Genomic DNA, 72,089 nt, shown 5'->3' with positions numbered 1-72,089 from the left:
TGTTTTAGTACTTTGTTAGATCTCCTCGCTCAGCAATGCATGCCTGAATACCCCTAGGCACACTACCCATCAAAGTTTGTAGGTAATCGTGTCACAGGGTATCCCAATATTGGACCACCTCGGCCTTCATATCTTCAATATTTCTCAGTCCCTTTTGGTTTATTCTGTCCTTCATGACTCCCCACACATTCTCAATTGGCTTTAGGTCTGGGCTGTAACTGGGCCAGTCTAAAACTTGAACATTTTCGCCCGACAACCACTGTTTTGTGTAGCGCGCAGTGTGTTTTGGGTCATTATCATGCTGGAAAATCCAATCATCTTCATACAATGTTTGTGCTGTCGGAAGAAGGTGACCATTTTGAATGTCAACGTATCTTTCTTTTGTCAAGTTTCCCGTGAAAACACAATGGCGTCACTCCGCGAGCCGATATGCCACCCACATGTGAAACTTCGGGCTATGTTTTGGTCGCTGGTAGATAGGTTTGACAGTATCTTTGGTCCAAATTTTCACACAATTAGGGAAAAGCCAAACAGAACTTTCATTCGAAAAGAAAACATTATCCCAATCTTGATTTTCATGAGCCCGACACCAGTTTAAACGTTTTTCCTTTTGTGCATCTTTCATCAACGGCGAGGGAATTCCACGTTTTTTCACCCAATTAAGTCTCTGTAATTCCTGCCTAACTGTAACTCATACCTGAGGACTTCCTCTGCTAATCATTTCATTTCTGATGTTCTCAACACTTTTCAATTTGCCCCTACTCACAATCTGCCCAAGTCTTCGGCGATACACAACACTGAATTTCCTAGGCCGACCTGCCCCTGCTTTGTGCTCTATCCCGGTTCCTGTTTGAATATTCTTCAAAGTTCTGTATACTGTAGACAGAGGAATACCATGTCTACAAGCTAACACTTTTGCATCAGCCTCACCCCTTTCAAAATCATCTAGAATGAGCTTTCTTTTCTCTCTTGCTGTAAATTCTGCCATGTCAACACAGGAAGCCGTCTGCTCAGACAAGGGAGATAACTCTTGACGTAATGAGCTGCCTTCTAAGCCTTCAAGAGTTGTCTCCCTTATTTAGTATGCTTAGTGCATAGTGAAAGCCCTTTTTCCAATCTTGGCATTATTAGAAAAAAAATAAAGATTTTCTCAATAATTTCTGGGAACACTGTATTGGATGTAGATCTTAATGTTTGGTTGCAATGTGTCAGCCTTGTAGGCATACAGTTTATTCTGAAGAAAATAATCTTTTGCAGTTTAACTATAGTGACTGTTCCCTTTCTATGTTATTCAGGCATAAATCAAAGATATTATGTGATATGGCTGGTACAATCAATTTATCTCCTGTATGGTAATAGTATATTTATAAAATATTTACAGAGCTGGAAAACACTGACTGGACAATCTGGGCTTGCTTAATAAAGTGCATACTGTCAGCTCACCATCATGTAGCTGTTCCGTGTTATTTATACAACTGGAACCTCCTCCGCTACTACACGTGCACCAATGAAAACATTCTGCTACGATGTTTTTAATTTGTCATCTTTACAAAATTTTCTGAAAATGAAAGATATACTGGCCGTCAAAGGTTTAGACTCACTTAAAGCACTCACAATGTGCTATGTATATATCTGTGGTTACATCGAAGATAAATTTAAACAAGTAAAGTATGTTTTTTGCGGGAAATTTGCGCTGTATTGAGCAAAACGATAAAAATGTGATTGTTAGTGTTTGAGAAACTGGTAATGATATAACCCTGTCTACTAATTCGATATCATTATCGATTATCAATCACCTGGAACGTTTCAACAATCGCACTTGTGCTGCCATAGACCAAAGACATACATTCACATTGACACAAAGCTGGATTTTACGGTCTCATCCGGCACTTATACCGCCTCCCTCGGCAAGGGCAGGTCACTCTGAAAACACTTGTTGCTGAAAACATGGCGACAGGCAGCAGTGGTGTTCGCGAATCTCCGGAAAGTGATGTGTTCTATTCTTCTGACAGTGACTCTGGTGACATAGCGCACAGACCGGGTCATGCTTTAGAGCAAACAGTTGAAAAAGCTTCAGATCTTCTCTTGTACAGAGACTTTGATCGATGCTTGGTGCATTGTTCTGAAGTAATTGACAGAATTAGGCATACACCAAGGTACGATTGGCCGCGAATTTGGCGTTCCGCTAAAGTTTAAGTCAAAGAAGTGAAGGCGCCGCTTTTTTCTGACTTCTACTGGTCGCTAATTGAACGACACAGACGGACTATCGACGTCTGAAAGTGCACCAGCTTTCATACAGCTTACGTTTCGATAATTGCTCACTTCACATTATAAAGTTCAAAAGTTGTTGGAACATTGGGGTTTGATAAAACCTCATTTTGATCTCGGATTTTGAATGTCTGCCACATGCCTTTCATACTTTTTAGGGATTTCAGTTTGTACAGCGTGGAGGATGAAACTGACATCACTGATTCGAGTCTGTAAGCTCTAAGTTGGTTAATAATAATTAGCTTCAAGAACACCTCTGACAATGCCATGGCCACTATGCAAAAATCTCGTTGTTAAAGCATGAGCAGATGATGCTCTAAAATGGATATGTGAAACACTCACTGTTTATTGATGCTGTACAGTCCAGAGAACAGGCAGTTAGTGGTTCGGATTTCTGACCTCTTCCAACCAAATTTCTTTAAAATCTGGTGCTTGTTACCCTGCATTGCTTTCAACTTGTCATGCTTTGTCCTTGTGATAAAATGATAAGATGAAGGTCCAACACATGTTTTTTATTAATCTTCATAATCAGGCTACCCTGTCATGTTTTTCTTTAGCGCCAGGCTCATTCCAGGGGAGACAACTCCTTCATATTCAAAAGTGTTCACTTTTACGAAACGAAATAAATCATGTAACATGACACAACTGATCAGTACACTCTGGATGTTCGGCGTGAATAGCTGCAACAATGCAAATGCAGCGTTAAGCAATGTTCACTCAGTCATAGTTTAGTTTTATGCTGCTTGGAGAAATGTTCCACCTGGCGGGAAACAAGAGAAATGGGTTTTACACATTGTACCTGTGTGGGGAATCAAACCCAGGTCTTCCCTTTGACCCCACCAACCTGGTATCTCGATGGACTTTCACTATAAAACTGTCTTGTACATATCACACACATATATCAGTATTTATGTACAGTACTCTCAGTCAGTTTGCCAAATAACCACTGTCATGCAAGCCCTTGATAGTAAAAATCCACAAAATGTCCACAGTCACTGGCCCGACAAGCAATTGGATTTTCATAGGGTCATTTTTTAAATATGTCGCTCTCCCTGACGTGCTAACTTATAATGTACTTTTGAATTATGCAAGATTATCGCCTAATAAAAAATGGTATTCTACCTTTTTGTAATACTTGCTTAGTTTCTAGATTAAAATTTCAGGTTAGTGAATATTTTTGTGGGCTTGTAGCTTACAGGCTGGCTAGCAAAATTTGGAAACTATTTGTCTCACTGCTCAGGTAATTCTCTCATATTTGATTGTGACTGTCCGTTATGGTGTAAAAGGACAATATAGTAATTTCATTCTTTTGCAGCTTTCAGAGCTATGTGGACTCGCTGTGTATCGTTATGATCCAAGCCTTTGCCGAGCTGGACCAGTGGGATGCTGTGCTTCCTTTCGTTCAGAAGATTTATAAAAACATTGACAGCTGTCCTGTCAGAATCATTCAATTGTGGTGAGTTTTTGTTTGTTTATTTTGGGAAAATAACTACTTTCAAACTGAACTATCACATTTGGGGAAGCATAGTGGTTACAGTGTTCACCAAGCAGGACGAAGACCCAGGTTTGACTCCCCACATGATACAATGTGTGCAGCCCATTGCTAATGGCCCCCACTTGTGATACAGATGGAATGTTGAAAAACAGCGTAAGACTATATTCACTCACTTATTGTTTGAAGACACATACATCCTTGACGCCAGAGTTTTTCTGGCTTGACGTCCTCAAACTGTGCCCTCTTGAAGATTATGTGCACATATTTTGATTATGTGTGACAGCATTTATTTATTGCACAATATAATTTGTTCACTGGTCACGAGGGGTCCATGGGCTCATGTACCCTCGAGGTTTGTACATAACATGGACCCCGAGGGACCAGTGAACAACGTATTTATCTTACCGAACACCTGAATTTTAATTTTAAACTGTTTGAAGCACTTCTGTTGAATGCCAGGCGAATCGCCATTTTGCAGACAACACAAGGTAGACAGATTTAGAGTTATCTCCCTTCCATAGATTTTCAATCGCAAAACATCAGTTGTTTCTGTGCTTGATGCTTGATGCGTGATTCAATGTTATTCGAGATAAAAAAGTACTACCATGAAGCACCAGAAGAGTTCGGAATTCCCATCTGTAACATTGAAAATAATACATCGCCTGTAAGCGGGATACATTGAAAATAATAAAATGGCGCTTAGCCAATCTGAAAGCGACATTCATGTGTGAGTTAAGATAAATTGATAAATTCATGTGTCCATCATGGAAGCTGTTTTCGTTTTGTGCAGATTTAGTTCTATGTCAAAATACACAAAGTTCAGTCTAATTAAACTTTGTCTCAGTATTATTCGTTACACTCCTCTACTGAGTCTAAGAAACCCTAGAAGGAGATTGTGTAAACTTTGGGATTGACCAGTCAGAGCACAGCTTACCAAATCATGAAAGTGAACGTAGTACTTTTTGAACTTTTACCTCAAAAAGGGTTTTGCCTGAACAATTCTGAATGTTGTTTTTCGTGCAATCACTTCCGGGTGATGCACATGGAGCACGCAACAACACTGTCAACAGTGAGTAAATAGTTGCTGAAAATAGCCTTTTTGTAAATTTTTAAGGATGTCAGCTTGCAGAAATATTAGCTAGTGGTAACTATATCATCAGAAAGCCCTGAGCATATATACTGCAGGTGTTTTATGCGGATTTACGTTTGTTGAGGGATCAGTGCCAGTGACTGGGAATTTGTTAAGCCCTGCCAAACCCTAGCCGTCTAGTGTTTGATAGGATGGTCTCTCAAAGGTTACCTGACACAACCTCCTAATAGGATTTGTTAGACTCAGTACAGGAGTGTAATGAATGACATTGATGACACTGAGACTAAGTTTACATAGACTGACACAAAGTGCAAGTTAAATCAAATTCTGTAAATCCAACCATGGTATAACTCTGACAAAGTTGAAAACTATTTCAGTTGGTAGTGCACCTAATGTGTTTGCAGAATGATGCATTGGCTGTTTGACAGGAGTTTACTTTGAAAGTGGATGGTGTTGTACACTTCATGCAGAGATTGCCTGTTGTCTTTGTTTAATGCCACACTCAGCAATATTCCAGCTATATGGCATCCTTCTGTAAATAATCTGGACCGGACAATCCAGTGACCAACATCATGAGCATTGATCAACAGAATTGGATATGTTAACCTAGTCAACGAATCTGACCATCCCATCCAATTAACTGCCTCTTTCAACAAGCATGGATTAAATGCTTCATTCGCATTTTAGAAGATGCTCTTTGATGAATATTCTGGGTTTCATCCCCTTTTTATTCTTTGAATACAATGTTTCAAACTTGTTCTGGCCCCATCATCAGGTAAAGAAATGAGCTGTAACTGTTGTATTCAAAGAATGAAAAGAAGATGAAACCCAGAAGGCATTGGTTGATAACCTGGTTGTTCACAGGTTGATACTTTTTGATTACTAAAGTAATGTCGGAAACAGAAAAAATGAAAAATAGGCTTTTATTCTGTATGCCTAAAATTTACACAAATGCAAATGGCAGATTTTGAAGTAACCCACATTAGCTTAACTGGGCATTCAGTGGGATGTAAAATTTGTCTATCCAGAAAAGTATGTTTACTTGTAAAATCAGGCAAAACTGAGAAAAAATAAGAAATATTGCTGTGAACAATAGATCTATTGACTACAGATGACAATAAGGTCTCTGAGCTAGGTGTGAACACTCCCCACAGACTCACCTGACATGAAATGTATGTGCTGCCTACAGGCACAGGGGGTCATCTCAAAGATGTTTATGCTTTTCCTTGCGTGTTGAATATGTCTCGTCTATTCATTTTCATAACATTTATGTTGAGATATGTAAAAGAGAGTGATACCCATAGAGAAGCTTAAGTCAGCCATCGTATTACACTTCTCAAAATATATAGGTGGCATGACCACGTGAAGATTGTCACAATGTCTGGACTAGAAACTGTTTGTAAATTGTTATGGACATGTCTTTCTGCTTTTGAGATGACCCTTCCTACCTGTTTATAGTGATAGTAAGACCCCATGGTAGCTACATCCTTAATAGTTACAGTATTAAATTTATTATTTTTTAAATTTATTGCTTTTCATGTTAGCTATTGTTTATAATGAAGCTATGTCTAATTTCAAAATTTGCATTTCAAAAGTGTCCTTTGTCATGCAATATGATTGCACACTAATTTGCATAAAGCTATGGTCTGTTCCACGTAAGTCGCATTGGACTTTGGAAAAAAACATAGTGGTCATTTCTTCACTAAGCTCTACTCAGTACTAATCATTTTTCCACGTCACCAAGCTCCATACTACTGAGACTGTAGTTAGGATGAACATAGTTTAACAATTGTTTCACACTTTCATATATTAACTACAGTATTGTTCTATTTCCAGCAGTACTTTAGAGGGATTAACTAAGTGCAGATTAGAATGGTATCCTTAGATGGCTGGTGGGGTAGCCTGGTGATTGAAGCGTTCGTTCATCAATCTCTGAACAGTTCAGACCAGAACACCATATCAAGAATAATATTAACTATATAATAAATATCTGCTCTTCAGCCTTCTCCTTCATGTGAAAGTGAAAGAATATCTCAAATGTCACGCTATTGCCGAAACGTGGCTGCACAATGACCGCAATCGACAATGCCCTCAATACTCCGATGTGGTTAAGCTTTACGTCCAGCGTGTGCTTGTCCCACTCGGTGCCTACAACCTCATCCCGCAGCTGGTGGACAGCTGCCAGGGACTCAGTGATGCAGAGAAGGATGCCATGTTGTCACCCATGAGGGCGATGCATTCAGATTCTGGAAAAACAGCAAGAGGGGAGAAACCTCATTTCCTTGCCGAGCCTGGAGAAGAAAAGAACACAACACGACAAGAAACGAAAAGTATTTGTTTCAATAACTTCTTTTTAATTTACTGAAAGTCACAAGGGCCTGCAAATATTTGAAACTGCTGGCCCAATGCAATAACAACCAGTGCTGGGCCTCCAGGCCAGTGGTTATTTCGAACACACACACAAACACACAGAATAATAAGTTGATCGCATGGAAAAATATTGAAAAAATTTCATATTACATTAGTGATAACTAAAGATGTAATAGATTTGTGGATTCGTGGATGTACATAAAAATGTCTTTTGAAGTGTATACTTCTTCGATTATCATATTCATACAACAGGAAGTGATTTTCATCTTCAATAAGAATCTCAATAGTCTCTGTATTCTTTCAGTCCAGTTTTTCCATACTGTCGATATTGCGGGCTGACATGCTTGTATGAGTGTGTCCTCTTTCTCCCTTCAGGGCGGCGAAGGTTTGCCCACCTGGAGTTAGTGAAGTCTTTATGGAGAGTCAGCAACAAACTGCTGCAGTGGGTCGGGAGACTGAGACTCACCCCGGCATGGAGACTCATCTTTGTAGTCACTCTAGCTGCACTTGCCTTTGTCAACAGTTTTAACAGTAAGTTGGCCTTTTGATAGAGGATTCATTGCGATTGCACAAATATGTCACTTCTTTGCACTTCTCTTTTGGGGTTGGTAGGGCAGCCTAGAGCTTAAAGCATTGCCTCCCTTGTAAAAGACTTGGGTTTGATTCCCCACATGGGTACAACATGTGAAACCCATTTCTAGTGTCCCCAGCCATGATACAGCTGGATTATTGCTGTAAGTGCTGTAAAACCATGCTCACTCGGCTCACTCACTCACTCACTCACTCACTCACTCACTCACTCACTCACTCACTCACTCACTCACTCACTCGGGAATATTCATTATGTAAACAGCACGTTCATATATGCATAAGGAGGGCCTGATTTCAGCATTTATAACTTGAATTGGTGCAACCTGAAACCGTAATATCAACCTTGTCAGACAAACAGCTAGGCTCTCAAATGAACATTTGTACTGAAAAAAGTTCATAGTAAAAGAAAATAAAAAGAAATGAAAAGTAGCCCTGAGACTTTCATTTTCTGAAGCTGTGGAAATCTAGACTTGCCGTGATTTCTAGACTTGTGAGGGCTTTCTTGGTTATATCTGCTTCAGGGTTTGTACGAGAGAGTACAACCTTGTGCTCATATCAACATGCAACCAGTACTCTTTTGTAATATTGTTAGAAAGATGTTCAAAATCTTTCACAACCATACGAGATCCTACAGAACATTCAATCATATATATTTACTTCCCAGTTTCAGCACCATTAGAATTCCCCCAATTAGTAACTAGAGTTACTTACCTTAGACTCCCATTTTGCGAAGTGAATCAGAAAGTAGAAAGTACACTCAGTTGCTAAGTGTATGCAAAACATCAGTTTTTCTTTGTACAGGTGACATGATGACTGGTTATGGACGTCTGATGACCATGGTGACATCAGCCACAAAACTGTGGTCAGTGACGACTTCAAGGAAACCAGACTGACCCATGGTGCAGACATCAAGGTGGACGGACGATGCCTCATCCAGGACAGAGGGACCGGAGTTAAGGGTACTTTTGTCTGTAGACACTCATAGATTTATGCCACAGAATCCACACAAGTGTCTCTCATATCCTATTTCAGTGTTTCAACATAGCAGTGTTTATACTGTATTCAGATTCTTCTTCAGAGTATTTTTTAACTTGATTGCATTGTCAACCATTTCAATGTTAGTCTAGTCATGCCAGTGGAACCAAAAGTGAACTATTTTAGGTCATTGTCTTCTCTATGTATTTACATTAAGCAGAAAATAATGAAATTTATTGACACATGCTTGTGAGAATATTTTTGAGTCAGTACCCAGTTACAAAGAGATACAAAGTGAACTATTTTAGGTCATTGTCTTTTCTATACTTTTACAATAAGCAGAAAATAATGAAATTTATTGATACATGCGTGTGGGAGTATTTTTGAGTGCAATATGATGTATGTTATTGTACCCAGGTACACATTGATTGTACCAAGGTCAATTAAGTATTTTTTGTGTATCATGTTCAGGACTCAGTTTAGTGCTTTGCTACTTGTACTGGTGCAACCCAATATTTCAAAGTGCAACGCAGTTATGAAGTCTTAACTTGCACAAGATGCAAGTCAGTTGTTAAGCAATAAATCAACAAGAGATCTAACATCATAAGGATAAATATGTCAGCTTGTTTTTCTTCTAACCTTGTAACATCTGTTGCTGTTCATTGACTCGTCTCGGTTATGACAACTCTTATAAACAGGGATCAGCTGTGTCTATATGTTGCTATATTTTCATGGGTACTGCTACACGGTAATATGTTTACGTGCACTGAAACCTCTAACAGTTTAACACACTATGTTGCAACTGGAATTTGGCTGATGCAACTATGTCTTTATCGTAGGTTGCACCTGGTGCAAGTAAGTTAACATCTCTTAAATCAAGCCCTGATGTTTTGCACATTAAACCATACCTCACCCCTACCTCACTAACCCATGTGCCAGTCTGTCTTCCTTCCTTTGTTTGCTGCGCTCAGCAATATTCCAGCTACATGGCAGCAGTCTATAAACAAGTCTGGACAAGGGTGCCAAATAGTCACTGATCCGTGGCTAGTAAAGATCCAGTGAAGCCATTAAATCTCCAGTCACTAGCAACACTGGCTAGTGAATTTTCATGGGGTCATTTTGTAAATATATCACACTGTGCGTCTTGTTAAGTTACAACATGTTTTTAAATCATACAAGATTAATGCCTGATAGAAATGTTCATCATATTAGGAATTTAATGATAAAATCTGTGTCTACATTCAAATTTTGAACTAGTGAATCATTTTGTGGGCTAGTAACTTTCAGACACAGCTAGCCCAACTGGGTAGCAAAGTTTGGGAAATATTTCACACACTGGTCTGGGCCAAGCATCGATGTACACAACAGGGATTCAGTGATAGGCGTGAACCAATCCTGCTGGTCACTTCTTATTACCTGCTGAAGCCGAGTTCTAACCAGAACAATAGTTCCAGCCTGTCACATGTCTCAGCAGTGCTGTATTTAAGTAATGTTGCTTTCATTAATGTTTGGTGACGAATGATATATTTTAACCATGAAATATGATGAAAAAATGCAAACAGAAGATACCTCATGAATTTGCACAGCATGTATTCTATATTTATCATGTATGTAAGTTAATCATTTACTTGGAAGTCCAACTTCTGTGACTGACCGTTGCCCTTAGCCAAATTGCCAAACTCTTTAGATGCAGTCTGAGATACTCTGCTTCACACTGACAGCAAGTCCACTGTGGGCACTACGATATAACTGTTGTTTCCATATGTGAGTTAATGTTGTACTGATATAATGTTTCGTTAACATGTCGGTTGTTACAACCATAGGTGCTGCTATATCATATCAAAATTTATCCATAGAATTTTTTCTCATGGAAAATGTTGTGATAGCATTTAATTCAGTGTTTACAGATAGTTTTAGCAATATGAGCATTTAATCAATAACACTTCCTTTTTATGTGATTGAATTATATGTATACAGTGTATATTTTATGTGTAAATAGTGATAATGTGAGAATCAGTCCTTGATGAATGGTACTCACAGATGATAACATATATTAAAGTGAAATGTAATTTTATGAATTATTTCAACATCAGTTTAGTGTTATGTTTTACAAACGAGTTATGTTGACATAATGTTATCAAAAAGTGGAAGTTCTCTTTTCTTAAATGTGTATTTTAGATCCTGTTTTACAGTTGTTTACATATTAGACATGAGGTGTATACATATTTTTATATTGTCCTGTAATCCACTGGCTAATTTTGTGAAGACAATGCATAAAGAATGGTCAATGGACAATGTAGAACACAGTGGGAACAGTTTGTTGGCTGTGGGTTCAAATCCCAGGTTTCTCCTGATTGGTTTCGGTGTGCCAGGAATATAACTGTACTTGTTCATACAAGTGTAATTGTCTACGACTTGTCACTGGTACACATATACTAAACAATGCTGAATATATAACCAAAATGTCATGAATTATATATCTTATTTATATCTACAGAGGGACCAGATTAATCCAGACAACTTGGCTCACAGTTATATTGTTCAGCTGAATACATTTCCAGAATAACGAAAATGTGGCACTGACAATATCAGTCTTTAACATGTGATCATGTTGTCCACACAACTGGGTAGGGGGTTGGGTTCTTAGAATAACAACATATGGTCATTATGTAATGTCGCTTTTAGATATGTAAAGAATACAGACCCTTATTGTCCAAATAACTGGGTTGTCTGTATTAACAGTGTCCAGATTACTGGGGGCTTTCTGTATAGTGTTCAGTGACCGATTTGTTGTCTTTATGTTTCTCAGAAACTGACAACAGAATCTGAAAACACTTGCAAAATTTGTTTAAGAACATACTACTCAAAAGAAAGAAGGTATTGTTTTTCATAACGATAATCAAATATGAAAATAATGTTCTTGAACCTTTTGAGTTGTACATGTATATCATAATGTAACTCTACGCTAAAAGAAAACACCCTAGTCTTAAGCACAACTGCCAAATGCTACACTTCACCCCAAAAAAGCCAAGAATTTCCCTTTTTTATGTTACTGTTATCAATCTTTTATGGCAAGAAAAAATTGCTACAGCAGTCTTAAAGACCTTGTGGTCATTTTAAGTAAGTATGATTATATTTGCCAAAGTCTCCTTTCCAAGATGTTTCTACAAGTAACACCTCTGGGACTGCTTAAGATGTATTATTCCTGATAATTGTACACGATGTACTGTGCTTCGATCAAGGCATCTCTCTACGTGTAGAATATTGTTTGTCCCATGGCAAATTATCGACAGGTATCATCCCGGTGTTTTATATGACCTGTAATTCATGCAGTGTTTGAAAGAACAATTTTGTACAAAATATATGCTGCCAAATTGTTTCAATATGAGTCATAGCCAAAGCAACATTTCGTCAAATAAGTGTACCTTGAATCAACATAGGTCCACAAAATACAACAATCAATGACTGCAACATTGAACAATATCACAAACTATGTGTTAACAGCCATTCTTAATTTGAATTGAATCTGCGTTTTGCTGTTTTAGAATAATGTCCTATTGGCACTAACCACTGTAGATTTTTTTCACATTAGAGTTGCAGAATAGGCTCTGATAGTACCAGCGTATCTTTGACTTTCGCAAATGATTCCCATGAAAGGCTTTGTGACTGATGCTTCAGAAATCCACTAATGTAGTTAATCATTACCATAGGTCTGTTCCTTGGTACCGTAACATCCAAAGTTGTCCTGGATCTGGCGCTACCCTCTTTCTCTGATCTCGTGTCCAAAAATTCTTACTGATTAATAATTTCTCTTTCTTGACTTAGTGACCTCAAAACAAAATGTCATCCATTATAGCCCTATTTGATGTTTCACATCCTGTCATTTTCAACACCTGTCATTTTCCACTGATGTTATCATAATGTAGCACACCCTTTTCTTTATGCGTGTATACTCTTGTGAGTAAATCTTTCACTGGTTTGGCATAACTCTGTGCCATTTCCATAATCTTTTGAATCTGTCACTCAAAATCTCTAGCTGTGACACTGGCTAAAGGCCCTGGCTGTCAAGCATGTTCTTGCCAGTTCTTCAATTTCTTTAAATCTCTCCAACACTTATGTGTTCTATCTTTGAAGGATTCGGGGCAAAACATTGATAACCCACATAATTTTACTTTTGAGAAAATCGAGTTTTATGGTTTGGCAGTTTACATGAAATCGGGATTGGTCTCCTTTTGAAAACAGTTTGTATCATTGCCTAAACAAACTACTCATCTTATTTGTGGGAGTTGTACATTGTTTTAATTGCATAACAAATAATGATTGTATGAACTTATACAGTATGGTTCAAAATTATTGAGAATAGCTAAAGCATTTCATATTATTAAACGAGAACAAATCAGATAAAATTGAATGTATTGTGAAAGTGAACTGACCTTTTCATGTTGTGTAGGTAACAATTTAATATTTTATCAAGTCTCCTTGAGCTTCACGGCACAGTCCAAGACGGGTAGGCATACTTCCTATCAGAGTGGTTAGTGTCTCGTGAGTTATGCTGTCCCAGTATCGGACCACTTCTCTCTTCATGTCTTCAATTTTTGTCAACCCCTTTTGATTCACACATTCCTTCATCATCCCCCAAATGTTCTCAGTGGGATTTAAGTCAGGACTATATGCAGGAAATGGTAATGCAGTCACTTTTTTCTCCTGAAACCACTGCTTGGCATGTTTTGCGGTGTGTTTAGGATCATTATCTTGCTGCAAAATCCAGTCATTTCCATAAAACACATGTGCACTTGGAAGGAGAAAATTATCTAATATGTTAGTGTAGCGTTGACTTGTCAGATTTCAGTTAACACTGAGCTATAATGCTGTTCAGAATGTTTTCCACAGGCTCAGGACAAGCTTCACTGCATCTGTACCTCATGATTATGAACATTTAAACAAGCACAGTTAAGTGATTTGAAGAAGCAAACAAAAATTCAGCGTGTATTATAAACACTTTATTTACAAAACTCCCCCTCTCTCTTCATTACAGATAGCAGCTGCCATGAGTTATCTCCCCTCAAAGGGGGGGGACAACTTAGTTCACCAAACCACCTCCTAAACTTCAAATATGGCTGCCGACATATCAGCAAATGGCACAAAGAGAATGCTTTGAAATAGCTTAACTGAGCCACCTAGTGACCCTTAGAGAAACATGAAATACTGCAAGATGTGAATGACGAATATTGTGGTCTCGGATGAACCATTCATCTTTGGTGTGTTTATTCAATCAGAAATGGAAAAGAACAAAATAAATAGCCACTGAAATGTGTCACATTAGATGTGTTCATGAAGAACTGTTACATTTACAAACTGCAGGAAAATGGCTGTCAGTGACAGCAAACTAACAATTCATCAAAGAATTCAGTCAACTGAAGTTCACAAATGATTTGCAAAGTTTTCGTTACTTCAGCTTTCATTGGCTAGAGATTCAGGAGTTGACTAAAATGTACACTTGCAGTACCAACTCTGTGTAACTCAGCCTGGAAACTGCTGCTGAGATTATTCTTAGATTAATATTACTACACCCTGAGATTGTAAACATCTGTCTAAACCACCTTTAGCTATTCAAGTTGATCATCATGATGGAATGGCCAAGTGTGCTTGAGGACAACAAAACCACAACATTACTTTTCCCAGTACATGATTCTGTACCAAAATGTCAACTGACAGAACAAATATAGTCAAAATCTACAATCTGTACCTTAATAATATATTGGTACAGAACATGCAGAGGACACTAGCAGACACTAGTTTTGTCGAGACCTCGATATTTAAACTCGGCCATTCCATTATGATACAACATAGCACCTTTAAGGCTCTACTATAAAACTCCAAAGTAAGTTTCATGCATAGATCAATGCACTTCTTGTAATTCACCAAAATAAAAAATATTTTTGAGTGCACATGAAACCTCAAGATATTTTTCCAACATTTCACCTTGTATGACATTTCCATGTCATTTACAGTAGATGTAATACCTTGACAAGCGCTTCTATGACAAACATACAATATTACTACTGGGTTCTGGACACATGAACCCCTCTTTTCAAACAGCAATTTAAACAAAGGAATAAAGCTCAATTAAATCTTGTCCTTTAATGTATTTACAGTCTTTATAGATGAAAATGGATTGAAGTAATATAAATTTATCAAAAGGTCCCAAATGATGTGTCTCACACATTTAAAAATCTTTTGAACATTTTTATACAAAATATGCTGTTTTGACTTTTGGTACCAACTTCTCTCCCTCCACCCAGCAGGCATAATGGAAATATGCCAGTGGAGGGTTTCAACTGTTTCTTTTTCACCTCAAATCTTCTACTATGCTGCCTTTGATTTCTCAGACCTCCGACTAACACCTCCTCTCTAGCAAGAAAAATGAAACACACAACGAATCTTCAAAACATTGTTCACCATACATGGTTGCAGAGAAGCTTGTGGGGCCCTAAAGAACCATCTCTAAGTCAAGCAGCATATACAGACTGACCGAGATTCCTTCAACACCATAATAGCAATCACTGCTGAGAAGGTATCCTGTCAACCGCAATACAATCTGAGTTTTCAACCAAACAAGCTAACTTCTGATCAGAACAAAGATCAATGTTACCTTTCGATTACAGATTGTAAATTGAAGTGTGTTTATGTTCACCAGTAGAGAACTTGGTTACAGTTAGAGTGGAGTCTTTGTGATTTTTGTGACAGTAACTTGGCGATATGTCACAGTGTCTTAATATCAGCAATATTTAATATCAGCAAGGAAAGGGTAAGGTAGTAAGTGGCCGCAACACCTAGAAAATCAATGTTACAAGGGAGCTGAACTAAAAACTTACTAACATTAGATCCAAATCCAATTCAGTCATCAGACTGGATGAATACTACCCTGTCAGCTTTTGGGATTGGGAATAATCTGTGACGATGAATGAATTATCCTTCATAATTTTGTAATCATTTAGTTTCTGTGACAATTGATCAATTCATGGAAATTGGTATGTACTGTTCTTTTCACAGATAAAACAGCACATGCTTTATGATGAAAGAGGATAATCCTTCACTGGAACACTTTGCATTATTTTCACACTTTTTTTATGGGTTCATTTGTCAGAATAAAACAATTATTTATCAAAGACACTGACACATCGCACAGTTTCTTTTGCAAAAAAATCACAAAGACTCCATTATCACTGTAACCAAGTTCCCTACCAGTGATCATGTACATTAACTTATGTGCTGCCATCTCAAGTGATGGTTCTTTTGTCCACAGCGTCTCGGAGTCAACCCTGAGAGATAGAGAAACCTCCAAACTATGATGGAAAGTTCTTTTTCTCCAGCTGTAAACAAGATCCATTGCCTGCCATGGGGCCTCCAGGTTAAGTCTCTAGGACTTAACTGCCAGGAAAATGTTTTGACGGTCTTCTGAATTGCAGTACCAAGAATTTCTTCACTTGTTTAGAGTTTTTACCCAAACACCCTGCCCTAGAAATTCTGTTTTGAAACAAGTAACTACAACTAGTACAAAATAGATTTCAACAGACTCAAGTCTTGACTCCAATTCCAAGAAATTAAAACCAAATTCCAATTTCAATTGATTCAGTTTGATTCAATTCGAACTGATTGAATATGTTTTCAATTTGAAGCAATTCAAAATAACTGTCACAGCAACACAGAACAAACATATTTTATTCATAGAGCTTTGATAATTCAAGTGCTCAAATACCAAATGTTACTAATCATGCCAATTTTGTTAACAGTCAGCAAGAGTGTTTACTAGACCAGGGCAGGGCACTTCACTGATTTTTAGGCATACATTATGCCTGTAAGCCCTAATTCTGTAGCCCGGCCTAGGTAATATTTGTCCGTCAAGCACATGCATGAATTTCTAAGGCCGAGTCCCCAATCAGTAATGCAACACAGTGAGAATGGAATGGGGTCTGCTCCTTCACTCGGAGTGAAGGGGTCAAATAAACAATAATAAACACTCATACCTCTGGGAAATATTAATAACACTCTCTCGACTACTACGTCAGCCAGACAAGACAACAAGTCCAGCAAACATGAAGCAACTTCATTACTGACTGGCTGGTAATACACGCAGCAATATGGAAGCAAGCAATGGAAGGTGAAGGACATGTGACCCTTTGGACCAAAGAAATAAAAGTTTTTCTGGGTGTCTTAAGTACATTAGTACAAAACCAGTTCATCCTTCGTCCTCCAAATAAATGATTTTGATAATGACACCCTCCTCCAAAAGTGGCTATCCTCATCCTATAGCCAGTATCTCAATTGACCAACTCAAACGTTGGCCCTCTTGACTGCAATACTTTTTCTCTTCATTGAGCAATCTACCCTTTCTGCCAAGATGGCTGCTCCCTGCGTCCCAGCCCCTTCCTCCATCGTGTGCTTTCCTAGCGCACTACACCTCAGTGTCTGATGCATGCACGGCCTCAAGGTTAACGCCACCTGCTTGCCACAAACAAAACCTGACCAACGGGAATCAACCAAGAAGTTGACAGACAAATGTTTCAAAATACGGAAAAGAACAATAGGAAACTAAAGAAAAGCACAGACCTGACTGGGACAATAGCATTTCCAAACAACATTGTTGGTTAATTTTGGTTATTCTATTTGTTTTCCCAGTGGTAAGAATGAACATCTTAATCATGAAATAACAATCACATCTGCTGCAGACAAAGATTCCAAGGTTATAATTCAAATTCCATAACCATAAAACTGAGGCATATTATGTTGCCTGAAACCTTTACACCAAAAGAAGCAAACAGTTAAGAAGAAAATAGATTTTGACAAAGTTCAACAGGATACAAATTCAGAACCAGAGGATCCAAACGTTTCAGTTGTCTGCAGCTCTATATCCAAATTGGATCACGAAGAAACGCAAAGAAAATGACCTTAAACCTGGGTAAACACGCAAACTGTCTAGTCTGGGCCCCATATGCGATGACCCGTGAAGCACAAGACAAGATGACGATGTATGCATCGGGCAACAACACGAAAATTGATGTGCATTTTACATGCAGACCTTTCAATATTCAGAAAATATGCACACTACAACACCAGTGACATACTGGGGTGGAACCCGGGATGGACAGGGGTCAATACAGCTCCCCTGGCGACCTCATCCAGACGGTACTCTTCAACAGGGTCACTGTGCACCTTCCGTCTTACCCACATGGTAGAGAAATTTAGATTCAAATAAATTGCAACTCAATCCTGCTATAAAATCATGGATAATTTAAAAGGAACATACTGAATAGAACATTAAACTTCCAAAAAACCTGAATTAAGGCGTATCATTTTACACACCTAACCACATTTCAACAAAACAGCAGATACTGATCATGAACCATGTGGGTGAACCTCGGATGGCGGTGCAGTCTCTCTCCGCCCCAGCATGACACCAGTTTAGGCATCGGGGCAGTTGCGAGCTACGTGGCCCTTGGTCTTGCACTGGTAGCAAATCACATCGAACTCCTCGTCATCGGGCCCATCGGGACATTCGGGACACTCACGAGCAAAGTGGCCAGGCTGACCACATCTGTAGGAGAAGTATGAGGAGAAATTAGCAGGGAAATGAGGTAGCAAGTGAACCAATAAAATGTTAAAATGCAACGTAAGAGTGAATTCAGGGGCACATGAAGATGACATATCCCAACAGATTCCAGCAATTGCAACCTTCCTCTCTAGTTATTACAGATGCTTTTAGTTTCTTGAAACAAGAACACAGATTCTTTTAGTTTCTGTAAACATCAATATAGATTCTTTAAGTTTCTTTAAACACACAAATAAAATATCCTCATTCCTGTCTTACACTAAGTGGGGGAACTATGACAGAGCCAGTTAACTGGGTAAAAAGTAGCTTTGAACAGTATTTAAGTTCTGTCACAGCACGTCAGCTTTGAGGCATTTTTTGGTTTAATTCCTTTCCTTGATTACACTGAGTGAGTTTCATTATTAAAGTTCATTCAAAATAAGATGCAACATAAACCAGAACAGAAACATCTGTGGTTGATGAATCGGCATTTACGTCTACATCAACATTTACACTGGTAGTAGCAGCTGATCAGATAGACAACTCTAAAGATATAAAAATAGCAACAGAGGTGAACGCTAATACACGGATGAAGAAGTTAATGTATGTAACTTTTATGAGTGTGAATCCAGAAGTGATGCTGTTCCTGTTCTGGTGAAACCTTCAAGCATGGATATGGTGTTGATCAGAACAGGTGCCATCTAAGGCTACGGAAACACTGAAGGGATGCTTCTCTACACAGTAGTGAATTACGGCACCTAAATGACTTCAACCATATCCCTAGAAAACTATCAAATGTCTTCAACCAACCTGAAGCAATTTCCGGTCTTCTCTGACTGGGGACAATCTCTGGCCAGATGGTCAGATTCACCACAGGTGTAGCATTTCTTGTCCCGTTTGCTAGGAGACTCACCAGAGGTGCAGTCCCGAGCGATGTGCCCTGGGCTGCCACAGGTGTAACAGCTCTTGGTCACAGGCTGTGTGCAGTCACGCTGGATGTGACCAGTCTTGCCACAGTTGTAGCAGGACCCTGAAAGCAGACATGACCTTGATTATTCAAGTGATCTCACTGATCTCCATCATGGAATGTCTCCTCATTTCCGTTGGGGTTTGACGTTTAAAATACGACCGATGCTGTTGTCTCAGTAGTTTGTTGCTATGGTAAAAAAGACTTTTTTCCAAATCTTTAAAAACACAAGGGCACCATGTAACAGCAAGGCTTATTGCTCTTAACTCTGCATACAAGGAATTCAAAACAAAAACATCTAAAGTTTTCACAAACAGAAAATGGTCAATAAAGAGTTTGCAAAACTAATACCAGTGATGCCGCAGCTATTGGAAACCAGATTTAATTTGAGACTCAAGGATATTCACAGCACCCTAAGACAGCATGGGATACAATCACCCTGGCAACCAGTGTTGTTAAGGAAGCAGAGACATTATTATGTTCACAGGTTCAGTATTATGAAAGTGAGTGAGTTGAGCTTTACGCCGCACTCAGCAATATTCCAGCTGGCGGTCTGTAAATAACTGAGTCTGGACCAGACAATGTAGTGATCAACAACATGAGCATCGACCTGCACAATTGGGAACCGATGACGTGTCAACCAAGTCAGTGAGCCAGACCACCCAATAACGTTAGTCGCCTCTTATGACAAGCAAAGAAGCATGGGTTGCTGAAGGCGTATTCTACCCCAGACAGTATTATGAAAGGTTTAAATTCCTCAAGTACAGTAGGGATGAGAAAGACTTCTAGTGCTGTGCATCTGTTAGTGACAAAGCTGCCCACTGTTAGCAAATGATTTTGGATGACATGAGGCAGTAAACACAGTTCATGATGGTGTTTCAAAGTAACAGGACATTGGGTCCTTCAAGTTTCAGATGTCTGTCTGACCAACCGAAAATTCAGAGGACCCATAAAATCCAAATTAAACACATGTAACAAGTAACATTTCTTATAACCGTCATTGAAATTATTAACATTATATGATAACAAACATAAGATTTCTAAACAGCAAACAAGTGTCACGTGCCACAAATAACTTCACACAAAGTCATTGTGAAACAGTCAGACACTCGTGCTGGTGGGTTGGCAATTTCTATCTGACCACTGGTAAATCTGGCAGATTTGTCAGAGGGTCAGATGCTATTTGTGAACAAAGTAAACAGCACCTCCCATATATGCAGGCATATCATTAATACTTTAGTAACTAAGTATAGTTTATGGAAGACAGAATAACAGTGTTTTTGCTGACTTAATTACTTATCAAACACTGTGTCCTGCGACCAGATGTCATACTGGACATGAATGAAATTTCCTGGTCATATCCTATTATCATACTGTAAGTATACTAACTTCCTAACAACTTCAAAATGATATTAACATTTTGACATGTGGCTGGAATCGGAAAAACTTCAGCTTTCTCCAGTTCATGTACGTTCTAAGCTATAGGCCAAGGTAATAGTCACCGAACTAAAATTCTGAATGACTGGTCACATTGACCAATCACAAGGTGCCGAATCAATTGTAACTTTACAGCTATTTTTTGCCATGGAGTCAATTTTTGCCTCCATGACGGCACACCCAATACTGTCATTTTGCTTCACCATGATTCTTTAAATTTTAACACAATTATTTACTGGATATAATGTCCAGCTAGGTTCCAAATTATCGGTCTTCAATGAATTTTAACGGATATTTTTAGGTATACATCGTGAAACAGAAACACTGAATAGGCCCACTTATGTTTAGAGTTTGCATGTTGATGTTTTCATGTTTTCAAATGCAGTATCTTACACTGCCTATGTATATGTTAATAAGCATCATGTTTCTTATTATTACATGTATCATGAGTGAGCGAGTGCGTTTAGTTTTACGCCACGCTCTGCAATATTCCAGCTAAATAGCAGCGGTCTGTATATATCGAGCTTTTACCAAACAATCCCATGATCAACAGCATGAGCATCGATCTGTGCAATTGGGAACCGATGACATCTGTCAGCTAGTCTGACCACCCGATCATGTTAGTTGCCTCTTACGACAAGCATAGTCGCCTATTATGGCAAGCATGGGTTGCTGAAGACCTATTCTACGTTGGACCTTCACGGGTCTATTACACGTATCAGGGTTGAGTTGCAATGTAGATCATATATCAGTAGTTATATATGCTCAATACTTCACTCTTCGGATTACAACTTCATAACTACTTTCATTTCATTTATTACTTCATATGTAAGCATCCCTTAAAATATAACCATGTAATCATGCCTAAAACAAAATTTGTTTACAATTCCAATTTTTGGTGCTAACCAGTACAAGCAAGGACTGCACATGCTCAACACTTCCCTTTGTTCTCCTACAGTCTGCCATTACACACGTTTACATCGGAGTTGACTGAAAACAGACCTAATTAACATGAATGACTGTTCATTTGTGTTAAGACAAGACACAAGCAGATGGGCACCACAATCAGTCCATGTTGGGATGCTGGCACCTTCATCAGTCATCAAACGGACAGGCGCAGTCAGTCAATGTAGGGATCTGGGGATTTTTTCATGAAGCAAACTTTACTAAGGTTAACCTAACACCCATTCTTTCACAATGCACTTAAGTTACATTAGTGACTTAGAACTTTGTGAAAGGAGGCCCTGGACGCTGTCTGGCTGCCAGGTAATACACTCACATGCCAAAAGTTTGTCAACTTTCTCAACTTGGCCGAAATAATGTGTGATGTTTCAGGATTTTAAACTCCTTGCACTGATCTAGTTGGAAAAGGTATCCCACTAAAACTTAGCATGCAAATGCAGTGCATGCTATTTATAGAGATGTGATTTTTGTCGTCTGCTTTCGACGTCTGAGAAAGGTAGACACAATGGGTTGTAGGAGATTAAGATCTGTCGACCTCGGTGAAAACAAGTATCGTACAGCTAACAGAGGATTTAAAAACTATCAGAAATTTGCAGAATATTGGATTTATCCAAGAGCACAATCTGTAAGTTTTTTAAATGTTATCACAACAGGGAAAATATAAATAACTCTGCTCAAATCAGAAGACTGAAAAACATTAGGATTCGTGGCCAGACAACATTATCAAGGATTGCTTAGAAAGGAAGGAGTCAAGTTTGTCTGTCTACTAGTGAATATAATTCTTCAGTACCTGTACCAGCTTCAACAAGATCCATTCAGTGTGAATTACACTGTTTGGGCTATGATCAGATGACTGTTTGTAAGAAAATAGGAATTTGCAAGAGGAAAATTATACTGGAATGATGATCACCACAGACGAAAGGTAATATTCAGCGATGAAATGACAATAGTTATCAAACCAGATGGGAAAATCCAAGTCTGGAGAAAAAAATCTGAAAGGTGGCTTGGCCAGTACCTCGGTTACTTAGCTGACAAACCTGGTCGCACTTTTAAGTTAATGACATGGGGCTTCACCATTAGACCACAGTTCACCACTTTGCTGCTACAGAATCAGGGAAGCGAACGAATGAAATTGCCCATTTAAATCCAATTGAAAATGTGTGACCTTCCTGAAGAACAATATGAAAAAAAAACTTTGCAAAAGTGTGAACCACTAATGACCTGAAGGAAGTGCTTATGACAGCTCATCTGCATGGTACAGACAAAAACAGGTATGTCGTTGTGGATATCAGCTATCACAATACCAAGAATGGCAACGGGAAATTAGAATGTGGAAGTCGCGGTGGCTGAGAGGGCTAGGTGGCTGACTTTGTGTGCTGGCGATTAGGTGCCGGACTCTGAGGGTGCATTTTCGAATCCTGGATGGGACTCAACCGCAAAAGTACTAGAATTTGTACTTTACTGAGAAAGTGAGATCCCAAATATGAAATGTTACATTTGACCACTTTCTAAATGGCATCGTGTAATCATAACAGGAAATTTGGTCTATCCAAACACTAACACAAGCAAGAAACGTGTATTTATTTATATTTGGGTTATAAGCTACCTTCAGTTTGAAAACATATTTTTTATGAATCAGCATTGTTCATTATGATTCCAGGGCTCTATTTAAAATAAACATTGTGAACTGGTGCATGCTGAAACTGCAAAAATGCAACCTCAAATTTTTTTTGTGCATGTTAATGTTTTGCTGTTTAAAAACATCACTCCAACCTGGAAAACAGAATGAGGAACTGGCTTTGTGAAGTGACCCTGATGATAACACAGTGACTGACATCCTCGATATCCCCAGGATATACCTTCCAGTAAATTTTCACTGTAGCCTGAATGCATCTATGGCTAAGCCCAATAAATGTATTACCTCCCTTTGCAGACTCTGCATTCTCACAGTAGTCAATTAGCTAGTTTTATAAGTTCGATAATTTAAAAAGTGTAAATGAGTTATGACTGGTACGCTGAACTAGAGGCATAGATACCTGACTGGATAAAAAGCCAGACAAGGGAGGTAATATACTTATTGAGCCATGACATAATGGAGATTGATCGGAACATATACCATAAGGATATTGAATATGAGTGACTGAATGACATTTACTGTTCCATGGTTTTACGGGACATCATCCTCAATATCTCCAGAGTATACGCTCCGATAAGTCTCCACTATACCCTGGACGCATCTACGGCTCTGCCAGATAAATTTATTACATCCCTTTGCTGGCTCCGCCTTCTCACAGTAGCCAATCAGATAGGCCGCCGTTATAACAGAGCTTGCCAGTGTCAACAAAGGTAGCGGTCGCAACTGCGAAGGTTTGCCCACAGTGCGTCCCAGATTTTAGGGAAATCATACAAACAAATTGACAGGTCCGAAACTTTAAAACAACATATGCAAGAACGACTTCTACCTCTTCCAGAGAACCTCTGCATGGTTTCTGTTGCCAAGTATAATCGGTTAGATAATTAAAAAAACGAAAGTGAGTTGTGATTGGTTTGCTCAACTTCCCAGCGTAGACACCTGACTGGATGAAAAGACAGTCAAGGGAGGTAATAAATTTATCTGGCAGAGCCATAGATACGTCCAGGGTATAGTGGAGACTTATCGGAACGTATGCCCTGGAGATATTGAGGATGATGGGACATGTGATTCCTGCATATTGGATGCAGAAATGAACCCCCAAATTTATAGCCCGTTGCATCCTTGTTGATTAAACAGATTTTTTTTTTTCTCTGAAAGACCTTTCTAATTTTGTATTATCCCACATTAAAAATGCAAACATTCTCTGTTGACAATCATTTTTCTACTGACATGGGAAGTAACACAAATTATATCAATCATTTCCAAACGAGAAGTATCCATGATCATTGATTTCATGCAAACTGACAGACTCTCAATTTTGGAAATAGACTCTCCAAATATGTGCCCTTAGTCCGCAGGACTGCCAGTGTCAAAAAGCTATGTTAAACCCTGCTGTTCACATCATGAAATTTTATGAAGCAAAATAAAGTGATCTTAACAGAATGAAATTAAATTTTGCCATAATGCTATTAATAAAGAATACCATAAGTCAAGCATTACCCATAACGCTATAATGATCAGATGGTGCAGCCTGTTTCAGTCTGGTGCAACAACGTTATTGTCTATAGCTGCACAGAGCGCAAAAAGGTTTCATTTCAGGGGTTGAAAAATACCCTTACCCAACGTCCTGAAGAGTTGAATTCACCAGATGGTCACGCATGGCTCCAAATAATTTTTCAACATCAGGAGTATGTACGCCCTATGTTTTCAATATAAGCACACTGGGATAAGTTGAGTACATTTAGACTATTGAATGGAATTTAATGGCGTGTATGTAATCTTGTGTTTAGTTTCATATATGCACCACAACATTGCTCCTCTTGTGAAAACAGGACAATAAACAATAAAGCAATACTTTCTCAGATAATAAGTCAGTATTTGATTCTAAAAGACCATACACCATTGCTGTCATGCGTATCTGCTACCTTTTCTGATTTTTTTCCCGACCGTATCGTGCATATTTTGCATCCATACATACGCTGATACAGCCCCTATCTTGAGCCCTGGTCAAGTATATATCAGCATTAAGTCTACCGTGGCACAGGAGCAGCAAACTACTGAAATGTTTTGATAAATAAAGTTGATGATGAAATAAAATACAACTGCTACCAGATGAAGTCTGTGTTGTATTTAGACTAGTTGTCAAAAATGAAGTCTTGGGGGAAAACTGGTTTCAACAGCTGTGCTGCGCTGCGCCCATAACGCATGCGCAGTGAATAGGTTCGGCAGAGCTTGACACAGTATGTCTGCCCGGAGTATGAGGTCGTGAGCAGTAGTCTAATGTTGGTTGTGTACAGAAACAAGCAAATTATCTACTCATTACATAAAAAAAAAACTTGTTGATTGTGGTAAGCAGCCTCTGTCACAGAGAAAGATCAGAGTCTGGTTTATTGACACCTATATGGCTATCTGCCTACCTGCTAACGACAATATGCAATAAACAGCTTCAATCATTGACCACAGGCAATTAGAACTTGACACCTATCAGGTTATATGCCATAAACAAAATAAACTGATTTATGACTCGTGCACCCGAGTCCTGTCTCTGCCACATTATGTAATTAGATACGTGTGATACTTGAACACATGACATATTTTTATGTCTGTGAGTTGCAAACAAACTACATCCATTTTTCTCGGATGACTGGATCAGACGGAAGCTAGTGCAAACTCTTGTAAGTTTCAAGTCCTGCTTTGTGAAAGTGAAGTGAAATGGTCAAGTGAAATTAATATTTGGTCCAGAGGATTTTGAAAGATTACTGGACCTGTGTCAAGTGAGTTTTGAAGAAAACAAAATACCTCATCATTTTCTTAAATTGAGTCCTGGTTTCTTAAGATTGAATTTCTTTGGAAAATATGCAACTAAATTGAAACCATTGCTGCTTATTTGGATCACAATACACAGACACATATAAGAACAGTTTTGATGTCGCAATATGACGTAACCATGGCAATAACACTGATCAACCAGAATTCTCACACTTCTATTTTCAGGAAGTGATGCATGGACATTTTACTAAATAAAGCAATGTTGGAAAATGGAAAATGTGTTCCTCACAACTGCCTTGAATGTTGACACTTCAGAAGGTCCTCATGTGGACATGCTTATCAGGAAGAAAAGTGAATACATTAATAACTGGGTTCCGAAGTTGCCCTACAAATTTGACTACATTGATATGTCAATAGCTGTACACAAGAATACACAAGCACAGGCATAGCTGAGATATGAGAAGAATCATCCAACTAGCAGTAGCACTAATAACAAAATGCAACCAAAATAGACACGAAGAAACTTAATTTACAATCAACAAAACCCACAACTTGTCACAACAAAAATATACATATAGTCCGACTATCCTTACATTCATTGCCACGAAGTACATCAGTGCAGTAACTTCAGTCACTAGAGTTTACAGCTCAACTTTGTCATTTATGAAAATGTCATCACTGCAGCTGTCAAAATCCTGTGTCAACGTCTCAGAGATATGATTGCCCCATTGTTATGACCATTTTGTACAAGTCCACAATGGTCCTGTATCCATGGTTTTAGAAAAAAAGATATCAGAACCAAAGCAGACAGAGGGGTTAGAAATTATACTGAAAGGTGCCAATGTACAAAGCGATCCTGGTGCTAAGAAGACCGTTATGACCATGCATAGAGTTTCGGTACACATAGCAATGTTGTTTTGTACAATAGCACCCTGGGTATAAGGAGCTGGTCAAGAGCAGCAAACAAAATCTGGACACTTTTTTATGAGGAGGTTACCCACCACCAAATAATACTCCAAAATAATGTAGGGACTGAACTGGTGAAAAAGTTTCTGCGCTGATGCACTTGTTAAACCTCATCATATTCTACAGCTACTTTCACCATATTGGACAAAAGCCTGATTACCTGAGTCAACATTGCTCTCGCAATCCTTTGCGAGGTGGCCTAGTAAATTACATTTATAGCAGCGCTCCGAGTTGTTCTTACATTCGCGGGCAAAGTGACCGTAACCAGAGCACTTGAAGCATTTATCTGAAATAAAGCACAGAGGCTCTCTAAACCCAGGATTTAACAAAGATAAGTGCTTATTCAAAATTAACTAGCCAAAAGCAGAATATGTAAAACCAACCACCTCACTGAAATTTCTGATTTTTGTGCCATAAAGGCATGAAGGAAAAAAAGAATGAATTTACAATTTTCTAAAACTCTTTCAATCAATATAACCATCAAACACATGGAAATATGTTACTAAAGCAATCTAAATATTAAGTCGGAAAAACATATGAAAAATAAAACATTCTGTGCCTGTCCTAATAAGGTAAAACTACTTTCCTGCATACTTGTATCATTAAACTTACATAAATACTATTGTAACTGAATGCCCTAACCTTCTTTCACAAGATGAAAAATATTAAGGACACATTTTGACATACTTAAATGTGATATTGTTTAAGTTCCTGAAACCAAACTTTACATTCAATATAGTGAGCAACCAAAGCATACTTTCTCCTGAGATGTTGTGTTGCAAGTTTCAAAGGCGAGAAAGATGGTGTTGTTTACTAACACATAACTTAACCTTCGACATTTATGTTTAGGGAACAATCTTAGCTCTAAAACCATACGAAAACAGACGTTTAGTAATCCCCTGAACCAAATTTGCTTAATGCAGCAATCAGTAGTGATTGGACAAATCCCAACAAAATGGAAGGGCTTGCATGATTTGAGGATTGAAGGGCAAAGTAAATGGATGATTGGGTTCAGGGGAAGCAGACAAGTGTCAAATAATTTTGTGCACAACGTTCGTCAAACATCAATAATATTAATAATGCCTTTTCCCACAAAGCAGCAAACAGAAGCTAACCTCCACGACCTTTTCCACGGATACGGCCACCACCACCTCCGCCGACTCCACGGCCTCCACCGCTACCTCCGTCACTTTTACATTCTCGGGCAAAATGTCCCCGTATTCCGCACTTGTAACATTTGTCTGAGTTCATCCTCCTCAACACCTCTGCAACAGTAACCAAGTGTGAAATAAATATGGTAAACATACCATGTCTTACAGAGTGATAAATATGGTAAACAAGGGTCTTTCAGTGTGATAATACCAGGTTGTACAGTGTGATAAATATAGTAAAAACACCAGGTCGTACAGTGTGATAATATAGTAAACACACCAGGTTTTACTCAGTCATAAATGTGGTATAAACATACCATGTCTTATGGAGTGATAAATATGCTAAACATGTCTTTCAGTGTGATAAAAATAGTAAAAATACCAGGTTGTACAGTGTGATAAATATAGAAAAAATACCAGGTCGTACAGTGTGATAAATATAGTAAACATACCAGGTTTTACTCAGTTATAAATGTGGTAAACATACCAGGTCTTACAGTGTGATACATATGGTAAACACATACTCTTGTAGTGTGATAAGCATACCATGTCTCATAAAAACTGATAAATGTGATCCACATATGTCTTACTGTATGACAAATGCAGTAAACAAACAATGTATTCCATTGTGATAAATGTGATCCACATGTCTTACTGTATGACAAATGCAGTAAACAAACAATGTATTCCATTGTGATAAATGTGATCCACATATGTCTTACTGTATGACAAATGCAGTAAACAAACAATGTATTCCATTGTGACAAATGTGCTAACCATACAATCTCATCTACAAGTGTATAGATATCTTAGCATAACAAGTCATTTCTGGCAGTTGTAACAAATGCATTAAACATATCAAGTTGTTAACTGGAAATTTATTGTGAAAAATATAATTTCAAAATTCTAAATGCCAAAGACAATCACTTTACCATATCATGCACTTTGATAACTGATGATTTGTTTGCCAATCCCGACTTTAATCTTTTGGAAGGCCAACTGTGGCAACACCTATTTGTATGAGGACAATGTCCTTGATTGTCCAAAACTGTTGTTCACTTGCTGCTCATATGTATATGTATCCACTGTAAATATACAGGAGTTAATTTATTTTTTTATTTTTTTGGTAAAAGCCACTTACCACAGGGCAAGTGACTTCTAGAAAGTAACTCGTCCTAAGTTTCCACTTGCCCTGATTTTATGACAATGTTTGATGTTAATGTTTACCTGACTATTTATCGAAGAGTAATAAATTTAAAAGAATGATATCTCCAAATTATGTTACTATTGCGAAACACAACAGCAATATTATATGCTTCTGAAATTTGGGAGTATCAAAAATGGTCATCAGCTGAGCATTTCCATACCAGGTTTTGCAAGTTTGTTTTGGGCGTGAGTCATAGAGGTACTAATGTTGCTGTTTTAGCAGAATGTGGTAGGAATTGTAACTATGTTGATTCCTTGTTTAATGTTATAAAATATTGGATAAGATTGCTTGAAATGCCAGTGGATAGATATCCTAAGTAGTGCTATCTCATGATGTATATAATTTAGATAAAGTTGGTCATAAAACTTGGGTTTATCATGTTTGGAATATTTTGTTTTCTTATGGATTCGGTTTTGTGTGGGAGAATCAAGGAGTTGGATTTAAATATGTGTTTTTATACAATTTTAAGGAAAGGATAAGAAACCGTCATGCTCTATCAATTATGGCCGATATACATGTATATTCAACATGACATTTATACGCTAAATGTAAAACTGTTTTCTGCTTAGAAAGTTACCTTATAAACATAAAATCAAAGGAAGCAAGACGCAGGATTACGTTGCTTAGACTAGGTGAATTACCTATCTATAAGAATATTGCTCGATATGGTGGTATTCCTCGTCAATTTTGCTTTTGTCATGTATGACATTCAGACTATACACAGGATGAATTTCACTTCCTTTACAAATGTCCACTGTATAATGATACAAGAGTTAAACACTTTGATAACATCCCTTTGTACATAAATGAAGACACCATGATCTACAATCTCCAAAGTAAAAATCAGTCTGTTTTGATGTCCATTTCAAATTTTGTGAAAGAAGCTTTAAACATTAGAAACAGATTTGTGACATAATAGCAAGCATGCAACTCTAAGCATCATTTTGTGTATATGGGCCAACGGCCTTATTACTAAATAAAGGAACTGAATTGAATTGAATTATGAGCAGATATGAAATGAAATCCAAATTTATTTCCAACTTGAAACCATAAGTGGAAATTATCTAGTAGTCCATGGACAAGTAAGATACCATTATTTGATTGCCCAAAATGAATACTGACTTGCCCTGGCCATCAGGCAATGGGATTTTTAAACCCCTGATATATACATACTCTCCTTGTAACCGAATGTGGACTATTGAAAAAAAATCATTTCTCCACAGGTGCAGGGATTACTTTGGAGAAAATGGTCAATGGAAGAAAATCCCTTCCAGAATCTGAACAATGGCATTTTCAGAAGCTATTGGATATTTCTATTTTGCTACAGTGTAAGCATGCAAAAGTAACAAGAATTTCTCATATCAAAATTTGTAACTTATTTCGCATTTCACTGGGTAAAAATCTGCAAATCCCTTGGCAAAGTGATCCCTGTAGGTGTTTAGTTAGAAGACACATATCAATGTTATTAAAACTGAACAATTTTACTGCATCAGCACACACTATATTTATACTTAGCTTATCTTCTGTAGAGCTAGAAATACCCTGAATTGATATTTCAAGAAAGTCTGTTCAACAGTATACAGAAACAAACTGGGCCAACAAGTGTAAAAACATGCTGAATATCCAAGAAAAGTATCTACAGCCAATGGGAATGTCTTGCATTAAAATAATCAATCTTTCAAGATCATAACTATAGTAGCCATCAATGAGACGTCAATTTCCAACAGTAATGTCATAATACTCTCTACACATGTATTAGGATTCTATCGTCATATATTTCTTTTCTGCCATGCTGGCCATTTATGTTAGGCAAGTCAATGGAACTTCTACTTTGCATTAATGGACTAATGTAAGTTTATTTCACATTTACCAGTCAGTGGATTGTCAATTCATGCAGAAGTTGTTGCCTTGTATAGTCGAATAGTTTTACCACCTGTGCATTTATGAACTTCATATTTCCAGCTTAGGTTACAGAGAGCATCATGGCTGGGCGAGGCCAAGATATCTTTTCCTGGTATTGTATAAAGTGTAAATGGCAACTCGAGAGTAGATGCATTCACACCTTTAACTCTTTCGGGGACACTCCTTCACATGATATCCGCTTACTGGCATTTTACAACAACTCTCGGGCATTTGGGGGCATCTTCTAAAGGTTGTCAAAACGTGCGATGATGCATGAAGTCTTTTACATTTACTTTTCAATATGAAATATACCAGATATTAAATCCCGTCTTCATGTTTAATCGATTTCACCATTAGATACGCAACGCAATTGATAGCTGGCATATTTCAGTCAGAAATTACACACTGCCCAATGAGGGCCCCTCGCCATGCTTCTTCCATCGCCTTTCTCACGTGGGCCATGTGTTAAAACTTGTGTCAGCAGTGGAACATTGATACACATCCAGACGAGAAAGTGAGGTCAAATTAAATAAAAAACGGAAGTATTTCCTTACGTAAATCCAAACAAACAATTGATGATCACGTTGTTAGTAACAAGCGATTTATTACGATGTTGAGAAGGGGGAACAACCCACTCACTGACCGACTTCCTCAAACGTGTTTACCACGCATCACACTTTACGCTCTCACTTGACAACTGTCACCGAATATCAGCTTACTAAATACCCATATCCCGTCTTACTATATAATATCCCACTATTTGATCCCATGTAGAACTGTCAGACACGATCCCTGTAGTGTATATAATACGCAAGGTTGAGCCACATCGTGAAAAACATGAAAGATGGCCACGAGAATTTTTACGGTTCAAACAGGATAAACACGAGGTGATGACGCTTCACTGAAACTTTATTATGACAAAAGAACTATGGTATCTGGTGCACGGAAGCATATTCCGTAAGCAGGCAATGTTACTACAGGTGACAATGATGAAAAACTCACCCACAAACACCTAGACCTCCCCTCACCACGCTTGTTTTCGCGCGTCGTTTATATGTTTTGCACACGGTTTCCTTCTTTCGTTTCTGAAGATTACACATTTTGCACACGACTCCAGTTCGTTTGCACACGGCTCGCATCGTCCCTTTGCAGTTATTAAGAACACTTTATACAGGAACGTGATAGGTTGACCAACATGCTAATACGACAGGACGATAGACCCTTGCGAGGGATGAAAACACCACCTTGACCGACTTCAGGATATCGGTGACGTCATTACCGGGGGGCGTGGCCTCTTTCCTTAAATAGACCAAATATCCTAGCATTTCAATTGAACACATTTAATAAAGCTATTAAAGTTTAAAAAGCGCAGGGAATGTCTGTCGTCATAACTAAAATGTTAAACTGAAGACATGTTCCTTGTCTGCAAAATTATACGTTATTTTTGTCGAAATATTCATGGATTTCGTGCGGATTTTATTTAAAAAAAAAAAAGAATAGAGCATAGAGCTGACAAAGAAATATGAAAAGGTCGGAGGGTGTATCGATATGGTGAAATTTCTTCACAAGAAAATTACAGTGTTGGAATTAATCTTGGTTAGACTTTGGGCATGATTAATTAGCATTATATCTGTGTGTCATGCTATATATCTTAATGATCATTGTCTATTTAGAATGAAATTATATTCATAAATAGATGACCTTGAAAGGGCTTGCTGGCTAAATGATGGCAACATTCCCACTCTATCTGCATCCGGATACAACTTAATTCGCACCAGCATCAAGTTTAAGAACACTCTTGAACCATGTCGGCGTCCATGGCTGGTACCAGTACGTACATTAGCCTGAACACAATTGATAAATAGTATGCGCGATCATGCGTGCGGGTCAACTTAAAATAGGCCAACTGTTTTTTTGTTTGTTTGTTTTTTTTATCTTTTATGGGGTGGTGGTGGTGTGGTGGTGTTCTAACTGTTTTGAAACGTCCCATAAAAGGCGAAAATATTTCAAAACTGAAATACACGAATCCGCTAACCAGATGGACATTATTTTTCCTAGCATCTGCTGCTCTACAATGTACAAATTAAAGAGGGCTAGAGGGCTAGGCTTGTTGTGATTCAGATGGGTTTGTATATCAGAAGGGATTGCAAAACTAGTCCCAGAATGCACCATGGCTAGTTTTAACGCAAGCGAGATTTTCACGAACGTTCGGAAACACATTAACTCAACCAAATTCTGATATGAAATGGAAAGACACACACGCGCACGCACACGCACACACAGTCGATTTATAAATCATCTGCAATGACAGACTAATGCTTAGTTTTCAACGCTGCACTATTCCAGCTATGCTGTATGAAAGTGGAATGTAGAAAGTCGAGTCTGGATCAGACAAACCATACGACAAAAGATGCGTGTTACCTGTATGATCAACATCCCTTGCATTCGATGGACAAAGGACCGAATCGCCGAGCCTGACCACCATTTTATAGCCTGTCAAAACCAGTACAGGTTAATGGGGACCTCTTGTCCATGACAAACGTACGACTGAACTGGTGTCACTTTATAGGGCCCTGGGACCCATTCCAACCCGGAATCCTAACTAGGCAACACCTTCGTGATACAACTGGATAAAACAATATATTTTCATGCGGAAAATGCGGAAATCTGTGATACCACAAATCTACAGTCATGTGGCGTAACCGTATGGGACGTTTTAAAAGAATGGGACAGAGTGCATATGACGCACCTTAACAGAAGCATATAACATATAAGAAAAATATATAAATACATAAAAATAAAATAAATATGTTGTAAGGCAATTCCCAGTATCACAGAAAATGCGAAATACGTGACCTAGGTCATGAAAGTAATTTTATCTTTGTACAATCAGTCAGCAGTCAACGAGTTCATGTTGATTAATTCGATTTTGTAAAATGTTAACAAACATCGATCTGAAAAAAACTGACCCTATTTCACATGACCTGTAGAATACCATCAGTGGCGGAAAGTTGTGGAAAGTGGCGAAAAGCCGCGTTTAAACCAACTCACGCCTACCATGACGTCCAACGTGGGAATGAGGGTGTACATCATCAGCAGTGTAACTTGAACAGTACACCATGAAGACGTGAGCAAGTTCCATGACATGCGGAGTGAATGTCCGTCAACCAACTCACGCCTGCCACGACGTCCAACGTGGGAATGAGGGTGTACATCATCAGCAGTGTAACATCACCAGCACACCATGACGACGTGAGCAAGTTCCGTGACATGCGGAACGAATGTCCGTCAACCAACTCACGCCTGCCACGACGTCCAACGTGGGAATGAGGGTGTACATCATCAGCAGTGTAACATCACCAGTCCACCATGACGACGTGAACAAGTTTCATGATACGCGGAACGAATGTCCGTTAAATAATATAACCTTCATTGCTCTTATAAGTCTCTGCAAAAAAAACACGTGTTACAGAAAATATACATTTGGAAGTAGAAGTGCTAACGAATGAATCGTGAAGATCTGGGTTAAATCTGGTCTTCAACAACCCATGCTTGTGGTAACGGGTGACTAATGGGAGCGGGTCCAGACTTGATGGTATATTGCTGAATGCAACGTTTTCCAACCAACCAACGAAAGGATAGATCTATATACGACTAAATAATTTCATGTTACATTCTGGGCGAGGTTTTATGAGGGTTCAAAGGTCGTTATGAAGCACGTGATTTACAGCTTATGGATCCAGGGACGCACGCACACACACACACACACACACACACACACACACACACACACACACACACACACACATATATATATATGTATATATATATGTATATACATTATTATTCATGTTTGTATATAGGTGTCTAAATTTACAGTCTGTACATCTCTTGCTTGATAAGGGGCGATAATGTAGCCTAGTGGTGAAAATGTTACCCCGTCACACAGAAAACCCGGGTTCCATTCTGAACATGGCTACAATGTGAAGCCCTTTGTTGGTGTCCCCGCCTTGCACTAGAGGGATATTGTCAAACGGCGGAAAACCTGATTCACTCACTTGATTGATACTGGAGTTAAACATACACTGAAACATCGCTCCTGTTGTAATACAGATGACGTTCATCAATATATCATTCCTTCCGTAACGTCTTTCATGAGGCATCGAGATGCAGCCATGCAGCTCGGTGGGCAGGTTCAATGGCAGTGACTGTGTGCCACCATACCTCGACGGGGCGTTGTTCTTAATATTAATCACCGGACTCCATGATAAGCATTATTGACAAACCACTTTTACAATAACGGAATATTTCATATTGAGAAGTTCAACTAGTTTCGTGCTCCGCAAACTTAACCCTGGTATTAACATACATATTGTCACTGACATGGGCTTACTGTTTTTGCTGTTTGTTGTCAAAGCCGCAGTCGGCAATATTATTCCAGTTATATTGCCGTGGTATCACTCATTTTGTTCTGGATTGGTAGGAGGGTGGGGTGGTCACCAATTTTGTACACGTTCTGGAGGGGGTTCATTGATTTTTATACATGACAAGCAGGGTGGTCACCTACTCAGCTGGTCGATCTATATAATCCTTTGCTAATCACGTCTTTCCCATGACGTGACCAGAGGTGACTAGATGATATACCTTGGGGCTATATTTGGCGTGACGCGCCCTCATGGATCGACCCTGTAACCCATAGCACACAAGACACATGGCGTTGTCCACACACGCAAACTATTACCGTGCGAAGCGCCGTTAAATGTTTGACCAGCATCCCAACAAAGTGGAAATCTGTTGTGTCCGGTTCATTTTTCACGTTTTCTTTTAAAATGCACATTCTTCGAAATAGATCTTCTACAGAGCTGGTGCTTTTCTGTTTATGTTGAAATTAATAGAAACTAGACCTGAATAGTTTGTTACAAAATTACCACTGTGAATCATTACAAAGTAATACGGCCTTGACGACATATGTTAAGTGACCTCTATCTTAATACAATTTGGACTGCATCCATTCCTTCCAGTTGTTCGATAATTTAAGCCTGAGATGTGTTGAATGCAAGTCAAATCCTCTAGATGACGCACAAAATATGATACAACATATCCTATCAAAGCGAAAATACATCTCACGAAGTTGTGTAGGTCATCTCAGGTATCAATCTGTTGCATACATGTCTGTTCGATCAACAAATTAGATGGTATCTCTCCTAGGGTAACAAACACTTTAAAAGTCAACACGAAAATCTGACCCATATCACCCTCTTCCGAGATCACCTCGACCGACACATTTCACATGAAGTTGAGATAACACCATAACTCATCGACCATAGGCTATGAATAGCCTTATCAGGCTGTCTTCCAACTTCACACACCTGGAGTAACCTACTTAAAAGTATAAAAAAGACCTTCCTAGAGGGCCTTGTTTGTTACAGAGAGGATTCATCACGAAAGGGTTTGGCAGTGAGTGAGTTTAGCTTTACGCCGCTTTCAGCAATATTTCAGCGATATCACGGAAGGAACACCAGAAATGGGCTTCACATATTGTACCTATGTGAGAAACTGAACCTGGGTCTTCGGAGTGACAAATAACCACTAGGCTTCTCCACTTCCCTGTTTTGCTGTGACCTATCAGCCCAGACATTGTTGATATTATCCATATTTTGTTTCTCATTACTGTTTCCTCCTTTACAAATGCAAAATGACATGGGAAACATGACGAAATATTATATACCATACATAGTAGTGCTAGGTCTTCCAAAGCCATGTGAACCAAGATGAAAAAGCTGAAAGTAAGCTAGTGGTAGGACAGACAGGAGAATAATAGGATTGAGACAGCTTGGTGATGAGTTGGTGGTAGGCAGTGGGCATGTAATATATTTGGTGCTCAATGGCCGGATGGAGTCCCTTGATATGAATGGCTTCTAGCATTCTCTTCCCACAGTGGTTACATGTCATATCTTCCTAAGTAACATAGGAAGATATGACAAGTAACCTATGTGGGAAGAGAATGGACTTCTAGTCGTTTTCTGATCTAATGGGTGTGCTTACTGCTAAGTACATTGATGCTGTTCCAAAGAATGTTGTTATCTGGGTGAGCTTGGGTGTGGTCACAGATTTCTGATTTGGAGTCTTTCTTCTTCACAGAGGTTTGATAATCTTTGAAGGGGTCTTGAGGTTTCACTGATGTATGAGTCAAAACAGCCACACTGTGCTGCCATTGGCTGTTAGAATGTTCTGAATAGTTTTACCTCGCTGGAGATCACAGAAATTTCTATGACAGACCCAGAAGAGAAAGCCCTTCAGACACCACCAATTTCCATGATGATCCTCAACCTTGATGATGATGCCAACATCCTCCTCAACCATCTCAAAGCATAACACGGTTGCATGAAGTTTACCACTGAGGAGTTTAGTTTAATTTTACGCTGCTTTTAGCAATATTCCAGCAATATCACGGCAGGGGACACCAGAAAATGGGCTTTACACATTGTACCCATGTGGGGAATCGAACCCGGGTCTTCGTCGTGACGAGCGAACGTGTTAACCACTATGCTACCCCACCGCCCCTTACCACTGAGGAAGACACTCCCTCCCACAGAGTGAGTGAGTCAGTGAGAGAGTGAGTGAGTGACTGAGTAACTGAGTGAGAGTTATATTCCAGCAACTGAGGAATTTATTCTAGGGACACGAGAAATGGGCTTCACACATTATGCCCGTGTGGAATAATGCCCAAGTCTTCAGCATGATAAACAATTGCTTGAACCACTATGCTTGCTACCCCACTACCTCCTCTAGACACCTTATGCTTTAAGGAGGGATAGTTGTATCTCCTCAAAGCAGATGACCTGAGATGGTGGATAAAAGTATTATCTCTCAAAGGTTACTGAACCACTTGTCTTCAACCTTCACTGTAGCCAAGTGATCCCTTGTTACATCGAAGACCTACATAGAAATCTCAGCATGGTACAATCTCATGTCTCATATTCACTCACCCGACTAAGACTTCTATGCAGATCCACCTCCACCACACCGAGGCAATCAGACAGTGTTAGTGACCCTGGTGTTGGTACAAGTCCAAAAGCCTTATTTGTGTATACTTATCTCATGAATAAAACACAAACATGGAGTACAAACTCATCATTTATCATTTATTTTCTTTTTCTTTTTGTCTGGCCTTCTGCGTCTCCTCCTGTTCATGAGATCTTTCTCCCAGGTCTGTCTGCTGAGGGTGTAGAGCCTCATGGCGGCCTGGGCATCAGTGATCTGCACAGAGAGAGTCACTAGTTGCATATACATTGTGAGGGGTGGTTTGACTCTATCAGGTTATAGCACAACATAAGGCTAGACCAATCTTATTTCTTGTTTTATGGACCCGCCGGTCGTATTTTTTAAAAGAATAAGAAAAAAATAAATATATAAATGTTCATTTTCCCCGCTGAAAAAATAAAACCCTAATGTTTTTATCAGCCAAAAAATGATATTTTTTTTAGAGTACTTTACTTTTTGATGATAAATTGCCAAAACTAACATACTTTAGTATTTAGAAGCATAACTACATTACAATAGTTTTATTTATTTTTCCTTTGTTTTCTAAAATCTGTAAACGTAGATATATAGGGAAATTCTTCCCGAATTCTGGCAGCCCATACCTGTAATTAAGTTTCAACATATTCTTGAGTGTTTTTTGTTTTTTTTCGTAGTTGTTGTTTAATACCTCTCTCTGTAATACTCCAGCTATTTGGAGGGCGTTCTAGAAAGAATCAAGTCTGGACTAGACAATCCAGTGAGCAACATCATGAGCATTGATCTATGCAAATGGGATACATGTCAGCCAAATCCGTGAGCTTAAAGTGTAACAGGTCTTAAAAGTTTCCCACTTTGTTGAACACAGGAATGGTATCTGGAAATGCAATCCAGTTGAATCTGGGATTTGAACCCAGTGAGTAAGCATACAAAAGGGAGACAACTCTGCACCGTAAACTGCAGACTTTTAAACAGTTGGCTCTGCTAGCATGCTGAGCCTAGGCTTTTGAAGCTCTCTTACCACTAAGACAGTTGTAAAAGCCATACATTAACATATGATTATCTTAGTGCTAAGAGAGCTCCGAAAATCTCGACCATATGACAGACAGAGAGGGATGGACATTATACATAACCATGTGACATACAGAGTTATGTTCCCCTGTCTGGATCTTCACATTCAGAAGTCTGGAGGTGAGGTTTTTCAGCGATGGTGTCCTGCCTTTGAACAGCTGGCGGTATGGCTTGTATCGGGACGTGTCACGAATATCCTTGGCAGGGTGATCCAGGAACAGCACCTGGGCACATAGAAACAGAAACAATTACACATTTTCTTTTGAACTGGGGAATCAAAGATAGGTCTTCAGCGTGATGAGTGAATGCTTAATTCTCAAGGGTCCCCTACCACCACAGTGACAATGAAAGAAGATATAACATACTTCATAAATGAGGATGACATTCTCAGTGATACTGATGATTTAACATTCTCAGAATGTTTCACAACAGAGTAGCTGACACTGGAGTTTCTCCTATCACTACTTAATGTACATATTTCAGAGAGTGTTCTCCTAACATAATGGCTGACATATTTTCATGTCATACTTTCTTCTAAATCCGACGTACCTTGAGATCATTCTGAATGGCATGACCAACAAGTATACGTCCAGAGATGAGGTCACTCACATTCTTCTGGACATCCATGAAGTCAGATGCTACAACACAGAAACAGTCTATTAATAAACTCTGTCAAGTACTCCATTCCTTTGAAAATACACAAAGCACTCATAGACAGTTATAAAAATGTAATCTTATTATCACTGAGAATGGTGTTAAACTGCTTTAGTATGGCAAAAGTACATTCTCTCCCCACAGAGGTTACTTTAATACTTGTCACACCTTCAAACGAACATCTGTTCTAATACGTCCATTTCATGGTGTTCAGGATCCATGATTGGTTGCCATCAGATTTAGTTGTGCGATCAGTGACATTGTTTCAAAAGTGATAATTCATAAGGCCTTGGTATGCTTCGAGAAAACTAGAACCTCTTCAGCTGTGCCATGTGCAAAAGTTTCTTGTAATGGCAGATCAATGACATCTCTGTCAGCTATGTTGTCAATGGACAAGCTAGTCATTAAATGTCTTGTGTGTCACATTGACACAAGTCCCTGGCAAAGGACGGTTATTTTTAGCCCCATATTTGCTCTTATTAGTCAAGCTAGATCTTAGTCGATGTAATGTTTTCTGATTGGATAAAAAGAAGGGAGATAATTGGTGTTGCAATATTTTTCTGCTATGGGATTTTGTGAGAACTGAGAAATATGGCCGCATTAGAACAGATGTTAGTACGAAGATGTGACATAACCTCTGTAAGAGGAGAATGGCAATATCATGGTGGATGAAAATGGGCTTCACACATTGTACCCATGCAGGGAACTGAACTTGTGTCTTCAACATAATGAGTGAATGCTGTACCCACTAGGATACCCCACCGCCCACTCATGTTAGATGCACCCCTGAATATGCGGGTTAGAATATTGATCTTCTTGCTTCTCGTAAGAGATGGCTAACACTACAGGGTCAGGTGGTCAGGGTCGCTGACTTGGTTGACACATGTCATCGTATCCCAATTGCGTAGATCAGTCCTCATGTTGATCACTGGATTGTGTGGTCCAGACTCGATTAACTACTGATAGTCACCTTATAGCTGAAATATTGATGGCTGTGCCATTAAATGACAAACTTATGTTAGACAATGACAATTCAGGCACAATGTGTGAAGTTCATTTCTGACACCCTATCATTGGAACCATACTCTCTGAGTAATTCTGAGAGAATTCTCACTCATTGTTTGTTCCACTCACCATTTACCAGCTTGTCGGGGGTCACCCCACTCCACTGTGTCCGGTAGTCCACCACTTCCTCTCGGCTGCGAACAAATGTGTCGTACAGGCACTCCCCAAACTGGTTGACAACAGAGACTCTAGCCAAGACACTCTCCTTGCCTTTCTCCCCAACTCCCACCATCTCACAGTCCAAAGCCACAGCTTTTGTCACTCTAAAAAATACAGTTAAAAATGAGAACATGACATACGCACATCCCCAGTGTAGACAGAGCTACAATAGTTTAAGACCATCTCAACAGTTGTACTGGGAGGGTAGTCTTGTGGTTAAAGCTATCATCATCAAAAAAAGACCCAGTTCTGGTGTGCCTTGATGCTATGTTGCTGAATTTCTGCTAAAGTGTTGCAAAACCCATACTCTATCACTCCTTAAACAGTCACATCACTACACGTCTGCTTGGTTTTGGATGAGAGCCTGATATAATGCTTGTCTAGGACATTTTCCTCTTTTGTGAAACCCCCAACCATGGGTATGGTACCCACTGACCTAGAAATATACTGAGGACAAACTGGGATATGAAACCACAGTCATAGATTTCTGGTGTGATTAAGGGAGGCAACAGATGACAATATAGATCTAACTGCACGTTTCACTAAAATGAGATCTTTCACTCTGAAACAGTCTCTTTCTAAGAATATTTTACTGAAGTAAAGAATATTGAACTGAAAGTCATAACAGATGGAATATGTGTATTAACTATACAAAACACTAACAGAACATAAACATTTCCTTTGACAGGGCTCTTTAGGCGACAGGGGCCTAGGAAACTGCTGCCGTTTGGTCCCAACTTGATTATTTACAGACTAACATCACATAGCTAAACAATTGGTTAAGGTAACAAGCACACAAACACTAGAAATAACTGGGTGTCAAAGCTATCCACAACCAACTGGTGTAATCTTTTCATTTCCAGGTCTGGCTTTACTGAGACTGGTCCTAGCACCCATTGTGGTTATTATGAGGGGTACTGGTTCACTGGTCAAACCTGGGTGTATTTCAGGGTACTCATATGATGTACTTTCATATCTCAGTAAAAAATATTGAATTTCATTGCTCATTTCAAACTGATCACATCACTAAACTGACACAGACCTGAAATATTGAGTCATATGATCACTGTAGCCAGGTCATGCGATCTATATTCATGTCACAAGTCAGAAACCAATATGGCAGCTGTCGGCTGGAATACAAGGTTCACTTAACTGTTTGAAGAGGATCAAACATCAGTCATCGGAGACTGAAATAAAGCAACAACCTCAGGAAATCATGCTGACAACCTCATAAGTTTACTCCACACATGACTGGTTGAAACCTGTTTATCAGGACAATATAAAGACATGTCTGGATTAACAAGGTTTCAGTGCACAGCAGCGTTCTAAATAACCAGTGGCCTGGAGACCCAGCACTGGTTGTAATGTATTGGGCTGGCAGTTTCGGATATTTGCAGGGCCTTGTGGCCTTTAGTAAATTATCTGTGATTTTTTTTTTTTCAACTGGAATCTTTACCTTAATTTTCTTTATTAACATTCAGTCCATGATCCACCATATCATATCCACCATATCGTAATGATTTACAGTTCCACTTTGAGGTATTTCAGTGCTTTGCACATAGGAAAGTCAACACTAGTCTTCAACAAATAAAAAGTTCACTCTGTGCCGTGGCTTAGCTAAATGACTTCTTAGAAACTGTGAAACTGTGTACAAAACTGCAACGTAGTCTATTTCGGTTTTACTAGTCTGACTTTTGAAATGGGCCTGCATGTTTCATTCAGGGCCAGTAGATTTTAAAGCTTGCAGGTGGCAGCAGGCCCCGATGGCTTACTGGCAAAAAGTATTGGAAACACTGGTGCATAGAGGAACATTGTACCAGATCAGCATTCCACATTATCATAAATAAAGACGCCTCCCTTACCCTTTAAACGAATGTTCCTTGACCAGACCAGCTTCTGATTGGGATGATCGTGACAGACTTGAAGAAGTCTTGACATTCGTTTTTGGCTTTTCTTTTGTTGGGTAGATCAGCTCCTCATCCACATCATCGAACCAGATATCTGGCTTGTCACTGAAACAGAAGCAGCCATTTTGAAAAGTTGACATTCAACAAGATGCTGAACAGCATGTAGTCAGGTGTTCAAACTAGCTTCCCACTTCTGATGTGTACTGTCTTAGTCTTGACACATGCCACACAACTGACGTTTTCTATAGTGTAGAGAAATTAAAAACAAGTTCTTAAACCAAAGTGAACTAATATACATAAAACATTTTAAGAGAACTATCAATATGAACATATAATCCTAAGACTGACATAAAAGTGTTTCTGTGTAAGGGAGATATTTCTGACATCTTTCAAGACTGTTTTCCTTTTCAGTAACAAATATATACTAAACAAGAATAATTACGAATCTTGAATCATAATACCTTCAGAGAGAAGACAATACACACATTTCAGATTATGTATACCGAAAATTTTTATCATCCCAAACCTTTACAGTTCAGACTGGGATAACCTTCTCGCTAAACTCAGTAACCACGACCTGTCCTTCGGGTATAAGGGTTTGAGACTCATGATTCATTAACAAGGGACAGATAGTCAGTTCATTCCTCAATGGATTGTCTGTAAATATTAGTGGTTTTAGCATTCGCTCTTCACACCAAAGAGACAGGTTTGATACCCAACATGGGTACAATGTGTGAAACCCATTTCTGGTATTGATATTGCTGGCCTTTTGCTAACAGGGGCATAAAACTAAATCCACCCACTCACTAAATATTGGGCCAACATAGAAAATATCTTTCACCACCCACCTGTCCTTCTTAGGTGTAAGTGCATCAGCAATCTGTTTCTTAGGCTGTTTTTTATGACGTTTTCCCTTTGGTGCCGTCTTCTGAATGTCCTTGAAAGAAAAAGATTGTGCCAAATATTCATCCACATTATTCGATAACCCTTCACTCTGAAAAATATGCAACCATATGGAAAGCATGTTTGTTATGTGGCTACAGAATTTGCTCTACTACTACTACCACTACCACTACCACTACGAGCTTCATAGACAGACATCTGAGACGGCTCTAGAATATTATTACTTCATCTACTACTTAGACTGGGTAGGTGATGCTTCCTAAATAAACACATATGTAGAACCAACAATTTTTCATGATATAAACCTATCAACGGACAAAACGTATCACAAATCTTTTATAAATAAAATGTCTAAAATTTCTAAACCAATGAACAATGAACATACTCAAAGGAAAAAGTAACTGTCAGTTCATGGTCATATTCATGTTGTCATGTTGTGAGTTTTAGAACATGAAACAGCCTTACATTCCACCAAGACATCTTTCACATACACTAGATGAAAAAAACCTTTTCTATTACTTCAAAATATCCACAAACTCAAATTCTGTTTGTTTCAGAAATTTTCTCTGTTACGAGCAAGGGTTTGATTGTCACCATACTCAAATATATTTCCACATTTGAAACAACAGTACAGTCAGTTAGCTTCAGGTCTGTAGCCCATGTTGAGTCAAATTTCTTTCAGCCTTGTGAGGATGGTATTGGTAAGTCATATACTACCCATCACTAGTGTAAATGTGACCACTTACTTCAGTCAACTGTTTTAAAGGAACTGTTTATACATGAACTGACACATTGCAAAACAAATTCATAACGTTGAAAAGATTATTGTCATGAGTTCAGTAAATGAAAATTGGCGAATTCTTGACAAAAGTTTACACTAAGATGCAGCTGTTCACATGCATGATATCTGCACATAAACAATATTTGCACATGATGTTTAGCAAATTGACACATGCATCCTCGTGCATCTTCATCAAGTTTGCAGTTGATTCCCCAGGTAAGTGGAGAAATTTATTTTTGAGGTAATAATATGTACATACATCACATATTGTGAGTACTTTCAGTGAGACAAAATTTTTGACATCCTCGATATCTCCAGGATTTATGTTCCGATAAATCTCCACCATACCCTGGATGCATCTAGATAATTTTATTATCTCCCTTGGGTGGCTCTGCATTCTCACAGTCGCTAATCACCTAAGCCACCGTTACAACTCAACTTGCCAGTGTCAACAAAGACAGCGGTCACAGCTGTGAAGGTTTGTCCACAGTGTGACTTAGATTTTGGGAAAATCATACAGACAAATTGTCAGGCCTGAAACTTTGAAAAAAATATATGCAAGAACTCCTTCTATATCTTTCAGGGTTCCTCTGCATGGTTTGTGTTGCCTAGGTCAATCTGTTAGATAATTTAAAAAGCAAAAGTGAGTAATAATTGGTATGTTCAACTTACCAGCGCAGACAGCTAACTGAGTAAAAAGCAAGGCAAGGGAGGTAACAAAATTATCGGGCGTAGATGTATCCAGGGTATAGTGAATATTTATAGGAATGTATACCCTGGAGATATCGAAAATGAACTTTTGATGGGTAGTAGAGATCCTTACAGAGAGGTTCAACCAAATAATGTCAAGAGATGTTTGAAGTAAAGAAGTGAAACTGAAACTGAAAGATCATTACTGCTTGAAGCTTCTTCCAGTTGCTTGAAGGCATCTTAGTTGGATTATAGAAATTTGGCTTCCCAGAATCAATGGTAACATCAGACTTTCTGGAAGTGGAATCTGTAGATACTGTATCTTTCTTTCCTGTCCCTCCTGTGGAAGCTGGTTTAGGAGTATCAGCCTGTGGTTTCTGTTTTTTCTTATATCGCTGCCACTTGTTCAAATGTTTAGATGTCTTTTTGCTGTTCTGCTTTGATTCAGTCTCAATTTTACCATTTTCATTTGCAATGTCCTGTTTTTTTGGTTGTGGAACTTTGGGTTTTTCATCTTTCCGTTTCTTGACCTCCTTCTGCTTGTGTGTTATTCTGCCATTGACATTTTTTGTTTCGCTTGAAACAGGCGATGTGTTTTCAATTTTTTGTTTAACTGGAGATGCTTTTCCCAGCTTTATCTGTTTGACCTTGTGTTGAGACAAGCGATCATCTTCAGTGTGCTTCCTTTTACCTGATGCCATGCTGTAATGACAGAAACACTTCATCATCAGCTGATCATTGGATATGATGGCTTCATTCTTACTGCTCATAATGATATACAGATTTGTTTTATTATTCTGAAACAATAGCTTAGAAATACTGCCGCATATGGTACTGAGGATAAGAGTAACACTGTAAGGTTATCATATATTACCATAGATAAGCTGATCTTTAAGTTAAGCCGACCTACCTTCACACTCGAAATCAGTATCAGATTCAAAATGATATCTTTCGTACATGAGCCTGTGATGCAGGTTCTAGTATTGGAGGCTATTCATGGCCAACTCAGACCACAAGGCAACTGGCAGTTAGGCTAGAGTGCAATTTACCAGGCGCGCTACCTGGGGACTGCTGAGGACTTGCTAATGAGCACGGTGCTGTATCCTTAGCCCTTGGGCACCCCCTCCTAGATCCTTTACCCATGGGCACCCCCTTTCTAGATCCTTAGCCCTTGGGCATTCCTCCTAGATCCTTAGCCCTTGGGCACCCCCTTTCTAGATCCTAAGCCCTTGCGCACCCCTCCTAGATCCTTAGCCCTTGGGCACCCCCTTTCTCGATCCTTAGCCCATGGGCACCCCCTTTCTAGATCCTTAGCCCTTGGGCACCCCTCCTAGATCCTTAGCCCTTTGGCACTCCCTATTTAGATCCTAAACCCTTGGGCACCCCTTCTAGATCCTTAGCCCATGGGCACCCTCCTAGATCCTTAGCCCTTGGGCACCCCCTCCTAGATCCTTAGCCCTTTGGCACTCCCTATTTAGATCCTAAACCCTTGGGCACCCCTCCTAGATCCTTAGCCCTTGGGCACCCTCCTAGATCCTTAGCCCTTGGGCACCCCCTTCTAGATCCTTAGCCCTTGGGCACCCCCTTTCTAGATCCTTAGCCCTTGGACACCCCTTCTAGATCCTTAGCCCTTGGGCACCCCTTCTAGATGCTTAGGGTTAGTGATTAAAGGTTGGGGTTGGCTTCACTTTGGTGCGAGTATATCAATCCGAAAAAGTCGGGAATGGTGCCCGTTAAAGTGCACTACTCTCGGCAGTTATGAATAATTATAACTTTGGTCTGCATTATTCACAGAAATCACAATCAAATTGCATCTACTCACTTCCCATACCCAACAACAAAACCTGAAAATCGTAGACACTATCTGAATTCTAGTTCATATGAATAATCTCGTATTCCAGCCAAAGCCTACATCAAGCACACCTTGGTATAGTGCGAAGTCGTCTAGTTACATGCTGGACTATCTGAAATCATATCTCGAGACGACGACTGCATCATGTATAAGCAGATGCCTAGCGTAGACACGAAACAACCACAGGTGCAAATACTTCACCACTGTAAACGGTCACTGTTTACTGAAACGGGATCTATGGGCATGGCCAGTGTGATTTGCATGATCAGGATTCAGGTGAAGGAAAGGGCCCAAGGAAAGGAAAGACAAGAACTTCCATCAGTGGACACGTGGGTCCTCTTCCATTATCAATACTGTTGAGTTATTGTGTGCGTAAATATAGAAGATGTGCATATCCAATAAACGTTATAATTAATCGTGGCATACCTGATAATATTGCTTTCTTATGTAAAGCGTCTTATTCACATTCCTCGACCATGTTTTCACATGGGCGCAGCCATATTGAAAGGGACATAACTCAGTTTCCTTTCGTTAATCATTTTTACTGCAGACGACAGGAAATAAATGACAATGTGCGACGCGTTGAGCTATAAGCTAGCGCATTCTATCATGACTTCAGTAAATACCGGATTGTGATTGGTTAATTAATGTCATTGAGAGGTAAAAAGTGCTGATTTTCCAAAATATTATGTATTTTATCTTTTCTTAATAACTGGTTCTGGTGGAATAAAGCTAATTTCGTTATATACCCCTGATTTTCCAACGCAATATGTTTACCTCCTAATTAAATGTTTTCCAGCACTGATTAAAAACCGTCACCCGACGTACAGTAGCGCGCTATATAGATGTATTTTTACTGAGACGGACCGGTAATGTTATGATAGTAACGCTCTTTAAGGGCGAGCTTTTAAACAAAATGTTTCTTTCAATAAAGACATCCAACACTATTCGAGATTCACAAGTTCGTACATGTTAACAAAATCTGAATCGTATACTGAGAAAGTTATGCGCATCTTTCACTCCATTATTTCATTATCCATGCGTAATTTACGCAGACACGCCATCGTATCTGGAGCCCCTCACATAAAGTAATACACGCGGATGCCGCTTTCAAACGTTTGATTGTTTGCTGTGTGTGGCGTTAAACAGGATAAATGTAAAACATCAAAATGTTAATTCCAGCTCTAAATGGAACTTTGTTTTCCATGGCAACCAGCGAAACACCCAATGTGACTGCTGAATGATGAGATTTTGCACCGTATAACAATCGTTCGAGACTGATGGACCGTCATTTGGAGCTTCCGAGATGTGCTGTTTTAATGCAGTGTACACAGTCACTAACGTAGTCTTGGCTGTTTCCGTTAAGACCTTGCTAGTGACAGTACACATGTTACAGTCTGATTGCGAAATCAGTCATTTCGTTAAATGACTAGGAGGGTCAGCCTTTTTGCGTCATTTTGTACAACAACAATGAATATACTTGAGTCATTTGATGAAATTTCATTTCGTTCATGTGGTGGACTGGGGCGTGTAAGGTGTGTCCGCACTGGACACAGTAGGTGTCAAACAGGTGAAAATGTTTCAAACACAAGCTGAAGTATAACAGTCGCTGCCACAATAGTTTTATCTGTTAGTGACAAGACATGATGTGAAATTGTTATCCACTTTTGTAGATTAGGTTGGCAAGTGAAATTTCATGAAATAATTGAAGTATATTGATTGTTGTTACACCAAATGACTTGAAATGGCTGACCCTCTTAGCCATTTCATGAAATGACTGAAATTTGTAGTCATTTCGTGAAATGACTGATGTCACAATCTGACTGTAACACATACTTTAATGGCATCTTTTACCGTTACAGGCCTCTGTGACCCTTCTGACAATTCTTGTGCATAGCTCGCTTCTCTGGCGAAGAGCTACAGCCCGGTTTCATGACAAATGTTTCATTCAACACTCTGTGGATCGTGTATATTTTCTGACTTGAAAAAAAAACTAACCAGGATTCAGTCGTCCTTAAGGTTCTCAAGATATAAGACGTTGGCTTGTAATAAGAACCTAAATACTTCACTGGAGCTAATTTGGACAAGCATGCGTTCCTGTATTTTCTTTTATTTCATAAAATCAGCTTTTCCACTAATGAACTCGCCTGTTGTAAGAGACATAAGTCGATTTAAAGGATTTTAGGCTGATCTTGGTTACACGTTTTGCAAGTTCCCAAGTTCATGTCATTTCACATTGTTTGTTCGCTAGTCATTGTCCATATCCCCCCCCCCCCCCAACAAAACATTTTATGGTCCATTTTCCACGATAGATGCTGTTGTTAGGGAAACATGGTTTTCAAAGCAAAGAAAATCAAGAACTTAAAAAATATTCCATTTTCTTTGTCAAGGCATCACCAGTTGCACACGTGTTTCAAACATTTGTGAATAAAGGGTGAAATGTCAAACAACTTTCTTTAAGATGGTGATACAGTTCAGAAAGGCCAGGAAATTGATTTTGATACAGAAGCACCTGAGTGGAATATGTACAGCACAAAATCTGTATCCATACATGGCCGGAATTATCAGATTGGGCGTGCTGTTGTATTAGAATCTGATGGAGATACACCGGTATTTGCTATTCCCAAAGATATTACATTTTATTGCAAAGAAAAATACTGCACAGACAAACCATCTTCGTTTGATGGACATATTTTGCATTACATTTTAGAACCAATTGATACTTTGTGTTTGAGATCATTCACAACTCTAAAATTTAAGTGGCCACTCAGTATACGTATAATGAAAAGCTAGTAACAATGAATTCCAACTCTCACACTTGTGAATTCTTTTATCTTTACTGTTGTTTACAACTTGTATTTATAGTCCTAGAATATCGAAAATGCCTTTATTCAAAGTCTGGAACAACACAGTCATGAACCTTGAAGAAATGTGTTGTTGCTCAATCTCTATAAGAGTTAAAGGAGAAAGGTAAGTGGTACTGTAATATTATGAGGTAATTTTGAAACAGTGTCACTTAATCCAAATTAAAGGTTTCAGTGTTATCAATATTCGTACATGTTTTGCATTCTAAGTTAACTTGCCTTGTTTTGAGGAGGGATTAATGTTTGAATACGGATAAGTAAAATAAGTAAGCCATGAATTGTCATTTCATGTATATTATTGTTACGATGATTATGCGATACCTTGTTGATCACTAATATCCAAACTGTTTTGATTTCCATCTTGTAGGAAACTTGATGTCGACAATAATGATGTTAGAATTTACACATCAAGCGATGGGACTGATGTCTAGCTTGAAATTTCAAAGCTTGGAGATGTACTCGTCCTCTTGCAATCAGGACAAGTGTGGGCATCTGTACCTGTAACACCATTTGAAACTGATACGATACAGGATCTGAGCACCGTTGAAGATACTGAGCACAATGAGAGTCTTGACAATTTGACAAAGGCTGATAACCAAGTTGGAGAACATGTTCCAAGAGGTCAAGTTGATCAATGTATTCCTTCACCAAGACTAGGTGGAACTTTAAATGGTTTTCTTTCAGAAAACATGATTTATTTTTTTAGCTGATCTACCCTGAAACCTTTAGCATTTTCGACTTCTTCCCAAGAACCATTGAGCTGAAATTTCAGCTTCAGCGAATTCACTTTATGCATTTTATTGTCACAGTACGAGAATTTGAGGTATGGGGTATGTGGTCGAACTGCTGGCGGGGAATATCACAGTGCATAAAAAGCACATACTATAGTTATTTGTAGTTATTTAAGGCAAAGCTTGGAGCGGAGAAGTTGAAAAAAGTATCTTAGAACCTGAAGTGTGTCATTGCAACCTGTCACAAATTATTGGGGAAAGTTACAGACACGCCAATGGAAGAGGTAAAACACATGCACTTTATTTGGTTGACATGATCATGAGCTTTTGTCATTAACATGTTTCTTTGCGAAGTAGCAAATATGAAAACCATCTTGTTTTGGATGAGTTACTTCTAATAGTATAGGTTTTGGGGGGTGTATTTAATAGGGGTTAAAGACAAGAATTCTCCAACTTCTTTGAGAGGCATGTTTAGAAGTTGGTGAATCAGATAAGGACAAAACTTTATGGATGAGCAACTGCTTTAATGAGGTGGAGCGACGTTTCGAGACAGCTTCTTGTATCGTTGTCAAGCAATGCTCATCCGTGCAGTTTTGTCCTTATAAGGATTTTCCACTGTAGAAACTTTAGCAAATGGCAGATATTCTCATTGCAATAAATACGTTAAACTGATTTAGAATTTTGTTGGATTCTTTTACAGCTGGAGGTTTTCCTGGTTATGAACGCTAGGTGGTCACGAAGTATTCTTGTAACACTTCGGACTTTGAACATCTTCAAATGTTCAGAAAGTGTTACATGACTTTGGACATGTAAATGTGTTAAGAATTTGAACACTTGAACATGTTCAAAATTGTAACACTAGTGTTTAAGAAGTGTTCAGGTGAGTGTCAAGAGGAATTCAATATTGAACACCAAATATTCAAAATTGAACATGTGATGCTAGAAAATTGAACGCTTTAACATGCTCAAGAAGTGTTACAATTTTGGTGTTTATTTACAGTTCAGTTCCTGAACTCTCAAATGTACAGTGTAGAGTCACAAGGAATGCATGTAAGTTTCAAAGATGTTGACCCTGAATCACAAAAATAAGGAGCAAAGTTCTTCACGCCTATCCTCTTGATCTCCAAGAGAAATTCCTACAGCTGAGGATAAGCTACCAGGGGCTCCTTTCACGAAGCAAACCTTTACTAAGGTTAACCTTAACTCCCATTCTTTAACACTTCACAAAGGTTACGTGGGTAAAGTGTTTCCTCTTCACGCCGAAAATACGGGTTCGGTTCCCCATGTAGATACAATATGTATGAAGTCCATTTCTGTTGTCCCCTGCAACGATACTGCTGGAAAATGGCTAAAAGCGATGTAAAGCTAAGGTCTCTGACTCACGCATGACAACAGTTAGATAAGCGCAACATGTTTTAAAGAGAAGGGGGGTGCTAAGAACTGTTTCAGTTACAATAACAGGGGTTATAAACGCAATAAAACAATATCGTGCATTCCTGATGGTAGCTTTATAAGACGGTTGCTTAAATCGCCTTTAAACCTCAAGCACACACTCTTAGAACGCTCCCAGTCCACGTAAAATCTAACCATCCGTCGTCATGTAGGCCGTCATATTACTGCGATACCAACCCGGTTGTGTCACTCAGTCAAAATCACTACACGATTACTACAGGTGTTTGTCACTTTATGGTGACTAATCCAAGTCCGATGATTTATAATATCCGGAACTCACGCCTGCAGTCACGTCACCTGCCTGTGCAGCGTCAGGGTATTGGTATGGGTGTAGGTGTGCCTACGTGGAACAGCAATAATATGGCTAGCTATTCTCGAAACGTTCGCAGCCCTGAGAACGTCTTAGGTCCATTCTTAACACAATGGCTACGATCAAACTATCAAACTGAAGAATTTTTAGGGCTACGAACGTTTCGAAAATAAGGGCCACGGTTCCTCTCTCTCACTAGGGCGTCAAATCTCGAGACATAATAAAAGAAGGTGGCTCCCTCTTCCTACACCTGCCACCCCCACCCCCCACCCCCCCCCTTCTGTCTGCTAAATGTGGCTAAAATCATTCTCACTCATGACCGAATATCACAGGTGAATCAGTTCTATAGTTCCTTGTCAGCAGTCAGCAGTCATTACCTAAATTTATGGTGGAAGGTTTGTTTGGATTGCAGATTATTTATTGATGTCCACGTATCCATGCCGGTAGTAGCAGATGACGAATAGGGCGTGGGTCGTGCTAGGTAACTCGAGGGTGTGGAATGTGTCTCACAATATCTCTATTTGATCGTCCAGACTCTGTATATACAGGCAACCGACATACAGCTTGAACTATCCACATAATGAGGGTGCTACTTTGTGTCATTGCAATATTGCATTGAAGAGAGAGTTGCGTCCCTTGCGTCTGAGAGGGTTTAGGTTTCACTTTCCTGGTGACCATGGAAGATCTGGGTTAGAACCGGTCTTCACCAACCCATGCTTGTAAGCGACGGCTAACGGGTCGGGTTGTCAGACTCGCTGACTTGGTTGGCACAAGTCATTGTATCCTTAATGTATAGATCGATGCTCATGGTTGCTATGACTTGATTGTCTGGTCCAGTCTCGATTATTTACAGAACCCCGTCATTGAGCTGGACCTGGATTTTCGAAGCTCTCTTAGCCCTAAGACAGTCGAAAGTTAATTGTTAATGTATGGGAGACTAGATCATCCCTGGTGGCACTTACAACCATCTCAGCACTAAGAAAGCTTCGGAATATTGCCGAGTTAGCGTTAACTAAAAATATAAACACGCATCTGGCTTTCCTCCAGCACAAGTCAATGTGCCATGATAACACTAATAACGTTTCAAGTCCCAGCTCAGTCAAATCAAGTGGCTTCTTAAATCATATATAGTCATATCATCATAACTTGCATAAAACTTCATACTCTATCCTGTTGTGAAACATTACGCATGTACATTCTTTTGAATATGGAGCTCCACACATGTGTATGGATGTGAATAATGTATATTTGTTTACGTTTCTGATAACAGCCCATGCAGCCACTCTCATTAAAATCGTACCTCTGTGCACGATACCATAACATAGAGCGCATAGTGAACTGTAATATCATCAGTTTAATGAGATTGATATATAGCTTGAGTGAGCCATTTTGTGCGAATGAAGCGTAAATTGGATATTTTTATCTTTTAAGAATATATAACCGCTTGTTTGAAGTCATTTCGTGTACTTCAGCATGCTTGCGTAAACATGGACAACAGGTAATTTTAAATTCTCTTCTTAAAACATTTCTGGGAGAGGGCGGTCACCACATAAACAGTCCTTGAACAACATAAAACTATATTGACAGAGAAGGAGATAATCAAAATGGTGTCCAACTATAGATACTTTATATCTTTAATAAGATAAATCGTGCAAATAAGTCACAGGGACATCTGACTGAGATTGCTCTAGTCGTTGAACGTCGATTGACGTTAGATGTCGTTACATGGTTGGCCTGGAGTGTTAGCGTCCGTCGCGTCATTTACCTTTAGTCGAACTATTCAATGTCACGTGGACCCGCCTCTGTTCTCTATTTAGGTAATGATTCTGTCCCAGTGTTCCTGCAGGGGGCGCCATGGTCGACTGTGTGACTAGTCTGGACTGGGTGTTGACCATGGTAAGTTGGTCATGTTCTCCTTACTAGAGGTATTCAGTAATAATACGTTGTGTGCTGTTGTGCTGTCTTCCTGAAATACAAAACGACGTCGATGTGGCGCCACGTTTGTCTCCAGGATGTCGTTACGGGTGTACTACCCACTGACACGACTGTGAATAATATGTAAATGTGTTCTGCCTGCCACAGTGATCCCATCTACACCGTTACTCATCAACCCTAAAAACCTAACATTAAGTGCCAGAAAACGCACGACGCCACGTTCTGTCGTGGTAGTCCAAAGCAAACTTTGATTCGTCCGAAAACATAACGTGCAACCGATTACGAAATCCATTTTAGTTCTGTGAGTTTGAGAGACATTTTGACAACGGTTGCCTAACGTACGCCAGTTGGCGACCTTGGTCGACCAGGTCGACGTCTGTCATCAACGTTATCTGTCTGTTGATGTCGTGATCTTAATCTGCTACCTGCTGACTGTGAAACGTTACGAGGTCTTGTCACCTTATTCTGTCTTGTTCAATAGACCCGTGAAGGGCCCGGGGTAGAACAGGCCTTCAACAACCCATGCTTGCCATAAAAGGTGACTGTGCTTGTGGTAAGATCGGATGGTCAGGCTCGCTGACTTGGTAGACGCATGTCATCGGTTCCCAATTGCGCAGATCGATGTTGTTGATCACTGGATTTTCTGGTCCAGACTCGATTATTTACAGACCGCCGCCATATAGCTGGAATATTGCTGAGTGCGGTGTAAAACTAAACTCACTCACTCACTTGCTCAAACATCCATCATGCCAACTGCACATAGTTGTTCTTCACGTGACAGATGCCGCATGTGAAAAAAAAAACACGCTTAACTGAGCTTGAAACATCAGAACAACGTCATGTCTGTTTCTTTAATAAATTCATCAGACAGGTCTCACTGTAAATTTCGAAATTTACCTCATGTTCACGAAATTTATGACACGCTGAAAATGGAAAAGCCAGATTTATGGGTGCCAACCTCTTTATTGTGGAAAACACAACGTTTCGGAGCGTCCGCTTGCTCCTTCATAAGGTGAATAGTGGGAGTACCAAGGGGGTATGTAAATGGAATAATACATGGATTATTTCGCTGAAAATGGAATAATCATTTGCTTAATTCGTATCCAGTCACACAACTTGGTTCCACCAAAATACCCCGCCAAAAGGAATACTTGCTTGTGAACCTGATTCGACGCATGACTCAAAGGTTCTGATATATACAATAGACTAGCTCTCACTAAGACCCCAAACAGGTACTTGTTTCACTGTCCAAGCATACTTTAGTTTGCAATGTCAAGATGAGCACAGGGTGCCATTTACCCTTATTAGTGATTAGATGTCCGCCTTCCATTTATGATGTTGCCGTGGAGACTGTGGGGGTTAGATGGCTGACTTGTGTGCTGGCGATCGATTAGGTGCCAGAGAGTGTAGGTTCGAATTCGATTCCCAGATGACACTCAACCCAGAGACTATACTCACTGGGGATAGCTTTGAGCAAGCAATAGTTGTATGGAGTGAGTGAGTCTAGTTTTACGCCGCTTTTAGCACATCCTCGATATCTCCAGGGTATACGTTCCGATAAGTCTCCACTATACCCTGGACGCATCTACGGCTCTGCTCAATAAATTTATTACCTCCCTTTGCTGGCTCCGCCTTCTCACACTAGCCAATCAGCTAGGCCGTCGTTATAACCGAGCTTGCCAGTGTCAACAAAGGTAGCGGTCGCAACTGCGAAGGTTTGCTCGCAGTGCGTCCAAGATTTTAGGGAAATCATACAAACAAATTGACAGGTCAGAAACATTATAACAACATATGCAAGAACGACTTCTACCTCTTCCAGAGAACCTCTGCATGGTTTCTGTTGCCAAGTACAATCGGTTAGATAATTCTAAAAATGAAAGTGAGTTGTTATTGGTTCGCTCAATTTCCCAGCGTAGACACCTGACTGGATGAAAAGACAGTCAAGGGAGGTAATAAATTTATCTGGCAGAGCCGAAGATGCGTCCAGGGTATAGTGGAGACTTACTGAAACGTATACCCTGGAGATATCGAGGATGCTTTTAGCAATGTGGGGAATCAAACCCGGGTCTTCGGCGTGACAAGCGAACGCCTTAACCACTAGGCTACCCCACCGCCCCCGTTGTATGAATGTGTGCGTTATATACATATCTTATAATAAATAAATAATAATAATTCGAAATAAACCTTATATTGTCGTGTTAGTGTATGAATATACGCCATTTAATGTATGCATAAAAGTCATAAAGTCAAATGTGTCCCTGGTATTAGAAGTGTAAATGTAACGTGTAAAGATGACTGTATAACAAAGACAACAACCACAAAACACCCAACGATTTGTAAATGAAGCGCATCCGCATAGTTACCTCAGCTGGACTTCCAGGGCTCAGTATTTCGGAAGATTCGGAATGTGCATAAATAATAAACTCATGCACATGTTGTAGTCTTGATAAAGGTACTTACCTTGTTCATTTCGCGGATTACGCTTAATTCTCCTTCTAGTAGCCTAATTAACAAGGAAATGGACTACAACTGAAAACCTACACTGGCGATGACACAATCCTCCATAAATGAGCGAACGGATGTTGTGTCATGCCGCATTCAACAGTCACAACAACGTCACGCAGATTAATACTTATAGGGAGTGTCAAAATCACACCAGAACTACCCCCTCCCAAAAATACAAGCAGGCGGTCAATTTAAACTCAAATAAGCTGATTCCTAATCGTTATTTCTAAGAGATAATAAATTTATTTTATTAATAAACACACTAGCTACTTGTTAACGTTAACAGAAAATATGTAAATCCTGACGCCGTATGTGTCGCCGTATGTTATAGCGTAAACACTCTTGTTTACATTTTTGTATATTTTATGTGTGTCGTTTCTCCTGCCCCCTTTGGCATTACCCAAAGGGCTCATCGAACCATGGCGTGTTCCCACGGCTGGGGAATAAGGGAAAGGGGGACTCCCCATTTAGGTGAAACTTCAACAATGACCACAACAGTTACCTCCCTTTTACTAAAACCCTTCTAAGTGTTTGACACTGTAACACAATGTCTGCTGCCACGCGTACATTATTCACGTCCAGGTATGGAAGGCTGTACCAATTCAACACATTTGTTCTATTTGTTTTGAATAAAACATAAATAACGTATTAAACCATATGAATTGCAATAACACATTACTCCTAGACTATGTAAAGGAATACAGGCTTATTTGACTGTTCATTCCACTTTTAATGTTTTGAGTCAAAATGTCGGCACACCTGTATTTTTCGGTTAGTATTGCCTTAACAGGTAGGCGACAGATATCGGACAACAAAATGGCGTCCTTATGGAAATAGGCCACTACAATGGACGCGACATAATGCAAGGTGAGTTTTTCGTAGATTGGCTACTGGGTGGGGCATTTATGCCATTGGGTGGGGGCACACGAGACCGTCATCTTCATGCCAACGTACCTGTCTGGGCGGGACATTATTTACATGAATAATAATAAGCAAGATACTCATGCCGTAACTGGCATTAGGCATAACACGGTGACACAACTTCCTCAATGTTTGACTTTTAGTTTATGTAAAGTTTAGGTAATTATAAAAGTAGACAGCAGCCGTGTCACCGGTAATTGAATTGTAAATATAGTGACCCCTTGTTTTTTTCCGTAATACTGGTGAAATGTTTGATATTTGCGTGAATGTCCGAGGTGTGAGTAATCGACTCACGTTTGGAATGTGAAGAAACATTCCCTAGGTCCCAGATGCATGCATCACATCAGAGGGAAATGGTAAACCACGTCAGTTATTATAGACCTTTAAGCTGGGATCTAAATGTTTTGTTCAGTACAATGGGAGTGAGCTATTGGTAGGGTCAACCTGACTAGTGTTGTTGGCTTTAAGCTACAAATATAGTTATTTAATAAGCTCTTTAAATAACATCCTAATTAGTGAGGAACAGTCTTAACATTTGTTTCAGCTGTTTTGATGGTTATGTTGTTATCCAGAACAGTGTTTTTAGGATGTAATCTAAAAAGATACGATGGAAGGGTATTATAGTTTCAACATAGCAAAAATGGAATGTTTTTTGTGAAGAATTTAAAACTTTTTTATATGGAAGATGCTTTATGTTAATGAATATGGTCAGATTAAATCTCTTGCTGACTGACCATTGTAATGCACTGACCATTGTAATGCACTGACCATTGTAATGCTTTTCTCACTGACCATTGTAATGCATTTCTCACTGACCACTGTAGTGCGTTCCTTACGTACTGACCACTGTAGTGCATTTCTCACTGACCATTGTAATGCATTCCTCACTGACCATTGTAATCAGTAATGCCTTCCTCACTGATTATTATAATGCATTTCTCACTGATCATTGTAATGCATTTCTCTAAATATGAACATAGAACATAGATGCAAGTACAAATACATGCTAAACATGCTGAAAGTCAACTGATGAATACCCCAAGACAATTGAAAAATACCCATACATGTACAGGACACTGAATATTCAGTGGATTCCAACAGACAAATCATGGATACCATCTTGACAAATCATACTTGGGAAACTGTGAATACCAGTGGATGAAATGGTGGATACCATCCAGACAATTTGTGGACACCAGATTACCACTCAGACAACTGTTGGATGCCATCGACACAACTGATGAATTCCATCAAGGACAATTGTGGACACCTTTCATAGAGAAGATGGATACCACTCAGACAGATGGTGGATGCTACTGACACAAAATGGGTGATACCATTTAGACAAATGATGGATATGTTTTGTCTTAGACAATTGGTGGATACCTCTGAAAATTGATGGATACCTCTCAGACAAATGGGTGATACCATTCAGACAAATGATGGATATCATTCATCTTAGTTGGTGGATACCTTTCAGGAAATTGGTGAATACCTCTGACAGTTGGTGAATACCTCTCAGACAGTTGGTGAATATCTCTCAGACAGTTGGTGGATATGTCTCAGACAACTGAGTGATACTATTCAGACAAATGATGGATATGTTTTGTCTTAGACAATTGGTGGATAACTCTCAGACAACTGGTGAATACCTCTCAGACAACTGGTGGATATCTATCATTCAGTTGATAGATACTAACAAGATAACTGACGAATATCACTCAGACCAAGATGGATTCGACTCAGAGTCAGAACAAAATATGGATAATATATACATGATATACCAAGGGTGCCATTGTACACAACAATCAGACTAACTTAGTCTTTGTTAAGGTATGGGAGTTACTGTCCCTTTAGCACTGAGATCTCTTTGTACAACGGCACCCAGTTTAATAGACCAAAGTGCTACAGCAACAGAGCACCATGTCTTTCTTTCACATTACTATAGGTCATCTGTCATTGCTTAACTGACGGGGCAGTGGTTAAAACATTGGCTTGTAGACACCCTGAAGACACAACCTCTATACAGGTACAATGTACGAAGCCTATTTCTGGTGTCCCTTGCCATAATATTGTTGGAATATGGCTAAAAGCAGCATAAAACACGCTTTCTCTCTTCTTCTCACGAACACTGCAGTTGACATGTCAGCCGAGTACAGGATTTTCACAGAATCTTTTCATGTTTTCAATCTAGGTGTTCAAAGAATTTTATCAACCTTAAGACCACTTTACTATGATGAAGATTTTGATTATTGATAAAATCATCCTGAATGTTTTGCACAATTTTATTTGAAGTAAAAGCAAGTAAGTTTACAGGTAGAATATGATTGGTCAACTTGTGCTACATAGCACGGACGTCAATGATAACAGCCACTGGCGTTACAATACAGCAAATCCAGCCTAGTTTGATGTGCGTTTTCCAGTCATAAGACTCATATGTCTCCCATGCCTCAGAACGATGCAGTATTGAATGCATTGACCGTATTGACATTAATAATTTTGTCAATAATATTTTCTGAAAATGATTTTTGGCCCCTTTTTATTTCAGGTGTTGTTGAAATACTGAAACAATCTGGAGACTAGTATGAGATGTAGTACCTGTCTTTGGTGAATGTTGACGAGTCTAGATACAAAATGACTTCAACCCTATTACTCCTGTTGATGTTCCTGGAGGCTGCCCAAGCCAGCACAGCTAGAAGTTCATGTGAGTCACTTTGGACTTAAAACTACCGAATCATGAACCTAGTGATTTGTAACGTTTGTGTTAATTCTTGCAAACAAATGATTACTCTTGATCAAGTGATAGCAGTAGGTTTTGTATGAGTGCATGCAGAAATAAAATTATAAATATGTACTCCAAATCTTTTGTGTGTGAAAGTTTCAGTATAATCCTGAATCATGTTAAAATTTATTGTTTGTCTGTATGTAGTGGTTTTTAGGTACTTTTTAAATTATGTAGATCAAAATATTTTTTGTGTGGTTTTATTATTTTTTATGTGTGAAAAATGCATGTTTCTGCATTAACACGAACACTGTTAATCTGATAAGATGTCTAACTTCTTTGAGAGGCATTTCAAAGTTGGAATAGTAAGTAAGGATGACAATATATGGATGAATAACTTAGAACCTACACTGAAACATCGCTCTTATAGCAATAAAGAAGTTGTTCATCCATATATTATCATCCTTCCTGATAAGATGTAGTCTAAACCTGTTCTATGGAGTGTGGCCCCTGATTGTTGGTGGTCTTGTTTCAGACACCATGGACCAGTCTGCTGATTGTAGCTTTGCTGGCTTCCTGGATGTAGCCACGGACACAACCATTCAGATTATTGGTAAAAGCGGCATGTCATCATCTGTCTTGGCGTGCACGCTACAGTTCCGAGTGGCGGATGACAGAGACAACTTTGATCTAAGTATCGGCAACTTCCAGATGGATGATTGTGACGTGGTTCTCTTCATCAGTCTGGAGGGTACTTCCACTGGGGTGAGACTACTGGACTACTATGGTGCAACAGTGTAACAACAGTATACTCCAACAGTGTAACCACAATATACTGTAGCTATATTTCCACAGACTACTGTAAAAGAGAAACCATAATATACTGCAACAGTGTAACAACAGTATACTGCAGCAGTGTAACCACAATATACTGTAGCTATATTTCCACAGACTACTGTAAAAGAGTAACCATAATATACTGCAACAGTGTAATCACAGTATACTCCAACAGTGTAACCACAATATACTGTAGCTATATTTCCACAGACTACTGTAAAAGAGTAACCATAATATACTGCAACAGTGTAACAACAGTATACTACAACAGTGTAACCACAATATACTGTAGCTATATTTCCACAGACTACTGTAAAAGAGTAACCATAATATACTGCAACAGTGTAACAACAGTATACTACAACAGTGTAACCACAATATACTGTAGCTATATTTCCACAGACTACTGTAAAAGAGTAACCATAATATACTGCAACAGTGTAATCACAGTATACTCCAACAGTGTAACCACAATATACTGTAGCTATATTTCCACAGACTACTGTAAAAGAGTAACCATAATATACTGCAACAGTGTAACAACAGTATACTACAACAGTGTAACCACAATATACTGTAGCTATATTTCCACAGACTACTGTAAAAGAGTAACCATAATATACTGCAACAGTGTAACAACAGTATACTGCAGCTATGATACCACAATGTAGTGCAACATTTTTTTCCCACTGTTACCACATATATTTCGGCCATGTTACCACTAAATATTGCAGCTATATTGTCAAATGTTTTGCACTTTTTTGCCACCCATGTTACAGTCAAAATATACTGTAGCAATGCTACTAAAACCTACTGTTACTATGTTGCCACAATATACTGCAAGTGCACTGTAATAATATACTTCATGTATATTAATAATGATATACAATATATTGCAACTATATTACTTCAGCATCTTACAGCTAAATTGCCATTGTATTCTGCAAACACACTGTGACAGTGTACAATGATTATATTGACATACAATATTCAGTTTTATACTATACCTGTACTACCGACAGAAAATAAGGGAACCAAGAAATTGAATGTAGATGACTTTGACTGTGACAGGGTCCGTTATCGTGGCGTATCTCCCAAACGCAACATCCAGTGACAATGGAATTTCGCATAATGCATGCCCAGCACGTGCTACACGTGCATACAGAAGTTAACTCCTGTAAATGTACTGGAGAAGTCACAATCACTAATGCAATGGAGATTGACACTTACTGACAGAAATGCCTCGGAGGCAGTATCTCGGTGAAGCAACAAAATGGAGAATTGTGGGGATGATAGAGTGGGGGACATCATTATGTGAAGTTGCCCGGCAGATGGGTAAATCAAAAAGTGTAATTTCACGCCTGTGGGATAAGTACCGTCAAACGGATGGGGTTGCAACGAGACCTGGGCGTGGTAGACCAAAATCAACGACACCACGACATGATCGTCTCATTACGTTAATTGCTCTAGGTTTAAATCTGCCCCTGCCATCAATAGAGAATTCCGCACACTCACTGGAAGACGCATTTCAACCTCAACCGTTAAAAACCGGCTCTATCAAGCTCGTCTGAAAGCAAGACAGCCTTTTAAGGGTGTCACCCTTTCAGCTCACAATAAGCGCCAAAGATTGGCATGGGCTAGGCAGCATCAGGGACGTTCTCTGATGAGTCAAGGTTTTGCTTAAGATTCACAGATGGCAGAAACCGTTGTTGGCGTCGGAGCGGGGAGCGATATGCCAGAGCAGCAATTCTTGACCATGATCGATATTGAGGTGGTAGTGTCATGGTTTGGGGTTGGATTACACATGACAGACGATCAGATTTGGTCATCATTAACGGAGCCATGACTGGTCAGCGATACGTTGACCAAATATTGCGTCCTGTTACGGCTCCATTGGCTAGAGCAATCGGCCGAAATTTTGTATTCCAAGATGATAATGCCAGACCACATCGGGCCCGAATTGTCTCCGCTTATCTCCGACAAGAAGGTATCCAGACATTGGACTGGCCCTCTAAGTCCCCAGACCTGTCCCCAATTGAACATCTCCGGGACGTTCTTGGTTGAAGGGTGTACGCCAGGGACCCAGGACCCGCCAACCTGGCCCAGCTTGAGGCAGCTCTCCAAGAGGAATGGCGGGCAATACCACGGGCAACCATCCGGAAATTGATTAACAGCATGCCATCAAGGTGCCGTGAATGTGTTGCCCAACATGGTGGACACACCAGATATTGAACTTGATGCCTAAAATTGATTTAGTGGATATTTAAAGCAGTTTCAAATTTGCTATTATTTCATTAGTTCCCTTATTTCTTGTCGGTAGTATATATTACATAAATAGACAGCTGCTGTGTTACCTCAGTATCTTGCAACTATACTGAACCGCAAAAGAAATGCAACTCTAGCTTTTTGTCTAGTGTTTAAATAAAGACATCGACATGTATTCTGACTTTAATATATTTCATTTTATTGAAAATTGCTTTTCTTTAACTGTTAAGTATATGTTGATCTGACACAGTATACTGCAGCTATGTTGCCAAAATATGATACTTGCATTTATCTTTAAATGTAATCATATCAATCATTTTCCTCCATGAAGAGTTCCAGTTACACCTGTGGCACACCACGACCAGGTTCAATGATGTCATCAACTGGAAGAGCAACACTACGTCTTGAGCGGAGAAACATCAACAGCAACAACTACGCCTTCACGCTGAACCTTAGAGCTTACAAACGTAAGTGATCTGAACTTATTGCAGTTAATAATGGTCATTAGTCTGCCTGATACTGTGTTGTTGGAACTCTGAAGATCTCGGTTTGATTCCTCTCCCTGTTACAATTTTTGAACCCATCTGGTGTCCCCTCTGCAATATTGCTGGAACATTGTTAAAAGCAGTGCAAAACCATATTCACTCACTCACTCTTGCTGAAGACATGGGTTTGATTCCCCACATGGGTACAAAGGGTGATGTACATTTCTGGTGTCCCCACTGTGATATTTGCTGGAATATTTCTCAAAGCAGCTTAAAACTAAACTCGCTCACTGCAATGATGACACGGTTTATTATTATTCATTATTCCCCATTGGGTGGTGGGGTAGCCTAGGGGTTAAGGTATTCGCTCATCACACTGAACAACTGGGTTGGATTCCCCTCATGGGTACAATATGTGAAGCCCATTTCCATTGTGATATTGCTGGAATCTTGCTAAAAGCGATATACAACTAAACACACTCATATTTAGATTTCGTCTGAACAGTATTAGAAAAGGACTGAGAACAGCAGCCATAATGAATGGTTATGAATTGTAATATCCTAATACCTACTTTTATGTCAGAACAGGGCTGCTTCTTAACCATATGTGTTTTTTTAGTTTCAGATATGACAACTGGTAATATTACAGAACATCCCAGTATTGTAGGAATTACTAGCAACAACGTTACTGATATTATTAATGATATTATGTTATGTTTGGTGACATCAAAGGGTTGTCATTTAGACTGCATGTTGGTGCCATGATTACTTTTGTGAAAATCTTTTGTTGCTATGTTTTGCTGGGAAATCTTCTGTTCCTTACGTTGAAACATGCCTTGATCATTTTTCCTTTTTTTATTTGTTTTCTCTCATCCAAATGACAGTTCTTTTGTTGGTATGGCTTGCTCAGAAATCTTCTCTCTTGTTATGTTAAGAGATGCCTTGATCATTTTCCATTTAGTTTGCCTTCTCTCACCAAGATTTACAATTCTTTTGTTGCTATGATTTTGCAGGGAAATCTTCTCTCCTGTATGTTCAAATATGCCATGTTCATTTTCCAATTAGTTTGTTTGTTTTCTCTCACTGAGAACTTAATATTTTTTAAGGTGTTGGTTAGCTTAGTGGTAAAAGACTTATCTGGAGGTAAATTTGTCTCAATGTTTCTTTGAATATTACTGTCATATAGCTGGAATATTATAGAGTGTGGCATTACACAACAATCAGTCAGTCTTTGAATATAAGCATTGATTCAGAGCCTTAGGGCTGGGATGAGTAAACTGGATATCTGGGATAGGTGGGTAATGAGTTGGACCCAGGTACGCATCTCAATACCCGGACCTGTTATGATCATGTGACTAATAGATTAAACAATGTGGTATTTTATTCTTTCATGATTAAAATTTTGTATTGTCTTTGAAGATTTACAAATGATTACAGTCTCTTCTTTTGAATGTACTATATGGTTGAGATATTGAAAAACTTTAACCTCCGAGCTGAAGATTATTTTGCCATTTCTTACAAATGTTATGTCAAGAATGAACATGATGGGTATCTGGGTTGGGTATGGTAACAGAAACCTGTCTCAGACTTCAATCAAATGATCTTGACAGCATTTTCTGTTAAATGTCTTGTTCAGTTGGTCTTGTTTGGTAATCTTTCCCAAAAGTCTTATCATGTTTCTATTTCTGTTCCAGCTCAACAAGGCTACAATGGGAATGACTCCAGCCCTATGGCAGTGGGCATGGTAGTTGGTATTGTGGGTGGAATCGTTGCTTTCTTAGTCTTCCTTGCCATCCTTGGGGTGTGCTGTTACAGACGTAAGCGGCAGATTGAACGGGAAGAGGAATACAAACAGAATCTGGAAAACCATTCCAGCACAACTTACGGCTATGATAATGATGGTCGTAATGGAGATGCCACGTATAATGACACACCAGGTTCCAACAAGAAGCTGTTGCTGAGTGAAAATGATGAGTATGTCAATAAACGTGGTTATAAAGACAACTATAAAGTGGATAATGAAGCTGACGGTTCCAATAGCTCTGGAGAACGGAAAGCTCCCCTTATTGAAAGTTATTCCATGAGTCCTAAAAAATCCATGTCATTTGATTATGATGATGTGCCAAAAGGGAATGTGCCTAAGAAGGAGGAACCTGCCTCTGATGGACCTAAGTCTCCTATCCTTAGTGCACTGCACAGTAATGCTAAGTTCAGGGCAACTTTTGCCTCTACTGAAGCTGAAGCTGATGAGAGAGCTAAGAGGATTTCTTCGTACAGTTCTGGACAAGACTCTGTGACTGAAACATCTTCTGTTGATGAACAAGTTGCCACCAACTCCAGAACCAAAAAAAATACAGACAATACCCAGAAGAAGGGGATCCCGCCTGCTCCTCCTCTTCCGTTTGTGCCAAAGTCACCTGAACGTAAGCGTTCAGCATTTGCCAGCATCCGCCGAGCTCCAAGGCCGTCATCATCTTCAGAGGAGATCCAGCAGATTGAACGTGGTGACCTTGATGACCGTGATATCAGGGTCATCAGAGATCGAGAAGACCCTCCTTCTCCCAGTGAAGTTGTTGCTATCAAAGTGTCTGACCCACACCAGACCAAACCGAAGCATGACACTCAGCATACGTTACGACCCAACAGGGGCAAGAGTCCGAAGGAGAAGAGAAAACAGAGTGAAACTGGAGTGAAACATCCCAAACATGATGCTTATGATGAAGAGAGCCTGGCTCCAGAGTCGGAGAAAGGAAGAAGACCAGCAGGAGGGTTCCAGAAAAATAGTGGCCTCCGAAAATCATCGAGAAAATCTCCAAGGATTGGACGAGCATCAAGGCCTTCAACAGGGTCTATCCTTGATGACAATGAATCAATTGGACGACCAGAAACGCCAACCAGTCAGATCTCTCGCTTCAGGGATGATGATCTAGATTCCAATTATCAACGTGAGTGATTTAATGACAGAAGTACTTTCATATCATAGAGGCTATAAACTTAATCTTGCTAATTTGCTATGTCATTTTCGTGAGACATTTTTTTTTTGAGGCAGAGCAATTTATTTTAGTTTTTATGGATCAACATAGCATAACATTAATTGAGAAAATAGGAAAAAGGATGTTCTTAATTGAAAATATGTTTTTGAACATGTCTATATTTGGTTGAAAGACATTACTTTAAAGTTCTTGTTCATAAAAAACTTTTATCACCCTTGTCAACAATTTTTGTATATTTCGTTTCCTGTTCTCTGGGCCATTGGGAAGCCTCATCGTGGCAAAGACCCAATTCAATTCCCCACATGGGTACAATGTGTGAAGCCCATTTCTAGTGTCCCCCTCTGTGATATTGTGGGAATATTGCTTAAAGAAGCATGACACCATATACTCACTCCAGGCTCTCATTATCAGGATTATGAACAAGACTATGACATGACAACCTGACATGGTATTGTCTCATTACAGTATATGTTAAGTTCATTGTTTCATTGTGGTACTGGCTGGTTTCACCAAAGTGGCTGGGTAGTTCAAGTGTTTGCATGTCATGCTTAAGGCTCAGGTTTGATTTCCGTTGCTGTTTGACAAGTATAAGATGAGCCGCGACCTGACAAATGACCCCAGTTTGCATATATCGGAATGCCCTCCAGAAAATTCCATTTGAAACAAGAGGGAAACAGGTTGTCTAAATATTGAAAAGTTCAGCTTCTTCTCCGAATCGTGTTTTGAATGTTATGTTGTACTACTAGACACATGTTAGACAGAGGCGGCATTGAGTTCACGCCAGGGTCCGTGTGTACGTGTGTACTTACTCCCCGATCTACCTCATGTACCTGTAGCAACCAAGTGTATTTGTCTACATTCCCTGCCCCACCTACTTATCAGAAACGCGTTTACTGTGCAGGCTCATCTATTACGTGTCGAGCAGTATTGTGTAAATCCCACTGCAGGTGTCCCCAGAAGTAATATTTGGCTGGAATATTGCTAAATGCTGCATAATGTCTGCGTTATTTTCCTGCCATCTCAAGGTGTGGAACCAAACATGCTCATTTTCTGGCTACAAATGATGTTACACCTTTCTTACACCCACTACATACATGGTGAAGGCTGTGTTTTTTGTTTCAGCGCTGAAGCGATCAGCATCTCGACAGTCCCTGTATGCCTCAAGGTCATCTTTGTATGGTCGTCGTGGGAGACGTGAACGGAGTAGCTCCATTGGAGAGTCTGTCATGTCGTACATGCATGATGACATAGACGCCTACTCAGATGATGACTTCGAAAGTCGCAGAGTGTCCAGAAAGGAGTCTCTGAGAAAGGGCTACAGGTCCCTTGGTGACCTTGAGTATGAATCACGGGAGATATCTACACAGACATTACGTGACACAGGTTCTCAGACGAAGAACGGAAAGGTTGTTACTCCCAAGAAAGGAACTGCACGGAAGGCTGCAGCACGGAAACAAAGTACCTCCTCTACAGCCTCCAAGAAACCCAGAGCCAAGAAGTCTGTTTCAAAGGATGAAGAAGAGAAAGATGAACACTCCGAGCCTACCACCCCAAAAACAAAGACGAAATCAGCAACTGATAAACCTAAACCTAAACCTCAGCCTAAACCTAAACCGGCTCCAAGAAAAAGTGCTAGTGCTAAGAATCAGCCTGATCTTGAAGATAGCGCTGAACCAATTTCTCATGCACAGACTGGCCAGTCAGAGACCCCAGCATTTACAGCAGCAAGTGGCACTCCTTACCCTGGCCAAATGGTCCCTGGGGGTCCAGTGCCTTACCCAGGTCAGCCTTATATCCCACCAGGGGGTATGCCGATGATGCAGCCCTACCCTGGGGCAATGATGCCTGGGGGTCAACCTGTCCCACCAGTGATGTATGCACCAGTTCCTAGGATGCCAACAGCAGTTCCTCCTCAACAACCTCCACAAGCTCCACCTGGCCAGCCAGGGAAGTCTGGCAAGTCCAGCTGGGACATTTTGTGTGCTATAACTGACCAAGAGAGGAATTCAGACAACACAGAGTCGGCTTCAGTCACTGGTTCAGTGTTCAGCCATCAGCCGTCACAACAACCAAATCCATATTCCGGAGTTCAATATCCACCTGGGGTTGTTCAGTATCCACCCGGAGGAGTTCAGTACATGCCCCAAGGCTATGTCCCACCTGGAACCTACATGCCTCAATCTTACATGCAACCTCCAGGTGCTGTGTCTGACTATGGCAGTGTGGTAGGAAGTGGCCAGTACCCCCACTCTGCAGCCTCCTCCGAAAGCTCTGACTCAGGGGGAAAGATCAACTTTGTCCCACCACCAGACAAATCCTTCCCCAGACAGGCATCATGGGAAGTGCTTAACAACATGGCGAAATCGGAAAAAGGTGGACCAAAGTCGAACAAGACTGAGAGTATAGTGTGATCAGGGATCAAGATTTATTGATTTTATTTAGAGATGCTGTTCCTTGAAAATGGTCATTATTACAACCATGTTTAGATTCCCTGGGTATGTAATTGTCCAGGATGATGATTCCTATTGGATATAAGGTCATCAGTTGAATCAGATTGGGTTAAACACACACAGGTTCACCAGACAAACTTTTATAAGTACCACATATATATTTTTATTGGTACAAAAGTACTCAAAATGGTCATTATTACATCCATGTTCCGATTCCTCAATCATGTAATTGTCAAGGGTGATGATCGGATTGGATTGGATTATACACACACAATGTACCACTTTTATGTTTTTATGTGTACAGTGAGTCATCTAAAGCACCACAATACTGCAAATTAAACCCTGTGCCAGAATCAAAGGATATTTTCCATTGGTTTGTCAGTACTATACCTGCACTAAAGTCTAAAGAACTAAAATCTAGGTCTCCAACTGAAGGGCATTCCTCCTAATTTAGGCAGACATATTGAAAACACAATTGAATTAATCCTCAAAAGCTAAATTCACTTTAATTGTCCATTTCTTCACTTGACCTGATCAGTTAGCATTAAACTTTTACATTGAGATACATTTCTTTACAAGCTTCCAACTTGAACTGAAAATTTATTTCACAGTTCATATTATTTTAGGCGTGTATTACAGAAAATATGGTAACAAATAATTTATGTAAATACTGTGAATGGTCATCATATACGCATTTTTATATAATTTTACAAACCTGATTTAGTCGCATATTGACTACATGCAACTACATGCTACCAGTTTTAGAATGGAATTTCCCTTGGTACGGCCATGAACTGAACATTGTTATGCTGTTATTTCGTATTTTCTTACTTTTCCATACAGTACACAAATATTTTCTTATTTTTCCATACAGTACATGAATAGCTATAATATTGCTGAGGCAGTGAAAAGCAATAATTATTCATGTGAATGGTACTGTATTTGCCTTATTTAGTTGGTTGATTATGTTGATATATTAGATTCATGTATGTACTGAAGTGCTGAAGGTTTAACACCGTTACAAATTGTATTGTAGAATCAATTACGGCTATTATTATGAGGTGAAATTATTGTTCATTTATCAGAAAGAACATTATTTCATTGGATTGTTATTTATTCAACATGTTTGAGTGCTATGACTTTGTAGGGCCATGTTAAAATGTGGAAATGTAACTACTCTCAGCACTATGAAAGCTTGAGGCAAGTGGATTCAAATGTGTACATAATGTCATTTACAGTAGGTGATTCAATTATAGAATGTATGAATTCAGCATTCCTCAAAAAAAGGTTAGTCCCTAGCATATACAAGGGTGGTAAGGTAGCCAGGTGGTTAAAATGTCTGCTTATGATGAAGACCTGGTTCAGATTCCCCACAATGGCTACATGTGGAGCCCATTTCTGATGTTCACTGCCATGATATTGCTGGAATATTGCTTAAACTGGCCGAAAACTAGACTCACTCATTCACAGACAAGATAAGGAGACTGTCCTTTTGCTTTTCTAATAAAAAAAACTTATTGAAGCAGTCAACATTCAGCATTTTAGTGTGTATTTTTACTTTAGATCCGAAATGTAGCCAGCACCATGTGAACTGATCTGATTTAATGTATTGTTTATTGGTAAAGTGAATGATTGCAGTTTGCATTGCAGTGATATTATGTGTTTCCTGAACAACACATACAAGGGTGTGACAGGGTTCAGTGCTTTGTCTATTGGTTTTAATACTTTTGCCATTTTTCCCATCTGTGTACCTGCTGGTCAGTCCATTGGAAACTTGATCTTTTAATAAGGAAACTTAATCTTCCAATTCATCAATCATTTGGTTTCAAAAATAATTTCAGATTGAAAACAATTACGGGTTGAAAATTGAAAACTGCCTCATGTCGTACTTTGAGAAAATTCCAGCATCCATGCTTTTATTGTGGCAAATAGCTTCTTTTTTTCTGTAAGTGGCATATGGCTGTGCAGCCTATTTCTCAATGTCTTTAAATATGTTGGGAACATAGACCCATCATTGTGATTGCGTAATCTTAATGTACCAGTGAAATGTAGTCTATTGTAAAGTCAACTTGCTTTGTACTGTGCAGATTCTGTGCCTCATATGATTCATTCACCGGATGAAGGAGTAACGTATATACTCTGAA

The 72,089-nt window shown here is 39.3% G+C and overlaps 4 protein-coding genes across 5 annotated transcripts; 2 read left to right on the top strand and 2 right to left on the bottom strand.

Annotated features, from left to right (window-relative positions):
• Positions 1–1,931: 1,931 nt before the first annotated feature.
• Positions 1,932–11,261, top strand: LOC137296458 (peroxisome assembly protein 26-like). The gene is made up of 5 exons (XM_067828248.1): positions 1,932–2,156; positions 3,584–3,724; positions 6,855–7,183; positions 7,599–7,754; positions 8,616–11,261. Exons 1-5 carry the CDS (start codon positions 1,948–1,950, stop codon positions 8,705–8,707), a joined length of 927 nt encoding a protein of 308 aa, XP_067684349.1. The 5' UTR covers positions 1,932–1,947; the 3' UTR covers positions 8,708–11,261.
• Positions 11,262–13,774: 2,513 nt separating this feature from the next.
• On the bottom strand, positions 13,775–32,469 carry LOC137296291 (CCHC-type zinc finger nucleic acid binding protein-like). Its single transcript, XM_067828055.1, has 5 exons — positions 32,376–32,469; positions 28,229–28,378; positions 27,274–27,399; positions 19,189–19,408; positions 13,775–18,384 (listed from the first exon to the last, which is right to left on the bottom strand). Exons 2-5 carry the CDS (start codon positions 28,362–28,364, stop codon positions 18,252–18,254), a joined length of 615 nt encoding a protein of 204 aa, XP_067684156.1. The 5' UTR covers positions 28,365–28,378; positions 32,376–32,469; the 3' UTR covers positions 13,775–18,251.
• Positions 32,470–38,504: 6,035 nt separating this feature from the next.
• LOC137295779 (uncharacterized) lies at positions 38,505–48,001 on the bottom strand. Its single transcript, XM_067827321.1, has 8 exons — positions 47,902–48,001; positions 45,830–46,325; positions 44,098–44,186; positions 43,205–43,354; positions 41,253–41,446; positions 40,014–40,102; positions 39,539–39,688; positions 38,505–38,633 (listed from the first exon to the last, which is right to left on the bottom strand). Exons 2-8 carry the CDS (start codon positions 46,322–46,324, stop codon positions 38,508–38,510), a joined length of 1,293 nt encoding a protein of 430 aa, XP_067683422.1. The 5' UTR covers position 46,325; positions 47,902–48,001; the 3' UTR covers positions 38,505–38,507.
• A 10,045-nt stretch (positions 48,002–58,046) lies between these two features.
• Positions 58,047–69,991, top strand: LOC137296281 (uncharacterized). Of its 2 annotated transcripts, XM_067828036.1 has the most exons (7): positions 58,047–58,139; positions 60,742–60,897; positions 61,451–61,680; positions 64,349–64,484; positions 65,122–65,139; positions 66,197–67,447; positions 68,618–69,991. In XM_067828036.1, exons 2-7 carry the CDS (start codon positions 60,828–60,830, stop codon positions 69,904–69,906), a joined length of 2,994 nt encoding a protein of 997 aa, XP_067684137.1. In that variant the 5' UTR covers positions 58,047–58,139; positions 60,742–60,827; the 3' UTR covers positions 69,907–69,991. The 2 variants fall into 2 exon arrangements, with proteins under 2 accessions (XP_067684137.1, XP_067684139.1); XM_067828038.1 differs by lacking the exon at positions 65,122–65,139 and having other exon boundaries at positions 58,049–58,139.
• Positions 69,992–72,089: the final 2,098 nt, after the last annotated feature.

Source organism: Haliotis asinina, chromosome 9 (genome assembly GCF_037392515.1).
Source record: "Haliotis asinina isolate JCU_RB_2024 chromosome 9, JCU_Hal_asi_v2, whole genome shotgun sequence".
Classification (NCBI taxonomy): Eukaryota; Metazoa; Mollusca; class Gastropoda; order Lepetellida; family Haliotidae; genus Haliotis; species Haliotis asinina.
This window is presented reverse-complemented; position numbering and strand designations above follow the sequence as displayed.

Coding starts and splice junctions, on each gene's coding strand:
- LOC137295779 (XM_067827321.1), bottom strand. CDS start 46,324: ATGGCATCAGGTAAAAGGAAGCACACTGAAGATGATCGCTTGTCTCAA. Junction 44,187..45,829: donor ACTGGAAGAAGCTTCAAGCA/GTAATGATCTTT, acceptor TTTTCTTTCAAG/GACATTCAGAAGACGGCACC. Junction 38,634..39,538: donor AGACAGGGGAACATAACTCT/GTATGTCACATG, acceptor CTCTCTGTGCAG/ATCACTGATGCCCAGGCCGC.
- LOC137296291 (XM_067828055.1), bottom strand. CDS start 28,364: ATGAACTCAGACAAATGTTACAAGTGCGGAATACGGGGACATTTTGCC. Junction 19,409..27,273: donor CGAGAGCAATGTTGACTCAG/GTAATCAGGCTT, acceptor GTCTGCTTTCAG/GGTCCTGCTACAACTGTGGC. Junction 18,385..19,188: donor AAGACCGGAAATTGCTTCAG/GTTGGTTGAAGA, acceptor CTTCTCCTACAG/ATGTGGTCAGCCTGGCCACT.
- LOC137296458 (XM_067828248.1), top strand. CDS start 1,948: ATGGCGACAGGCAGCAGTGGTGTTCGCGAATCTCCGGAAAGTGATGTG. Junction 2,157..3,583: donor AGAATTAGGCATACACCAAG/GTACGATTGGCC, acceptor ATTCTTTTGCAG/CTTTCAGAGCTATGTGGACT. Junction 7,755..8,615: donor CTTTGTCAACAGTTTTAACA/GTAAGTTGGCCT, acceptor TTCTTTGTACAG/GTGACATGATGACTGGTTAT.
- LOC137296281 (XM_067828036.1), top strand. CDS start 60,828: ATGACTTCAACCCTATTACTCCTGTTGATGTTCCTGGAGGCTGCCCAA. Junction 61,681..64,348: donor TGGAGGGTACTTCCACTGGG/GTGAGACTACTG, acceptor TCCTCCATGAAG/AGTTCCAGTTACACCTGTGG. Junction 67,448..68,617: donor TCTAGATTCCAATTATCAAC/GTGAGTGATTTA, acceptor TTTTTGTTTCAG/CGCTGAAGCGATCAGCATCT.